The sequence below is a fragment of the Salvelinus alpinus genome, chromosome 4, assembly GCF_045679555.1.
Source record: "Salvelinus alpinus chromosome 4, SLU_Salpinus.1, whole genome shotgun sequence".
NCBI classification, from domain to species: domain Eukaryota; kingdom Metazoa; phylum Chordata; class Actinopteri; order Salmoniformes; family Salmonidae; genus Salvelinus; species Salvelinus alpinus.
In genome coordinates this window covers 15,437,116-15,509,204 of record NC_092089.1, presented here as the reverse complement: position 1 = coordinate 15,509,204, position 72,089 = coordinate 15,437,116, and the positions used below count along the sequence as shown (strand labels likewise).

The following is a 72,089-nucleotide window of genomic DNA, read 5'->3' as shown; positions in this document are numbered from 1 at the left end:
CTGGATGTAGCTTTAGGTCCAGTAGGGTGTAGCTTTAAACCAACACCACCACCACCACCATGGTAGCCCACACCACCACCACCACCATGGTATACCACACCAACACCACCATGGTAGCCCACACCAACATGGTAGCACCACCACCACCATGGTAGCCCACACCAACACCACCACCATGGTAGCCCACACCAACACCACCACCACCAACATGGTAGCCCACACAAACACCACCACCACCAACACGGTAGCCCACACCAACACCACCATGGTAGCCCACACCACCACCACCAACATGGTAGCTCACACCACCACCACCACCACCAACATGGTAGCCCACACCAACACCACCACCACCAACACGGTAGCCCACACCAACACCACCACCACCACCATGGTAGCCCACACCAACACCACCACCACCAACATGGTAGCCCACACCACCACCACCACCACCATGGTAGCCCACACCAACACCACCACCACCACCATGGTAGCCCACACCAACACCACCACCACCAACATGGTAGCCCACACCAACACCACCATTGGTAGCCCACACCAACACCAACACCACCACCACCATTGTAGCCCACACCACCACCACCAGGGTAGCCCACACCAACACAACCACCAGGGTAGCCCACACCAACACCACCACCACCACCACCGTGGTAGCCCACACCAACACCACCACCACCACCAACATGGTAGCCCACACCAACACCACCATGGTAGCCCACACCAACACCACCACCGCCACCATTGTAGCCCACAACACCACCACCACCATTGTAGCCCACACCAACACCACCACCACCAACATGGTAGCCCACACCAACACCACACCACCACCAACACACCAGCCCACACACACCACCACCATGGTAGCCCACACCAACACCACCACAGTAGCCCACAACACCACCACCATGGTAGCCCACAATACCACCACCACAGTAGCCCACAACACCACCACCATGGTAGCCCACAATACCACCATCACAGTACCCCACAACACCACCACCACAGTAGCCCACTACTCCACCACCATGGTAGCCCACAACACCACCACCACCACCACAGTAGCCCACAACACCACCACCACGGTAGTCCACAACGCCACCATCACAGTAGCCCACAACACCATCAGCAACCTAAACTAAATACAGGCCTTTGCCAACCAACCCAACCAGTTTATAGAAATAGTGTGCAGCAGTTTATCAGTTATGGAGGTTTCATTTCCAAATACAATGGAACAGAAAACTAGACAAGGTAAGTCAGTTACCTGACAGTGTCTAAGTGATCATGTGTGATGAGCACTGTCTGCATCATACATTCCTCCTCCAGGGTGTTAGCCTGTTAGGTTTTCGGAAAGGGAAACTTAACAAAAGAGAAACCCATCCATTGTAATGACGCTGTAAATAGTCATGTGACTGAAACTCTTCACTCCATGTCCTCCTGTAATTTAAGTTAATAAACCTTTAACCCTTTGACCTGTTACTACATCTCCTCCTGTGATTTAACTGTCACACCACCATGGTAGCCCACATCACTAGACCACACATTCACCACCATGGTAGCCCTTACCGCCATCACGCTAGCATACACCACCACCACCACCACCAACAACATGGTAGCCCTTACCACCACCCCCACTACCACCACCACCATGGTAGCACACACCACCACCACCACCAACATGGTAGCCCACACCAACACCACCACCACCAACATGGTAGCCCACACCACCACCACCACCACCAACATGGTAGCACACACCACCACCACCACCATGGTAGCCCACACCACCACCACCACCACCATGGTAGCCCACACCACCACCACCACCACGGTAGCCCACACCAACACAACCACCACCAACATGGTAGCCCACACCAACACCACCACCACCAACATGGTAGCCCACACCAACACCACCACCACAAACATGGTAGCTCACACCAACACCACCACCACCACCATGGTAGCCCACACCAACACAACCACCACCAACATGGTAGCCCTCACAAAAATCTGAAACTTTCTGTCCAAAAATGATGGAGAACTATGAATCCATGCTTTTGTCACATCTAGATTAGACTACTGCAATGCTCTACTTTCCGGCTACCCGGATAAAGCACAAAATAAACTTCAGTTAGTGCTAAACACGGCTGCTAGAATCTTGACTAGAACCCCAAAATGTGATCATATTACTCCAGTGCTAGCTTCTCTACACTGGCTTCCTGTTAAGGCAAGGGCTGATTTCAAGGTTTTACTGCTGACCTACAAAGCATTACATGGGCTTGCTCCTACCTATCTTTCCGATTTGGTCCTGCCATACATACCTGCACGTACGCTACGGTCACAAGACGCAGGCCTCCTTACTGACCCTAGAATTTCTAAGCAAACAGCTGGAGGCAGGGCTTTCTCCTATAGAGCTCCATTTTTATGGAATGGTCTGCTTATCCATGTGATGGACGCAGACTTGGTCTCGACCTTTAAGTCTTTATTGAAGACTCATCTCTTCAGTAGGTCCTATGATTGAGTGTAGTCTGGCCCAGGAGTGTGAAGGTGAACGGAAAGGCACTGGCTCAATAAGCCACCCTTGCTGTCTCTGCCTGGCCGGTTCCCCTCTCTCCACTGGGATTCTCTGCCTCTAACCCTATTACGGGGGCTGAGTCACTGGCTTACTGGTGCTCTTCCATGTCGTCCAAAGGAGGGGTGGGTCACTTGAGTGGGTTGAGTCACTGACGTGATCTTCCTGTCCGGGTTGGCGCCCCCCCTCGGGTTCGTGCCGTATGGAAGATGTTTGTGGGCTATACTCGGCCTTGTCTCAGGATGGTAAGTTGGTGGTTGAAGGTATCCCTCTAGTGGTGTGGGGGCTGTGCTTTGGCAAAGTGGGTGGGGTTATATCCTGCCTGTTTGTCCCTGTCCGGGGGTATCGTCGGACGGGGCCATAGTGTCTCCCGACCCCTCCTGTTTCAGCCTCCAGTATTTATGCTGCAATAGTTTATGTGTCGCAGGGCTAGGGTCAGTCTGTTATACCTGGAGTATTTATCCTGTCTTATCCGGTGTCCTACGTGAATTTAAGTATGATCTCTCTAATTCTCTCTCTCTCTTCTCTCTCTCACACCAACATGGTAGCCCACACCAACACCACCATCACCACGGTAGCCCACAACACCATCACCACGGTAGCCCACAACTCCACCACCATAGTAGCCCACAACACCACCATCACAGTAGCCCAAAACTCCACCACCATGGTAGCCCACCACCACCACCATCACCACCATGGTAGACCACAACTCCACCATCATGGTAGCCCACAGCACCACCACCACAGTAGACCACAACTCCACCATCATGGTAGCCCACAGCACCACCACCACAGTAGCCCACACCACCAACACCACAGTAGCCCACAACAACACCACCACCACAGTAGCCCACAACGCCACCACCACAGTAGCCCACAACACCACCACCACAGTAGCCCACAACACCACCAGCAAGCTAAACTAAATACAGGCATTTGCCAACCAACCCACCCAGTTTATAGAAATAGTGTGCAGCATTTTATCTGTTATGGAGGTTTCATTTCCAAATACAATGGAACAGAAAACTAGACAAGGTAAGTCAGGTACCTGACAGTGTCTAAGTGATCATGTGTGATGAGCACTGTCTGCATCATACATTCCTCCTCCAGGGTGTTAGCCTGTTAGGTTTTCGGAAAGGGAAACTTAACAAAAGAGAAACCCATCCATTGTAATGATGCTGTAAATAGTCATGTGACTGAAACTCTTCACTCCATGTTCTCTTGTATTTTAAGTTAATACAACGTTAACCCTTTGACCTGTTACTCCATCTCCTCCTGTGAATTAACTGTCACACCACCATAGTGGCCCTCATCACCAGCACCACCACCACCATCACCACCACCATAGTAGCCCACATCACCACCAACATGGTAACCCACAACACCACCACCACCACCACCACCACCACCATAGTAGCCTACATCACCACCAACATGGTAACCCACAACACCACCACCACCACCACCAACATGGTAGCCCACAACACCACCACCACCATGGTAGCACTTACCACCATCACGCTAGCATACACCACCACCACCACCACCACCACCATGGTAGCCCTTACCGCCATCACGCTAGCATACACCACCACCACCACCACCACCCATGGTATCCCACATCACCACCACCAACACCACCACCAACATGGTAGCCCACACCAACACCACCACCATGGTAGACAACACCACCACCACCAACATGGTAACCCACAACACGAACATCATCACGGTAGCCCATTTCTGATTGTATTGTTTTCATAGAGGATTTCAATAAGAATGATCCCATGAACTAGTCAAGATCTACTCAGCATCAGGTGGAGTGACCATATGACGTATGGAAAGGGAAACTTAACTAAAAGGAAACTAGTCCATTGTAATGGTAATGGTATATGCTATAAATAGTCCTGTGACTAAAACTCTTCACTTAGAAAGACATCATATCCTAGAAGGAGCTCATCATGGGTGTCAAGGGTTTAACCAGATTTGTAGATGATCATAGAGCGATTTTAACAGATTATCGCTTCAGAAACAGCAAGGTGGTCATAGATGGTTGTACTCTGTACCACTCTCTTTATTTTAACCCACGTGTGGATCAGCATCATGGAGGGGATTATGATCATTTTGAGGACCAGGTCTGCGAGTTCTTTAAGGCTCTGAGAGATTGTAGCATTGAACCTTATGTGATTATAGACGGAGGCTCCGACCACACCGATAAAAAGTTTGAAACTCTCCGAAAACGAGTTCAATCAAGGATCAAGCAAGCCAACCACTTGTCCATGGGGCTTAAGGAGAGGGGTCTACTACCAATCTTCGTCAAACAAGTCTTCAAACAGGTCCTCTCCAGCCTGAAGGTGCCGTTCGCACAGTGCATCTTTGAAGCAGACCAAGAAATAGCCTCCTTGGCTCAAAGGTGGAACTGTCCGGTCCTGTCCAATGACAGTGACTTTAATATTTTTGACATCCAGGCAGGATATCTGCCCTTGTCCCATTTTCAGTGGCAGAACGCGTCGGTGCAACGCGGGAGCTCTCAAAATTACATCCCCTGCAAGCGGTACACCACAACAAGCTTCTGCAGCCACTTCAACATCAACAGACAGCTTCTCCCAGTCTTCGCTGCCATCGCAGGAAACGACTACGTCAACTTGCATAACATGGGCTTTTCAATCAAGTTTGAAGAAAACTCGTCGATGGAACCCAATCGGAAGCGCAGTAAGTTTTAATAAATGATGTGTTTACTGAAGTATACATAACTACTACAGACGCATATAATACTGTAGCGAACAGCAGCTGGCGTCAAAGGCAAACAGCCTACGCATCATGCCAACAGGGTTTTCCCACTTTGTGGGAATTGTAACGTTGCTCATATAGCGAGGATCGCTACAATATTCTTCAAACACTATATTTTTTACTTGATTTAATTTATTAGGATCCCCATTAGCCGACGCCAATGGTGACAGCTAGTTTTACTGGGGTCCGACACATAACGAAAAAGACATGACAGACAAAATACTTCACAATTTAGATATATTTAAACATATTAACATGTAGTGTGTGTGCATTTATCAATTACTCATACAGTGCATTCAGAAAGTATTCAGACCCCAGGACGTTTTCCACATTTTGTTACATTACATTATGGATTATATAAAAACATTTCCTCATCAATCAACACACAATTCCCCATAATGGCTTTACGGCGAAAGCAAACCATGCGATTATCTGAGAACAGCGCCCAGCAGACAAATCATTACAAACAGTTAGCAGCCAAGAAGAGGAGTAACAAAAGTCAGAAATAGCATTAAAATGTATCACTTACCTTTGATGATCTTCATATGGTTGCACTCCAAAGACTCCATGTTACACAATAAATTTTCGTTTTGTTCAATAATATCCCTCTTTATGTCCAAAAACCTTCGTTTTGTTGGTGCGTTTTGTTCAGTATTCCATTGGAACAAAGCGCGGTCACAAAAGACAGACGAAAAATCTAAAACGTACCATAAAGGTTCGCAGAAACGTGTCAAACGATGTTTAATAATCAATCCTCAAGTTGTTTTTGTCATAAATAATCGATAATATATCAACCGGACAAAAGCTGTGTCAATAGAAAAGGTGAAACAAGAAAGGCGCGCTCCCGGTCTTGCGCTGGCCTCATGTCTGGAAATATCCACTGTCCACTCATTGAAAGTGCTGTATCTCCCTAATTTTTCAGAGTAAATGCCTGAAACAATGCCTAAAGACTGGCCACATGTTGTAGAAGGCATAGAGATCGTGAACTGAGTCATACGTCTTTGTGTTTGTATAGGCTTTCAATGGCATCACAAAACTGATCTGCACATAACTTGATACATGGCATCTATTGACCAAGCTTTCACAAACTGTTGTTTTCCAGGATAGCATCTTAAACAATGTGGCCGCTCCTGACCAATAAACATTTATGTGGGTGTGGTCTGGCACGGATATTCGTATTGTAACACAAAATACTGTCAAGACTCAACATATCTAAGCACATTCAGATCGACCGCACGGAGGCGCTATAATGGGCACATGTTCATATTTCTTGATCTGTTTGACTCTGAGTGATGAAAACTGGCGCTCCAGGATATGAGTCTAGCTCACCTGTAAAGTATGGTTCAGTTTGGCCGCATGGTGGCGCTTTTGAAAAGGAAAAATAATTCATGCAGAGCTCATTGGCTCATAGCAAACATATTGTTTAACCTCACTAGGGTAGGGGGCAGCATTCGGAATTTTGGATGAAAAGCGTGCCCAAAGTACACTGCCTGCTACTCCGGTCCAGAAGCTAGGATATGCATATAATTGGTAGATTTGGATAGAAAACACTCTAAAGTTTCGTGATTCAGTGCCAGGAGTAGTGTTTTTTTAAACAAAATTCAAGATGGAGGAAAATCCATCACCTTTTAGGCCCTTGAGGCAAATGTATTCCTTGGGAAGAGAGGAACCTACTGTATATACTGAATTTCAGGACTATACCTCGAACGGGGTGAAGGGTGTGCGCTTTCAAAGTTGTTATAGCGCCACCATGTGGCCAACTGGCATGGCATTGCATGAAAGGGTGAGGCCCTTGGCCCTTTACCATCATACAAGGTTGCAACTTCCTAGGCCTTATCATCTCACGGGAATTAACATTTTTTTCACCAATAGGCAGAAGAAGGAAAATAATAATAATAATAATCAAGGTCAACAAATACAACAGATTAGCTGCTGATTCCCTAATGATCCCATTAACTAGTCTCGATCTACTCAGCATCAGGTGAAGTGACCATAAAGAGATCATGAGGGACATATGATGTATGGAAAGGGAAAACTTAACGAAATGGAAACTCACCCTGACCTCAATCCTATAGAAAATCTGTGGGCATCCCTGAAAAAGCTTGTGCGAGCATGGAGGGCTACAAACCTGACTCAGTTACACCAGCTCTGTCAGGAGGAATGGGCCAAAATTTACCCAACTTATTGTGGGAAGCTTGTGGAAGGCTACCCAAAATGTTTGACCCAAGTTAAACAATTTCAAGGCAATGCTACCAAATACCAATTGAGTGTATGTAAACTTCTGACCCATTGGGAATGTGATGAAAGAAATAAAAGCTGAAATAAAATAATTCTCTCTACTATTATTCTGACATTTCACATTCTTAAAATAAAGTGGTGATCCTAACTGACCTAAGACGGGGCATTTTTACTAGGATTAAATGTCAGGAATTGTGAAAAAGTGAGTTTAAATGTATTTGGCTAAGGTGTATGTAAACTTCCGACTTCAACTGTACATGTATGTTATTTTGTGCTTGGGAAGGGGTTGTCTTCTTCAACGAGCTGCTGAAATGGCTGGCCAGTTTCCAGGAGCAGCAGGAGGCCTTGGACAATGTGCCCAGACTCATCGTTTCTAGGAACAACCAGCACAACATGGATGCTGCCCTCCAGGCCCTCTCTCTGAGCATAGAGACATACCAGCTTCAACCCGGTTGCCTGGAGCGGTTCTTCAATGATGGCAAGGCTCCTGATCCCGACCTTCTCACAGACCACCTGAGTGTCCTTCCAGACTGGACCCTGCTGCCGTTGATGAAGGGGACACTTCCCTCCTACATGATATACATTCTGCTGCTGAGGCCAGTGATACAGGGTGTCCAAGTGGAAGACCACAGCTTACCCAGTGGGAACATCACCTCTCGGCCCATACGGCAGGTATTCTACGGGCTGCTGCTGGGTGAGAGCAGGGAAGTGGAGGAGTACGACAGGGAAGACAAGAACCTGACCAGCAGCATGGTTGAAGCCGTCCTGCCCAGTGCTGCACAACAGCTTCAGCTAGACACACTGGATCAGGTATGTAAACATGTGATATAGTTTACAGTATATAGGGTATGTATACATGTGAAATAGTATACAGTATATATAACTTATATAAGTATGTAACAGTATATAAGTTATATATACATGTGATATAGTACACAGTATATAAGTTATATATACATGTGATATAGTATACAGTATATAAGTTATATATACATGTGATATAGTACACAGTATATAAGTTATATATACATGTGATATAGTATACAGTATATAAGTTATATATATAGGTGATATAGTATACAGTATATCAGGTATGTATACATGCGATATTTTAAACAGTATTTCAGGTATGTATAATTGTGATATAGTATTCAGTATATCAGGTATGTAGACATGTGACATAGTATACAGTATTTCAGGTCTGTATAATTGTGATATAGTATACAGTATTTCAGGTATGTATACATGTGGTATAGAATACAGTATATCAGGTGTGTATACATGTGATATAGTATACTGTATATCAGGTATGTATACATGTGATATAGTATACAGTATTTCAGGTATGGATACATGTGATATAGTATACAGTATATCAGGTATGTATACATGTGATACAGTAGACAGTATATCAGGTATGTATACATGTGATGTAGTATACTGTATAATATAAACATACTGCTGTTGATTCTGAAATTGATTCTCATTCTCTTGTTCTGTTTCTTAGGCTCCACATTCAGTGCGGCTTGAGGTGTTTTTGGAGACCCTTGGTGTGTCCCAGTCCACTTTGAATGGTCTCCCATCTCATCTGAAACTTCCTGTGGCTGTTACCTACTACTGGCTGAGGCACGCCCATCCCCGACCAGACCTTCCTCTCCTGCAGGCCCTGCTACTAGGACTGGTGTACGGAGAGCTCTGCAGACAGAGGAAGAGCCAGAGAGGTATGGACCAGAATATAAATGAAAACACACACACAGGCACACAACTTAGAATGTATAAATAAAGTGTGTGAAATGCAGCCAATGACTCCTCTTCTTTTTGTGTATCGGGGTTTATAGAGGAGGGACCAGTGTTGGAGAGGCTGAGAGGGCTGATTCAGAGAGGTGCTAGGAGTCAGGACCTGGGTGTGACCCACGCCTTTAGCCAATGGAAGCGCTGCATGAGGGATGGCCTTGACCTGAAACAACTGCTGTGTCCCTCTACTGAGCCTCAGTGTGCCTGGTAAGGTGTCACTTCCTGAATCAACAACCCTAACCTCTAACCTCTAGAGTAGACCAGTGGTATTCCTTTACATTGTTTTCTATCCCAGCAGCAACACAGCTAATTCAACCCTCTGCTGTTTCCCTGTTGGAGTCTAGGCTGTACAAGGGAACTCTGGTGCACCAGCTTGTGGCCAAACTGAGAGAGGGGGTGACCCCGGATTCTCTCCTGATGGAAGACCCTTCCTCTGGGCAGCTGTACAGAGCCATGCTGGAAGCCATACTCAACTCCCAGGAAGCTGAGACTACTGGACAACCTGACGGCCCCTCTGCAGATTCTGGCGCTGGAGGATGAAGATTTTGATGATGATGATGGAGTAGGCTGTACTGAAGTCCCAATGTTCTGTCACAAGATGAAGGAAAGATTCAACAAAGCTCTGTTGAGTTATAAATATAGGGACCACTATATAGGGACCACTAAACACCTGTTGAGTTATAGATATAGGGACCACTATATAGGGACCACTAAACACCTGTTGAGTTATAGATATAGGGACCACTATATAGGGACCACCTGTTGAGTTATACACCACCACCACCATGGCAGCCCACACCAACACCACCATGGTAGCCCACACCAACACCACCACAGCCAACATGGTAGCCCACACCAACACCACCACCATGGTAGCCCACACCAACACCACCATGGTAGCCCACACCAACACCACCATGGTAACTCACACCACCCACCACCACCACCATGGTAGCCCACACCAACACCACCACAGCCAACATGGTAGCCCACACCAACACCACCACCATGGTAGCCCACACCAACACCACCATGGTAGCCCACACCAACACCACCATGGTAACTCACACCAACACCACCACAGCCAACATGGTAGCCCACACAAACACAACCACCACCAACATGGTAGCCCTCACAAAAATCTGAAACTTTCTGTCCAAAAATGATGAAGAACTATGAATCCATGCTTTTTTCACATCTAGATTAGACTACTGCAATGCTCTACTTTCCGGCTACCCGGATAAAGCACTAAATAAACTTCAGTTAGTGCTAAACACGGCTGCTAGAATATTGACTAGAACCCCAAAATTTGATCATATTACTCCAGTGCTAGCTTCTCTACACTGGCTTCCTGTTAAGGCTAGGGCTGATTTCAAGGTTTTACTGCTGACCTACAAAGCATTACATGGGCTTGCTCCTGCCTATCTTGGTCCTGCCGTACATACCTGCACGTACGCTACGGTCACAAGACGCAGGCCTCCTTACTGACCCTAGAATTTCTAAGCAAACAGCTGGAGGCAGGGCTTTCTCCTATAGAGCTCCATTTTTATGGAATGGTCTGCTTATCCATGTGATGGACGCAGACTCGGTCTCAACCTTTAAGTCTTTATTGAAGACTCATCTCTTCAGTAGGTCCTATGATTGAGTGTAGTCTGGCCAAGGAGTGTGAAGGTGAACGGAAAGGCACTGGAGCAACGAATTGCCCTTGCTGTCTCGGCCTGGCCGGTTCCCCTCTCTTCACTGAGATTCTCTGCCTCAAACCCTATTACGGGGGCTGAGTCACTGGCTTACTGGTGCTCTTCCATGCCGTCCAAAGGAGGGGTGGGTCACTTGAGTGGGTTGAGTCACTGACATGATCTTCCAGTCCGGGTTGGCGCCCCCCCTCGGGGTCTTGCCGTATGGTAGATGTTTGTGGGCTATACTCGGCCTTGTCTCAGGATGGTAAGTTGGTGGTTGAAGATATCCCTCTAGTGGTGTGGGGGCTGTGCTTTGGCAAAGTGGGTGGGGTTATATCCTGCCTGTTTGGCCCTGTCCGGGGGTATCGTCGGATGGGGCCATAGTGTCTCCTGACCCCTCCTGTTTTAGCCTCCAGTATTTATGCTGCAATAGTTTATGTGTCTGAGGGCTAGGGTCAGTCTGTTATACCTGGAGTATTTATCCTGTCTTATCCGGTGTCCTGCGTGAATTTAAGTATGCTCTCTCTAATTCTCTCTCTCTCTTCTCTCTCTCACACCAGCATAGTAGCCCACATCACCAGCACCACCACCACCAACATGGTAGCCCACACCAACACCACCATCACCACGGTAGTCCACAACTCCACCACCACAGTAGCCCACAACTCCACCACCATGGTAGCCCACACCACCACCATCACAGTAGCCCAAAACTCCACCACCATAGTAGCCCACCACCACCACCATCACCACCATGGTAGACCACAACTCCACCATCATGGTAGCCCACAGCACCACCACCACAGTAGCCCACAGCACCACCACCACAGTAGCCCACAGCACCACCATCACAGTAGCCCACAACACCACCAGCAACCTAAACTAAATACAGGCCTTTGCCAACCAACCCACCCAGTTTATAGAAATAGTGTGCAGCAGTTTATCAGTTATGGAGGTTTCATTTCCAAATACAATGGAACAGAAAACTAGACAAGGTAAGTCAGGTACCTGACAGTGTGTAAGTGATCATGTGTGATGAGCACTGTCTGCATCATACATTCCTCCTCCAGGGTGTTAGCCTGTTAGGTTTTCGGAAAGGGAAACTTAACAAAAGAGAAACCCATCCATTGTAATGACGCTGTAAATAGTCATGTGACTGAAACTCTTCACTCCATGTCCTCCTGTAATTTAAGTTAATAAACCTTTAACCCTTTGACCTGTTACTACATCTCCTCCTGTGATTTAACTGTCACACCACCACGGTAGCCAACACCACCACAACCATGGTAGCCCACTACTCCACCACCATGGTAGCCCACAACACCACCACCATGGTAGCCCACAACACCACCACCATGGTAGCCCACAACACTACCACCACAGTAGCCCCCAACACCACCATGGTAGCCCACACCACCACCACCATGGTAGCCCACAACACCACCATGGTAGCCCACAACACCACCACCATGGTAGCCCACTCCACCATCACAGTAGCCCACAACACCACCACCATGGTAGCACACTCCACCATCACAGTAGCCCACTCCACCATCACAGTAGCCCACATCACCACCATCACAGTAGCCCACAACACCACCACCATGGTAGCCCACTCCACCATCACAGTAGCCCACAACACCACCACCACAGTAGCCCACAACACCACCACCACATAGCTAAACTAAATACAGGCCTTTGCCAACCAACCCAACCAGTTTATACAAACAGTGTGCTGCAGTTTATCTGTTATGGAGGTTTCATTCACAAATAAGGTGGAACAGGAAACTAGACTAGGTAAGTCAGTTACCTGACAGTGTCTAAGTGATCATGTGTGATGAGCACTGTCTGCATCATACATTCCTCCTCCAGGGTGTTAGCCTGTTAGGTTTTCGGAAAGGGAAACTTAACAAAAGAGAAACCCATCCATTGTAATGACGCTGTAAATAGTCATGTGACTGAAACTCTTCACTCCATGTCCTCCTGTATTTAATTTTTTGTGTGTATATTTTTATTAAAGTTTTACAGAATGTACATCAAGGATTTGACCATAGCCCTCCCTCCATTCAACACATCCACCCAAAGCCCCTAGTCCCTTCCCTACCTCTCCGCCCTACCTCAGTCCACCCACCTCGATTCCCTCCCTCCCTCCCTCCCTCCCTCCCTCCCTCCCTCCCTCCCTCCCTCCCTCCCTCCCTCCCTTCCTCCCTTCCTCCCTTCCTCCCTCCCTCCCTCCCAACCACCCACCCTGATCACCCCATATAGCCAACCCATCCCACACCCTCCCTCAATTCGGTCCTAGAAAACTACAATTCTACAGAGATATCACAACAAATAAACAATCAAGAATAAGAGGGGGGGATATACAAACAACTCAATACAGATTCATAATACAAAAACAGAAATAAATAAATGATCAGTAAACCTTAGACAAACTTGCTTGGACTGGATAGCATTATATTGATGACTGTACCTATTATGTAATGACTACTGGTAATGACTACTGGGAAACCTTAAAGCATCTCATCAGAGGGGAGCCTCTGCAAGCCATTAAAGTATGATTTAAATGGTTGCCATTTTTTGGGGTCCTTGGAGAACAAGTCTTTTGGAATACCAAAAACAAGGGACAAGGCTGCAGGTTCATTTCAAGCACCTCAGATAAAGTTTTAAAAATAGAATCTCAGTAATTTTATAATTTAGAGCATTGAATGAACATGTGACTAAGGTCATATGGTGAGACATGACATCTATCAAACTCATCATTTACATTTGGATACATGTCAGACAATCTGGATTGGGAAAAATGCACCCTACGTAAAACCTTAAATTGTATGAGACCAAGACTAGCACAAGAAGTAGTGGAGCGTACACTATCAAGCACCTCATCCCACCACTCCTGTGTAAATTCAACTCCCATTTCCCATTCCCAAGCAGATTTCATTTTGTTGGTGGAATGTTTGTCCAGTGACAAAATACACAGATCTGTGAAATGACTGCTTTCTGTCGAGCTAATAGAATCAATATGCCATCCCAGGGTTGGCAAGGGGGTGGAGCAAAGAAGCCAGACAATTGGGAGGAGACACAATGCCTAATTTGAAGGTAACGGAAAAAGTGAGATGGAGGCAAAGAGTATTTAGACCCATAGTAGTTGCACCGGAGAATTTAAAATGTCGTCGAAACTGGTACCAAGTCTTAAAACCTCTCATGGCTGGGAGCAGTATGGAGTAGCTTGGATCAATAAGGTGCCCAGAGTAAACTGCCTGTTCCTCAGTCCCAGTTGCTAATATATGCATATTATTAGTATATTTGGATAGAAAACACTCGGAAGTTTCTAAAACTGTTTGAATGATGTCTGTGAGTATAACAGAACTCATATGGCAGGCAAAAACCTGAGAAAAAATCCAACCAGGAAGTGAGAAATCTGAGGTTGGTCGATTTTCAACTCATTCCCTAATGAAGATACAGTGGGATATTGGTCATGTTGCACTTCCTAAGGCTTCCACTAGATGTCAACCATCTTTAGAAACTTGTTTGAGGCTTCTACTGTAAAGGAGGAGCTTATAAGGGCTCTTTGAGTCAGTGGTCTGGCAGAGTGCCACAGGCTCGTGACGCTCGTTCATGTGAGAGGTAGCTCCCGTTCCATTGCTTTTCTACAGACAAAGGAATTCTCCGGTTGGAACATTATTGAAGATTTATGTTAAAAACATCCTAAAGATTGATTCTATACATCGTTTGACATGTTTCTACGGACTGTAACGGAACTTTTTGACATTTCGTCTGCTCCTGGTGAACGCGCTTCGTGACTTTGGATTTGTTTACAAAACGCGCTAACAAAAGTAGCTATTTGGACATAAATGATGGACATTATCGAACAAATCAAACATTTATTGTGGAACTGGGATTCCTGGGAGTGCATTCTGATGAAGATCATCAAAGATAAGTGAATATTTATAATGTTATTTCTGACTTCTGTTGACTGCACAATATGGCGGATATCTTTTTGGCTTGTTGGGTCTCTGAGCGCCGTACTCAGATTATTGCATGGTTTGCTTTATCCATAAAACTTTTTTGAAATCTGACACAGCGGTTGCATTAAGGAGAAGTTTATCCATATTTTCATGTAACATGTAACACTTGTATTTTCATCAACATTTATAATGAGTATTTCTGTAAATTGATGAGGCTCTCTGCAAAATCACCGGATGTTTTTGGAACTACTGAACATAACACGCCAATGTTTACTGAGATTTTTTGAAATAAATATGCACTATATCGAACAAAACATTTATTGTGTAACATGAAGTCCTATGAGTGTCATTTGATGAAGATCATCAAAGGTTAGTGATTAATTCTATCTCTATTTCTGATTTTTGTGACTCCACTCTTTGGCTGGAAAAATGGCTGTGTTTTTCTGTGACTTGGCTCTTACCTAACATAATCGTTTGTGGTGCTTTCGCTGTAAAGCCTATTTGAAATCGGACACTGTGGTGGAATTTACAACAAGATTACCTTTAAAATGGTATAAGATACTTGTATGTTTGAGGAATTTTAATTATGAGATTTCTGTTGTTTTGAATTTGGCGCCCTGAACTTTCACTGGCTGTTGTCATATCGATCCCGTTAACGGGATCTCAGCCCTAAGAAGTTTTAATTAATTGTGGAAAGCACTACAGGATTGTGAGTATAGCGAGAGGGGTATGCAGAGTACCCACACCATCTCTGAAGTAAAGATCTACTGACTCTGGGTACCTTTCCTCCCCAGAAAAATGTGGTAACAGCCTGATTAATTGACTTGAAAAAACACTTTGGTAAAAACAATGGGATAGATTGAAATAGACTTGGGTAAACTGTTAATTTTTACGGCATTAATCGTTCCTATCACTGCGCAAGAAGGGGAGCAAAGTTTGCAGAAAAAAAGAGCATGTAATGAACGAGGTACGTTCACGCCAAGGTATTTTAAACCAGAGCGGCTGAAAGGACAAGTCTGTCTGCTGTAGCACTGCTGGATTGATCTGGAAGCACTCACGTTTCTGTAGATTCATCTTGTAACCGGAGAAGGAGCCAAAGTTCTCCAGAATAGAAAGGATAGAAGGTTAACAGGTTACAGGGTTATTTACATAGAGTAACAAATCGTCTGCATATAATGATAACCTTTGTTCAACTCCTTCCAGTGTTGGAAAGAGGAGGATGCCCGTAAAGCTACTGAAAGGGGCTCAATGGCGACGGCAAATAATAAGGGGGACAGTGGGCAGCCTTGGCGTATCCCACGTTCCAGGGCAAAATAATCAGAACGAGTGTCATTGGTACAGACACTGGCCTAGGAAGATGTATACAAGAGATGGGTCCATGAGCTAAATTTGTCCCTAAATCCAAAACCTGAGGAAAATCCATCCAGGAAGTACTATTATTTTGAAAGGCTGTTTTTCCATTGAAAGCCTATCCACCATACAAAGACTTAGAACCCAGTTCACAATCTCTATGGCTTCTTCTAAATGTGGCCAGTCTTTAGGCATTGTTTCAGGCTTTTACTCTGAAAAATGAGGGTAAAACAGCACTTTCAATGAGTGGACAGTGGACATTTCCAGACATGAGTCCGCCGCGTGATCGGGAGCGCGCCTTTCTTGTTCCTCCTTTTCTATTACATTTACATTTAAGTCATTTAGCAGACGCTCTTATCCAGAGCGACTTACAAATTGGTGCATTCACCTTATGACATCCAGTGGAACAGCCACTTTACAATAGTGCATCTAAATCTTTTAAGGGGGGGGGGGGGTGAGAAGGATTACTTTATCCTATCCTAGGTATTCCTTAAAGAGGTGGGGTTTCAGGTGTCTCCGGAAAGTGGTGATTGACTCCGCTGTCCTGGCGTCGTGAGGGAGTTTGTTCCACCATTGGGGGGCCAGAGCAGCGAACAGTTTTGACTGGGCTGAGCGGGAACTGTACTTCCTCAGTGGTAGGGAGGCGAGCAGGCCAGAGGTGGATGAACGCAGTGCCCTTGTTTGGGTGTAGGGCCTGATCAGAGCCTGGAGGTACTGAGGTGCCGTTCCCCTCACAGCTCCGTAGGCAAGCACCATGGTCTTGTAGCGGATGCGAGCTTCAACTGGAAGCCAGTGGAGAGAGCGGAGGAGCGGGGTGACGTGAGAGAACTTGGGAAGGTTGAACACCAGACGGGCTGCGGCGTTCTGGATGAGTTGTAGGGGTTTAATGGCACAGGCAGGGAGCCCAGCCAACAGCGAGTTGCAGTAATCCAGACGGGAGATGACAAGTGCCTGGATTAGGACCTGCGCCGCTTCCTGTGCTTCCTGCATGAACCTACAGGAACGGGCCACCGCCTTGATGTTAGTTGAGAACGACAGGGTGTTGTCCAGGATCACGCCAAGGTTCTTAGCGCTCTGGGAGGAGGACACAATGGAGTTGTCAACCGTGATGGCGAGATCATGGAACGGGCAGTCCTTCCCCGGGAGGAAGAGCAGCTCCGTCTTGCCGAGGTTCAGCTTGAGGTGGTGATCCGTCATCCACACTGATATGTCTGCCAGACATGCAGAGATGCGATTCGCCACCTGGTCATCAGAAGGGGGAAAGGAGAAGATTAGTTGTGTGTCGTCTGCATAGCAATGATAGGAGAGACCATGTGAGGTTATGACAGAGCCAAGTGACTTGGTGTATAGCGAGAATAGGAGAGGGCCTAGAACAGAGCCCTGGGGGACACCAGTGGTGAGAGCACGTGGTGAGGAGACAGATTCTCGCCACGCCACCTGGTAGGAGCGACCTGTCAGGTAGGACGCAATCCAAGCGTGGGCCGCGCCGGAGATGCCCAACTCGGAGAGGGTGGAGAGGAGGATCAGATGGTTCACAGTATCGAAGGCAGCCGATAGGTCTAGAAGGATGAGAGCAGAGGAGAGAGAGTTAGCTTTAGCAGTGCGGAGCGCCTCCGTGATACAGAGAAGAGCAGTCTCAGTTGAATGACTAGTCTTGAAACCTGACTGATTTGGATCAAGAAGGTCATTCTGAGAGAGATAGCGGGAGAGCTGGCCAAGGACGGCACGTTCAAGAGTTTTGGAGAGAAAAGAAAGAAGGGATACTGGTCTGTAGTTGTTGACATCGGAGGGATCGAGTGTAGGTTTTTTCAGAAGGGGTGCAACTCTCGCTCTCTTGAAGACGGAAGGGACGTAGCCAGCGGTCAGGGATGAGTTGATGAGCGAGGTGAGGTAAGGGAGAAGGTCTCCGGAAATGGTCTGGAGAAGAGAGGAGGGGATAGGGTCAAGCGGGCAGATTGTTGGGCGGCCGGCCGTCACAAGACGCGAGATTTCATCTGGAGAGAGAGGGGAGAAAGAGGTCAGAGCACAGGGTAGGGCAGTGTGAGCAGAACCAGCGGTGTCGTTTGACTTAGCAAACGAGGATCGGATGTCGTCGACCTTCTTTTCAAAATGGTTGACGAAGTCATCTGCAGAGAGGGAGGAGGGGGGAGGAGGGGGAGGAGGATTCAGGAGGGAGGAGAAGGTGGCAAAGAGCTTCCTAGGGTTAGAGGCAGATGCTTGGAATTTAGAGTGGTAGAAAGTGGCTTTAGCAGCAGAGACAGAAGAGGAAAATGTAGAGAGGAGGGAGTGAAAGGATGCCAGGTCCGCAGGGAGGCGAGTTTTCCTCCATTTCCGCTCGGCTGCCCGGAGCCCTGTTCTGTGAGCTCGCAGTGAGTCGTCGAGCCACGGAGCGGGAGGGGAGGACCGAGCCGGCCTGGAGGATAGGGGACATAGAGAATCAAAGGATGCAGAAAGGGAGGAGAGGAGGGTTGAGGAGGCAGAATCAGGAGATAGGTTGGAGAAGGTTTGAGCAGAGGGAAGAGATGATAGGATGGAAGAGGAGAGGGTAGCGGGGGAGAGAGAGCGAAGGTTGGGACGGCGCGATACCATCCGAGTAGGGGCAGTGTGGGAAGTGTTGGATGAGAGCGAGAGGGAAAAGGATACAAGGTAGTGGTCGGAGACTTGGAGGGGAGTTGCAATGAGGTTAGTGGAAGAACAGCATCTAGTAAAGATGAGGTCGAGCGTATTGCCTGCCTTGTGAGTAGGGGGGGAAGGTGAGAGGGTGAGGTCAAAAGAGGAGAGGAGTGGAAAGAAGGAGGCAGAGAGGAATGAGTCAAAGGTAGACGTGGGGAGGTTAAAGTCGCCCAGAACTGTGAGAGGTGAGCCGTCCTCAGGAAAGGAGCTTATCAAGGCATCAAGCTCATTGATGAACTCTCCGAGGGAACCTGGAGGGCGATAAATGATAAGGATGTTAAGCTTGAAAGGGCTGGTAACTGTGACAGCATGGAATTCAAAGGAGGCGATAGACAGATGGGTAAGGGGAGAAAGAGAGAATGACCACTTGGGAGAGATGAGGATCCCGGTGCCACCACCCCGCTGACCAGAAGCTCTCGGGGTGTGCGAGAACACGTGGGCGGACGAAGAGAGAGCAGTAGGAGTAGCAGTGTTATCTGTGGTGATCCATGTTTCCGTCAGTGCCAAGAAGTCGAGGGACTGGAGGGAGGCATAGGCTGAGATGAACTCTGCCTTGTTGGCCGCAGATCGGCAGTTCCAGAGGCTACCGGAGACCTGGAACTCCACGTGGGTCGTGCGTGCTGGGACCACCAGATTAGGGTGGCCGCGGCCACGCGGTGTGGAGCGTTTGTATGGTCTGTGCAGAGAGGAGAGAACAGGGATAGACAGACACATAGTTGACAGGCTACAGAAGAGACTAAGCTAATGCAAAGGAGATTGGAATGACAAGTGGACTACGCGTCTCGAATGTTCAGAAAGTTAAGCTTACGTAGCAAGAATCTTATTGACTAGAATGATTAAGATGATACAGTACTGCTGAAGTAGGCTAGCTGGCAGTGGCTGCGTTGTTGACTTTGTAGGCTAGCTGGCAGTGGCTGCGTTGTTGACACTACACTAATCAAGTCGTTCCGTTGAGTGTAATAGTTTCTACAGTGCTGCTATTCGGGGGCTAGCTGGCTAGCTAGCAGTGTTGATTACGTTACGTTGCGTTAAAAGAACGACAGTAGCTGGCTAGCTAACCTAGAAAATCGCTCTAGACTACACAATTATCTTTGATACAAAGACGGCTATGTAGCTAGCTGTGTAGCTAGCTACGATCAAACAAATCCAACCGTTGTACTGTAATGAAATGAAATGAAAATGTGATACTACCTGTGGAGCGAAGCGGAATGCGACCGGGTTGTTGAGTGCGGAAGTTCTATTCGGTAGACGTTGGCTAGCTGTTGGCTAGCTAGCAGTGTCTCCTATGTTAAGGACGACAAATAGCTGGCTAGCTAACCTCGGTAAATTAAGATAATCACTCTAAAACTACACACTCTAAGCTACACAATTATCTTGGATACGAAGACAGCAAAGACAACTATGTAGCTAGCTAACACTACACTAATCAAGTCGTTGAGTGTAATAGTTGCTACAGTGCTGCTATTCGGTAGACGGTGGACGTTTGCTAGCTGGCTAGCTGCTGGGCAGATAGCAGTGTAGACTGCGTTAGGACGACGTAATACGATAATTACGCAATTATTTTTGATACAAAGACGGCTATGTAGCTAGCTAAGAAGAAATTGCTAAGATTAGACAAATCAAACCGTTGTACTATAATTGAATGTAATGAAATGTAATGAAAAGTTATACTACCTGCGGACCAAAGCGCAAATGCGACCGCTCGCTCCAACCCGGAAGTGACGAAGCTTTGGTCCGGTTGAAATATTATTGATTATTTATGACAAAAACAACCTGAGGATTGATTTTAAACATCGTTTGACATGTTTTTGACAGGTCTTCTGCTCCTCAGGTCGTGTGACATTTGAATCAAAAAGGTAACTTACGAACTCACCAATCAAACATGATATGTAAGAAAGTGGAACACAAAGTACATATTTGGCAAAATTAACTAATACGTAGGAGCTTTGTCCACGAGCTTCTTCTCCATTCACCTGCTAAACCGGAACTCCCCTCTTGTATTTTAACTGAATACACATTTAAACCTTTGACCTGTTACTCCATCTCCTCCTGCAATTTAACTGACACACCACCGTGGTAGCCCACACCACCACCGTGGTAGCCCACACCACCACCCACACCACCACCGTGGTAGCCCACACCACCACCGCGGTAGCCCACACCACCACCGTAGTAGCCCACACCACCACCGCAGTAGCCCACACCACCACCGTAGTAGCCCACACCACCACTGTAGTAGCCCACACCACCACCGTAGTAGCCCACACCACCACCGTAGTAGCCCACACCACCACCGTAGTAGCCCACACCACCACCGCAGTAGCCCACACCACCACCGTAGTAGCCCACACCACCACCGTAGTAGCCCACACCACAACCGTAGTAGCCCACACCACCACCGTGGTAGCCCACACCACCCCCGTGGTAGCCCACACCACCACCGTGGTAGCCCACACCACCACAGTAGTAGCCCACACCACCACCGTAGTAGCCCACACCACCACCGTAGTAGCCCACACCACCACCGTAGTAGCCCACACCACCACCGTGGTAGCCCACACCACCACAGTAGTAGCCCACACCACCACCGTAGTAGCCCACACCACCACTGTAGTAGCCCACACCACCACCGTAGTAGCCCACACCACCACCGTAGTAGCCCACACCACCACCGTAGTAGCCCACACCACCACCGTAGTAGCCCACACCACCACCGTAGTAGCCCACACCACCACAGTAGTAGCCCACACCACCACCGTAGTAGCCCACACCACCACCGTAGTAGCCCACACCACCACCACAGTAGTAACCCATTTCTGACTGTACTATTTTCATATAGGATTTCCCATAAACTAGTCTAGACCTGCTCAGCAAGTGACCAGAAAGAGATTAGGGAGATGACGTATTGAAAGGGAAACTTAACTAAAAGGAAACTAGTCCATTGTAACGATGCTATAAATAGTCCTGTGACTGAAACTCTTCACTTGGAGAGACATCATATCCTAGAAGAAGCTCATCATGGGTATCCAGGGTTTAACCAGCTTTATAGATGACCATGGAGCGATTTTAACAGATGATCGCTTCAGAAACAGCAAGGTGGTCATAGATGGTAGTAATATCTACCACTTTCTTTATTTTAACTCAAGTGTGGATCAGCAGCATGGAGGGGATTATGATGATTTTGAGGACCAGGTTTGCAAGTTCTTTAAGGTTCTGAGAGATTGTAGCATTGACCCTTATGTGATTATAGATGGAGGCTCCGACCACACCGACAAAAGGTTTGAAACTCTCAGAGAACGAGGTCAATCAAAGATCAACACAGCCAACAATTGGTCCAAGGGGCTTCGAGGGGACAGGTTAATACCAACCCTTGCCAGACAAGTCTTTAAAGAGGTCCTTTCCAGCCTGAAGGTGCCGTTCACACAGGCCATTTTTGAGGCAGACCAAGAAATAGCCTCACTGGCTCAAAAGTGGAACTGTCCGGTCCTGTCCAATGACAGTGACTTTTATATTTTTGACATCCAGGCAGGATATCTGCCCTTCTTCCATTTTCAGTGGCAGAACGTGTCTGTGCAAGGGGGGAGCTCTCAAAGATACATCCCCTGCAAGCGGTACACCACAACAAGCTTCTGCAGTCACTTCAACATCACCAGACAGCTTCTCCCAGTCTTCGCTGCCATCGCAGGAAACGACTATGTCAACTTGCGTGACATGGGCTTTCCCATCAGGTGGAAAGGCTACCCGCCGATGGAACCCAATCAGAAGCCAAGTAAGTTTTAATAAATTACGTGTATCCCGAAGTATACATAACTACTACAGATGCATTTGGGACGGCAGGTAGCCTAGTGGTTAGAGCGTTGGGCAAGTAACTGAAAGGTTGCTAGATCGATTCCCGAGCTGACATGGTAAAAATCTGTCGTTCTGCCCTTGAACAAGGCAGTTAACCCACTGTTCTTAGGCCGTCATTGTAAAAAATATTTAGTTCTGAACTGACTTGCCTAGTTAAATAATAAAAAATAATAATAAATATATATAATACTGTAGTGAATGGTGGGAATTGTAAGGTGGCTCAAGGACCACTACAATAATATCGTCAAGGCAAAGGGTGGCTATTTGAAGAATCTCAAATATAAAATATATTTTAATTTGTTTAACCCTTGTTTGGTTACTGATTCCATACGTGTTATTTCATAGTTTTGATGTCTTCACTATTATTCTACAATGTAGAACATTTTAAAAATAAAGAAAAATAATGAGTAGGTGTTCTAAAACTTTTGACCGGTAGTGTATATCAACATGATTCTAGTTAGTATTTATATCTGAAATCAGAAAACAGACCACTGACATTTATTCTGTTTATCTGAGACAACTGGTCAAATGCAAGCAGCAGCTCACAACATAGTGGACTTTACCATATGAAATACCATACAGTTACAGTATCTTTATTTTCATTTTGTAAACAAATACTACAAATACTACAAATACTACAAGCAAAGAAACAGAATGAAGTGCTTCCACCAGATAAGTGTTTCTTCAGAGATTAAAATAGTACAACCAAGAATCATTGGGGGAAGAGATGTGACAAAAAACTCTGCAATACATTAACTAGTCTCTCTCACTCTCTCTCTCACACACACACACACACACACACACACACACACACACACACACACACACACACACACACACACACACACACACACACACACACACACACACACACACACACACACACACACACACACACACACACACACACACACACACACACACACACACACCCACCCACCCACACACACACACACACACACACACACACACACACATAGGCGTACAGAGGCCCATTATCAGCAACCATCACTCCTGTATTCCAATGGCAACGTTGTGTTAGCTAATCCAAGTTTATAATTTTAAAAGGCTAATTGATCATTAGAAAACCCTTTCGCCGTTATGTTAGAAGAGCTGAAAACTGTTGTACTGATTAAAGAAGCAATAAAACTGTCCTTCTTTAAACTAGTTGAGTATGGCCAAATATTGTGCTTTTCTTTCAAAAACAAGTGACCCCAAACTTTTGAACGGTTAGTGTATATCATGATTATTTGTATAAATTAGGAGGCCATTGTTTAGCAGTCTCTGCCATGATGTGCTGCAGCAGTAGGCCTAACAGCAGAAACATTGCTAAACCAATACATTCCTCTCCTGCTAGATGCACAATTAAAGGGTAATTACAGAAAAATATATACATTTGTTAGCATTTTTTTCAGACCTCTACATTTTTCTGTTGATGTGAGTTTTAAGCATTGACATGGACTCAGAACATCAATTTCCGTTGTTTCTCTCTGAATAATTGTAATATTGAGAGTAAAAAACAGAATTTGGAATAATTCAAAATAACATTTTATGGGGCCCCCTTAGAGTTGTTATTTGACTATTATATATTGCCAGAAAACACATCTCTTGTACAAGGAACAGGGGAAGAGTTGCAGGGCTGAGGAGAGGAGAACAATTTGCCGATTTGAAAGCTTTAAAAAAAAATTGTAGCTCGTGACAATCAATTTTCTTTATGTAGCTGTCATGCTAGAAAAGGTTGGAGATCCCTGCTGTACAGGCTTCATTCTTTTCACTCTGTCATTTAGGTTAGTATTGTGGAATAACTACAATGTTGTTGATACATCCTCAGTTTTCTCCTATCACAGCCAATAACAGCCATTGACCTCAAGGTGAAATCCCTGAGCGATTTCCTTCCTCTCCAACAACTGAGTTAGGAAGGATGCCTGTATCTTTGTAGTGACTGGCTGTATTGATACACCATCTGAAGTGTAATTGATAACTTCACCAAAGGGATATTCAATGTCTGCTTTATTGTATATATATATATATATATATATATATATATATATATATATATATATATATATATATATATATAAGTGTGTTGTTTTTTGTGCTTGGGAAGGAGTTGCCTTCCTCAACAGATTGTTGAATTGGCTGGCCCCTTTCCAGCAGCAGCAGGAGGCCTTCAACTCTTTTCCCCTCCTCATCGGTCATGGGGAAAACAACACGGATGTGGCCCTCCAGGCCCTCTCTCTGAGCATAGAAACATACCAGATTCAAACCGGTTGCCTGGAGAGGTTCTTCAATGATGGCGAGGCGCCTGATCCCGGCCATCTCCCAGAAGCTCTGAGTGTCCTTCCAGACTGGACCCTGCTGCCGTTGATGAAGGGGACACTTCCCTCCTACATGATATACATTCTGCAGCTGAGGCCAGTGATACAAGGTGTCCAAGTGGAAGACCACAGCTTACCCAGCGGGAACATCACCTCTCGGCCCATACGGCAGGTATTCTACGGGCTGCTGCTGGGTGAGAGGAGAGAAGTGGAGGAGTACGACAGGGAAGGGAAGAAACTGACCAGCAGCATGGTTAAAGCCATCTTGCCCAGAGTTGCACAACAGCTTCAGCTAGACACACTGGATCAGGTATGTATACATGTGATATAGTATACAGTATATAAGTTATATATACAATTGATATAGTATACAGTATATCAGGTATGTATACATGTGATATTTTAAACAGTATTTCAGGTATGTATACATGTAATATAGTATACAATATATCAGGTATGTATACATGTGATATAGTATACAGTATATCAGGTATGTATACATGTGATATAGTATACAGTATATCAGGTATGTATACATGTGATATAGTATACAGTATATCAGGTATGTAGACATGTGATGTAGTATACAGTATAATATAAACATGCTGCTGTTTATTCTGAAATTAATTCTCATTCTCTTGTTCTGTTTCTTAGGCTCCACATTCAGTTCGTTCATCCATCTCATCTGAAACTTCCTGTGGCTGTTACCTACTACTGGCTGAGGCACGCCCATCTCCGACCAGACCATCCTCTCCTGCAGGTCCTGCTACTAGGACTGGTGTACGGAGAGCTCTGCAGACAGAGGAAGAGCCAGAGAGGTATGGACCAGAATATGAACGGAAACACACACACAGGCACACACAACTTAGAATGTATAAATAAAGTGCGTGAAGTGCAGCCAATGACTCCTCTCTTTTTTGTGTATCAGGGTTTATAGAGGAGGGACCAGTGTTGGAGAGGCTGAGAGGGATGATTCAGACAGGTGCTAGGAGTCTAGACCTGGGTGTGGCCCACGCCTATAGCCAATGGCAGCGCTGCATGAGGGATGGCCTTGACCTGAACCAACTGCTGTGCTTCCCTCTACCTGAGCCTCAGTGTGCCTGGTAAGGTGTCACTTCCCGAATCAACCCTAACTTTTAACCTCTAACCTCTACAGTAGACCAGTGGTATTCCTTTACATGTTATTCTATCCCAGCAGCAACACAGCTAATTCAACCCTCTGTTGTTTCCCTGTTGGAGTCTAGGCTGTACAAGGGAACTCTGGTGCACCAGCTTGTGGGCCAACTGAGAGGGGGGGTGACCCCGGATTCTCTCCTGATGGAAGACCCTTCCTCTGGGCAGCTGTACAGAGCCATGCTGGAAGCCATACTCAACTCTTAGGAAGCTGAGACCACTGGACAACCTGACGGACCCTCTGCAGATTCTGGCGCTGGAGGAAGAAGAGAATGTTGATGATGATGATGATGGTGCTGGAGGAGGTTGTACTGAAGTCCCAATGTCCCACATACAGATGCTGAGTTATAGATATAGGGACCACTATATAGGGACCACTATATAGGGACCACTATATAGGGACCACTAGGGACCCAGTTTTCTGTGACATTTTAGTGACAGAGGGCCTGGGTAGGAAGGCCCCACTTGCATACACACACACACACTCATGTAGTAGTTTCACTTTCATTCACACACAGAGCATAAAGAAGAATGAACATCGATAAGAGAATTAACATTTGTTTAAAGAAAATTCGAAAAAAGAGAAGAAATTAATTGGGACTGAGGTTTATTGAAATGATCATTAAAGGTTAAATATTTTAAATGTTGAAAGTTGAAAACATTTTGAAATATGAAAGGAGGATTAAAGTAGTGCAGTAATGGAGGTTTCTAGCTTGAATTGTAAATCCACAGGTCAGAACAGCCAGGCAGGAGTGTTAGTTGGTGCTGAAAATGCACCTTATGAGCAAACGCCGCATTAGGTGTTAATGCATCATTGGAGCAGGAGTTAGCCACAATGAGTTAGCAGAAAGGAAGACTGAGGGTATAAAGGAAGGGTACCACTCTCTTTGAGCTAGAAGAACCTGTCGCCTGCTGGAAGAAGAGTTTTGCTTTCGCTTTTTAGCTTGAGATATATTTAGGTTTTTATTCTACTTATATTTAGGTTTTTATTCTACTTATATTTAGGTTTTTATTCTACTTGTTTGGAGTAAAATTCTATGAGGAATCCTTAAGGTGACCTCATTGATAGAAGTATGTTAAAGTAGCTGCTAGAGTTGTTTATACATTGAGACAAAGAGTTGTTTATACATTGTAGAAGGTTACCTGTTTTTCTTGTTATTAAATACTGTGTTTCTTTGAAAACTCTGTTTATTCAGTTTTACACACAAGACAATATATATAATATACTCAACTAGGAAAAATACAAATAAAAAATAATAGCTATAAAGATATCGTACTTTAGACAAGTTAAACACACCGGGCAGAAGGCTACAAAGGTTAAAGGGCAATCTGTAGTACAGGGACAGAGCAGACACCTCACCATTGTTCCTGTAAACAGACAAGGGATAGGGGTGGAGAAATGCAACCACTCACAGACAGTCATGGCGACAGACCGACCATCCACCATCCAAAGTTCACAATGCTTTAAGAACCCCCCCCCCAAAAAAACAGGGCAAAACAAGCTCACATTTTAGTCTCTGACCGGGCAAGACGAACAAGGCATCCGCAGGTCACAATCAATAAGCACGTCATCAACCTTAATGTCCCCCCTCTCCAGTTTGGGGTTCCCACGTGTATTGAATTAAATGTTTTCTAGTTTCAGAGAGCACAACACATCTCCCACCCAATATGTATAAGATGGGGGAGCTGCCATCTTCCAGTTCTGGAGTATTAGCCGTCTAGCTAAAATAGTTGTATAAGCAACAGTGTCCGACTGAATTCTTGACAGGGGGGTGCCTATGGGCAGTACTCCAAAAAGGGCTGTAAGGGGAGACGGATCTATAACAGTGTCATATATATCAGAGAAACATCTAAATATTAATTCCCAGAAAGCTGACAGTTTGTGACAGCCCCAAAACATATGAGACAGTGTGGCTGGTTCCGTTTTACATCTGACACAGGCAGGATCAAAATCAGAGAACGTTCTTCCCAGTTTGTTCCCGGACCAGTGGATACGGTGAACCACCTTGAATTGAATGAGGCTGTGTCTAGTGCTAAAAGAGGACGAATGCACCCTGTGCAGCACAGATTCCCAGGGTTCTGAAAGTCATTAATGATTGCATATACATCTGCAATTGAGCCCCTAGGAAGCTTGTTCAGCTCCAAGATGCTCTCTATAGCTGTATTCGCAGGCCTTTGGGGAAATTCAGGTGTGTTAGCTCTGACAAAGTTCCTAGTCTGGAGATAGCAGAAAAAGTGGGATTGGGGGAGGTTGAACTTTTCCTGTATCTGAGCAAAAGAGGCAAACGTATCATCAAAGAATAATTGGGCTAGTGAGGAGAAACCTAGTGAGGAGAAGCCTAGTGAGGAGAGGCGTAGTGAGGAGAGGCGTAGTGAGGAGAGGCCCAGTGAGGAGAGGCCCAGTGAGGAGAGGCCCAGTGAGGAGAGGCCCAGTGAGGAGAGGCCCAGTGAGGAGAGGCCCCGTGAGGAGAGGCCTAGTGAGGAGAGGCCTAGTGAGGAGAGGCCTAGTGAGTGCCAGACGGCAAAAGCCCCATCATTCAAAGATGGAGGAAATAAAATGTTCTGATTGATTGGGCCTGATAGAGAAAAGCCTCGGAGGCTAAAAGCTAAACGGAACAATTACAATTTACAATTGGGTTGACACACCTTTTGCCTAGGGACACTGGGTGAGACGAGCACAACACAGAAGAAAGTGCAGCAGGTTTACACGATTCAGACTCCATCTGAACGCAGAGTGGTCTAGGGCCAGTAGGATCAGTCTGCAGCCAGTACAAAAGGACTCTGAAATTTGCAACCTAAAAGTATATCTGAAAATTTGGTAGAGCTAAACCACCCAATGCCATGAATGTTTGATCCAGTGAATAAAAAAAAGATTTTGGAATAAAAATGGGTAAACATTTAAATAAATATAAACATTTGGGCAACACATTCATTTTAAATGACATTAATCCTTCCAATAAGAGAAAGAGGTAGCGAATTCCAAAAAGTTAAAGATTGTTTCAAACTGTCTGCTAGAGCAACAATGTTTTCCTGAAACAAATTTGAATATTTCCTTGTCACTTTAACTCCCAAGTAGGTGATTTGATCCCGGACAATCCTAAACTGAAAACTTGTAAAAGAGCACTTTAAAGCAGCCTTATTTACAGGAAAAAGCTCACTCTTGCCTAGATTCAGCTTGTACCCCGAGATTGATCCAAACTTTTTAAGAACAGATAAGGCACGTGGCAATGAGGTATCAGGGTTGGAGAAACAAAAAGAGGCTGTCATCATATAGCGAGACTTTCTGCTCTAAGCCCGTCCTGATTATACCTTGAATGGCATCATTAGAGCGATGGCGAGGGGCTCAATTTCCAAAGCAAACAACTAGGGGGAGAGTGGACAACCCTGTCTGGATCCGCTGTGCAAGGGAAAATAGTTGTCGTGTCTTTACTATCGTTAAATTGAAGACTTATAGTTTTTATCATAGATTCCTATAATTAGGGATTACGCGATCACTTGAGTAATAACGTAACTAATTAACTATGAATTCGAGGGCACCAGGGAAAGTTATTAGATCACAAGGTTATAATTTCCCAATATAACCTTTCAGATATTTCCATATCTGATCAATAGTCCTCTAATTAAAGATTTATTTACTCTACCTTACGTCAGTCTCATTCCAAACGTCGTAAATCGCTGATCTGCACGAACCCAGTCTTCACTATGAGTCATCCATACATCAATTGTCTTAAATCATTTATTTATTACTAACTAATTAATTCACAGAAATGCATAAACAAACAAACTTAAAGTAGTTACATGAAATGGTGGGAGGAAATATGCCCTAGTGGGCTAAACCGGCATGGCGGCTGTTAGACAAAGGGAAAGTTGCGTTCGACTAAGAATTCACTACAGAGTCCATAATTATAACAATTGACATGCTAATCCTTACACATGAACGCTCACTCATTCGGGAACAATTGCAATCAATATATATATAGTTACGTCCAGTGTGTGTGTCGCCTTGGTCGTTGGAGAGAAGTTGGAGAGAAGTTCGTTTTGGTTGGAGTGAAGTTCTGTCTCGGTTGTGGATTGTTCAGAGGGACATTCGTTAAAGAATGATTGTTTCGGCGGTTGTCTTTCTTCGCGTTCAATGATACAGAATTCCTAGCTGCAGACTAGTAATCAATATCAAAACCTGTTATTATTGGTATAAGAGTTTTAACCACGTGGTATAGAAAGTAATTCTACTCAACCTTCGTTCTCCTCCTTGGAGGATAACATGGTCTGGTGTAATTTCTTAAGAGTTGGCTTTTATTCAGATAGCAGAGAGGGGTGGTCCCATGGTCTCTGACCCAACTGGCTCAGGGGCGGTCCTTGGGTTTAGTTCAAATACAACCGGGAGTTGTATTTTCCTTCATTAAACAGTTCAAAATCATATTACACAATTATACAAACAGTATCATACTCACTCATTCATTTTATACAACAAACAGATGTTAACCTCATATCTGAGGTTATTATATAAACAGCGGTATGGTAATGTGGTCCCACAGTCTCACGTGAGTTTCCCACGTGGTGACAAATGGACATGTTCATAGCTGGACCTTCACCGATCATTCCTACTTGTGCAGGAATATGAAATATGTTCGTACCTCAAGTTCTGTGAGGTGGAAGAGAATTCCTTTGTCCTGAAAGTTTACCCTCTGTCTTAATACTGTTTGTGGTGGGGAGATCCTCAGGAATTTACGACATCTCTCTGTGATCACAGCATGGGTTGAAGGAGTGGAGGCAGGGAGAGGGGGATGGGGTTTGCTATACCCACGCAGGCAACGTCATGACATAGTCAAAGAACAAGATGTTAGTCCGTACCGAAGCCATGGGAGAAAAATAAAGAATCTTTATCTACGCAATGAATTTGGGGCCAAAGCCAAATCTATAAAGGGCAGCTGTTAGGTAATCTATAAAGGGCAGCTGTTAGGTAATCTATAAAGGGCAGCTGTTAGGTAATCTATAAAGGGCAGCTGTTAGGTAATCTATAAAGGGCAGCTGTTAGGTAATCTATAAAGGGCAGCTGTTAGGTAATCTATAAAGGGCAGCTGTTAGGTAATCTATAAAGGGCAGCTGTTAGGTAATCTATAAAGGGCAGCTGTTAGGTAATCTATAAAGGGCAGCTGTTAGGTAATCTATAAAGGGCAGCTGTTAGGTAATCCCACTCAACGAGGTCAAAAGCTTTTTCCGCATCTAGTGAGACCCCCACCTCCGGGTCCATCTAGTGAGACCCCCACCTCCGGGTCCATCTAGTGAGACCCCCACCTCCGGGTCCATCTAGTGAGACCACCACCTCCGGGTCCATCTAGTGAGACCACCACCTCCGGGTCCTCCGACGCTGGGGAGTACAGTATATTCATAAGGCATCTAATTTTGAAAAACAAATGCCTATTTCTCACAAAGCCACTCTGGTCAGAGTGTATTACTTGGTGCAGCGAACCTTCCATACGGATGGCTAAGAGCTTGGCTAGGATTTTGTAATCACAGTTTAAAAGCGAGATTGAGCGATAGGATCCATATTCCAGGGCGTCTTTGTTTTTCTTTAATAGTAATGAAATTGAAGCCTGATAAAGACTAGGCGGTAGCTTAAGGCACTCTGCAAATAATCGAGACAAGAATGGGCAAAGCAGACCAAAAAACATTCTGTAAAATTCGGTTGGAAAACCATCCGGACCCGGTGATTTACCACTTTTTATTGCGGACACTGCTGTTGCAATCTCCTCAGGTGTAAATTCAGGTGTAAATTCTTCTTCTAAACAGTCACGGGAGTCTGTATCAATTGAAGGCATATTCAAACCATTAACTTCTCTAGGATATGTGGGACGGTAACGTCCTACTTGGCCAAAATCCAGAAAAATGTAGCGCGCCAAATTCTAAAATATTACTATAAAAATCAAACTTTCATTAAATCACACATGTAAGATACCAAATTAAAGCTACACTCGTTGTGAATCCAGCCAACATATTTCAAAAAGGCTTTTCGGCGAAAGCATAAGATGCTATTATCTGATGATAGCACAACAGTAAACAAAGAGAGTGTAGCATATTTCAACCCTGCAGGCACAACACAAAACGCAGAAATAAAATATAAATCATGCTTTACCTTTGACGAGCTTCTTTTGTTGGCACTCCAATATGTCCCATAAACATCACAAATGGTCATTTTGTTCAATTAATTCCGTCCATATATATACAAAATGTAAATGTATTTGCGCAACGTCACTACAAAATATCTCAATAGTTACGTGTAAACTTTGCCAAAACATTTCAAACTACTTTTGTAATACAACTGTAGGTATTTTTAAAAGTTAATAATCGATCAAATTGAAGACGGGACTATCTGTGTTCAATACAGGAAGACAACAAACTGACGCTACTTTTCGAGTCATGCGCCTCTCTCAAAAAGTACACTTCAAGTGACACTCGTTCAAGAAGCCCGTACTTCTTCATTACACAAAGGAAAAACCTCAACCAATTTCCAAAGACTGGTGACATCCAGTGGAAGCGGTAGGAAATGCAAACAAGTCAATTAGAAATCTAGTATCCCAATGAAAGCTCATTGAACAGAGAGTGACTTCAAAAAAAGAAGTTCTGAATGGTTTGTCCTCTGGGTTTTGCCTGCTACATAAGTTCTGTTATACTCACAGACATGATTCAAACAGTTTTAGAAACTTCAGAGTGTTTTCTATCAAAATATACTAATAATATGCATATCTTATATTCTGGGGATGAGTAGAAGGAAGTTGAAATTGGGCACGCTATTTATCCAAAAGTGAAAATGCTGCCCCCTATCCTAGAGAAGTTAAAGAATGAATCAATCAGCAAAGAGTCTTGAGGAGATTCAGAGGTGTATAGCACGGAGTACAATTGTTTGAATTGATCATTGATCTCTTTATGTATAACTGTGGTGGCACCAGACAGGATCCTTATTTATGGGATTAAACATGAGGCCTCAGATTTCCGGATCTGATGTGCAAGGAGTTAAATGGCTTTGTCGCCTTGTTCATACACTCTGTATCGAGCTCGCAAGAGTTTTCAGCTTGCCTGGTAGAAAGTTCATCAAATTCAGATTGGAGTAGTTGGCGCTCTTTATGTAGATCAGAGGAAGGATCTGTAGCATACTTCTCATCCAATGTGGCTATGGCTTCGCTCAGGTCCCGAAGTCGCTGAGAGCTAGCTTTGTTTTGGTTGGCTGTATAAGAAAACATTTGGCCAAGTAGGTATGCTTTGAGAGACTCCCATATGGTAGAGCAGGACATATCTGGCGTTGAATTAATTTCTAGGAATAAGGTGATTTCAGAAGAAATTAAATTGACAAACTCGACGCCATTGATAACACATAGGAGGTCGCTGGGGAAACTGTAGTTCAAGCACTAATGGTGAATGGTCAGAAATAACAATACTCTCATAAGTACACCGCCGAAGGTTAGGCAGAAGTTTTTTGTCAAAAAAAGTTAACGCAGGAGTATGTTTGATGAACATGAGAATAAAAGGATGTAGGAAACACCAGGCCTTACACACATAGCATATTTCTGAAGAAAAGATTGGATAAGTAGGGCACAATTAGATGGGCCTGTAGTTCTTCGTGAGGAAATGTCAAGAACTGGGGACATTGTACAGTTGAAATCCCCCCCAGAAATCAACAAATGAGAATCTAAATTGGGTATAGCAGATTAAAAGGAAGAAATTAAACTTGTGTTGGGAGCATAAACACCAGTCAAAACAAGAAGGGTAGAAAACAGTTTACCGGCTACTATGACGTATCATCCCTTAGGATCAGCAATAACCTCAGAAGCTACAAAGGGAGTAGATTTACAAACCAAAATGGCAGCACCTGATTTGCTATGAAAGTTAGAGTGGAACACTTGACCAACCCAGTCCCTACGCATCCTAAAGTGCTCACCAGTCCTCAAGTGAGTCTCTTGTAGAAATGCAACATTTGCATTCAAACCCTTTAAGTGTGTCAGCACCCTCTTACGCTTCACTAGGTTATTAACCCCTTTGATGTTCCACGAAATGTACTTGATGGTATTATTTCGGCTACCCTGAGCACTCCCGTTATACAACCCTGTCATTAGAGCATAGAGTGGAAAAGCAATGAATACAGAAAACCCCCAGAATAACTTGTCCCAGAGTAATAATGTACAGTGTAAGATACTTGGAAAAAGTACAGAAAGAAAACTAAAAAAGACAGAATGACAACATTAGAACTGAACAATTCAACCTCCTTCCTCCCCCCAACTACCTCCCCCCAACCCAGACAGTACCTCCCCAAACAAGGTACAAGCCTAAATAGAACATGTTCTCTTCACACAGTATGTCTGTGAGAGTGCGGTGTTAAACCTCAACATCACAGGATCTCACATTTGAGTCCCTCATAATTCGCTGCCTGGCCGGTGTTAAAGTCGAAGTAGGCCTTCTGGAGAGATAGGGTGCCAACAGGCTGGCCCACTCTCGAAGGTGCAAAAATACGTCTCCACGTCATCTTCCTCAATTAACTTAATAACCAGGAACTGATTCGGGCTAGACTCCTGAGCCATCCCCATCTTCAACTGGGCTACCTCCACTACCAGTCTGAGGTTTTGTTGGTGCTGCTCCTCCAGTGCTTGCTCCTGGAGACACTGTTGCTTCTGCTGGCTGAGGATAAACTGAGCCACCAGTTCCTCCATGGTAATCTCCGTACGCTCGACCCCACGGCACCCAAAGCTACTGAGTTTCCCGCATTCTCCACCATATGTGGTATCATAAATCTCCAGTATAAACAGATAAAGTTTGTCTCTGTAGATGGTTTGTCCTGTGACAAATCAACTGTAAATGTCGGTGTTCCTCAAGGATCCGTTTTAGGACCACTATTGTTTTCACTATATATTTTACCTTTTGGTGATGTCATTCGGATACATAATGTTAACTTTCACTGCTATGCGGACGATACACAGCTGTTCATTTCGATGAAACATGGTGAAGCCCCAAATTTGCCCTCCCTGGAAGCCTGTGTTTCAGACATAAGGAAGTGGATGACGGCAAGTTTTCTACTTTTAAACTCGGATAAAACAGAGATGCTAGTTCTAGGTCCCAAGAAACAAAGAGATCTTCTGTTGAATCTGGCAATTAATCTAGATGGTTGTACAGTCATCTCAAATATAACTGTGAAGGACCTCGGCGTTACTCTGGACCCTGATCTCTCTTTTGACGAACATATTAGGACTGTTTCAACGACAGCTTTTTTCCATCTACGTAACATTTAAAAATAAGAAACTTTCTGTCCAAAAATTATGCAGAAAAATGTATCCATGCTTTTGTCACATCTAGATTAGACTACTGCAATGCTCTACTTTCCGGCTGCCCAGATAAAGCACCAAATAAACTTCAGTTAGTGCTAAACACGGCTGCTAGAATCTTGACTAGAACCAAAACATGTGATCATATTATTCCAGTGCTAGCCCCTCTACACTGGCTTCCTGTTAAGGCTAGGGCTAATTTCAAGGTTTTACTGCTGACCTACAAAGCATTACATGGGCCTGCTCCTACCTATCTTTCCAATTTGGTCCTGCCGTACATACCTGCGCATACGCTACGGTCACAAGACGCAGGCCTCCTTACTGCCCCTATAATTTCTAAGCAAACAGCTGGAGGCAGGGCTTTCTCCCATAGAGCTGCTTATCCATGTGAGAGACACAGACTCGGTCTCAACCTTTAAGTCTTTATTGAAGACTCATCTCTTCAGTAGGTCCTATGTTTGAGTGTAGTCTGGCCCAGGAGTGTGAAGGTGAACGGAAAGGCACTGCAGCAACAAACTGCCCTTGCTGTCTCTGCCTGGCCGGTTCCCCTCTTTTCACTGGGATTCTCTGCCTCAAATCCTATTACGGGGGCTGAGTCACTGGCTTACTGATGCTCTTCCATGCCGTCCAAAGGAGGGTTGGGTCACTGACGTAAACTTCCTGTCTGGGTTAGTCCCCCCCTCAGGTTCGTGCCGTATGGAAGATCTTTGTGGGCTATACTCGGCCTTGTCTCAGGATGGTAAGTTGGTGGTTGAAGATATCCCTCTAGTGGTGTGGGGGCTGTGCTTTGGCAAAGTGGGTGGGGTTATATCCTGCCTGTTTGGCCCTGTCCGGGGGTATCGTCGGACGGGGCCATAGTGTCTCCTGACCCCTCCTGTTTCAGCCTCCAGTATTTATGCTGCAATAGTTTATGTGTCGGGGGGCTAGGGTCAGTCTGTTATACCTGGAGTATTTATCCTGTCTTATCCGGTGTCATGTGTGAATTTAAGTATGCTATATCTATCTATATAGTATGCTATATCTATCTATATAGATCTATATCTATATAGATCTATATCTATATCTATATAGATCTATAACGATATCGATCTATATCGATCTATATCTATATCAATCTATATCTATATCGATCTATATCTATATCGATCTATATCTATATCTATATATCTATATCTATATCTATAATGGAAACTCACCCATTGTAATGATCCTATAAATAGTCCTGTGACTGAAACTCTTCACTTGTAAAGACATCACATCCCAGACGGATCCCTCTCTCTCTGTCTTTAGGCTGGGTTTCTGTAGAGCACTTTGTGACATTAGCTGATGTAAGAAAGGCTTTATAAATACATTTGATTGATTGATTGAACACCACCACGATGGTATCCCACACCACCACCACCACCACGGTAGCCCAGGACACCACCACCATGGTAACCCACAACACCATCAGCAAGCTAAACTAAATACAGGCCTTTGCCAACCAACCCAACCAGTTTATACAAATAGTGTGCAGCAGTTTATCAGTTATGGAGGTTTCATTTCCAAATATAATGGAACAGAAAACTAGACAAGGTAGGTCAGTTACCTGACAGTGTCTAAGTGATCATGTCTGATAAGCACAGTTTGCATAATACATCCCTCCTCCAGGGCGTTAGCCTGTTAGGTTTTCGGAAAGGGAAACTTAACGAAAGAGAAACCCATCCATTGTAATGATGCTGTAAATAGTCATGTGACTGAAACTCATCACTCCATGTCCTCCTGCATTTTAAGTTAATAAACCTTTAACCCTTTGACCTGTTATTCCACCACCACCATGGTAACCCACAACACCACCACCACCACCAACATGGTAACCCACAACACCCCCACCACCACCAACATGGTAACCCACAACACCATCACCACCACCACCAACACCATGGTAACCCACAACACCACCACCACCAAAACCAACATGGTAGCCCAAACCAACACCACCACCATGATAGCCAACACCACCACCAACACCATGGTAACCCACAACACCATCACCACCACCACCACCATGGTAACCCACAACACCACCACCACCAACACCATGGTAACCCACAACACCACCACCAACACCATGGTAACCCACAACACCACCACCACCACCACCATGGTAACCCACAACACCACCACCACCAACACCATGGTAACCCACAACACCACCACCACCACCACCATGGTAACCCACAACACCACCACCACCATGGTAACCCACAACACCACCACCACCAACATGGTAACCCACAACACCACCACCACCAACACCATGGTAACCCACAACACCACCACCACCAACACCATGGTAACCCACAACACCACCACCACCAACACCATGGTAACCCACAACACCACCACCACCACCACCACCACCATGGTAACCCACAACACCACCACCACCACCACCATGGTAACCCACAACACCACCACCACCAACATGGTAACCCACAACACCACCACCACCAACACCATGGTAACTCACAACACCACCACCACCACACCATGGTAACCCACAACACCACCACCACCAACACCATGGTAACCCACAACACCACCACCACCAACACCATGGTAACCCACAACACCACCACCACCAACATGGTAACCCACAACACCACCACTACCAACACCATGGTAACTCACAACACCACCACCACCAACACCATGGTAACTCACAACACCACCACCACCACCAACATGGTAACCCACAACACCACCACCACCAACACCATGGTAACCCACAACACCACCACCACCAACACCAACATGGTAGCCCACAATACCACCACCACCACCAACATGGTAACCCACAACACCACCACCACCACCAACATGGTAACCCACAACACCACCACCCCACTACCACCACCACCATGGTAACCCACAACACCACCACCACCACCAACATGGTAACCCACAACACCACCACCACCAACACCAACATGGTAGCCCACACCAACACCACCACCATGGTAGCCAACACCACCACCACCACCATGGTAACCCACAACACCACCACCACCACCATGGTAGCCAACACCAACACCACCACCATGGTAGCCAACACCACCACCACCACCATGGTAACCCACAACACCACCACCACCAACACCATGGTAACCCACAACACCACCACCACCACCACCATGGTAACCCACAACACCACCACCACCACCACCATGGTAACCCACAACACCACCACCACCAACACCAACATGGTAGCCCACACCAACACCACCATCATGGTAGCCAACACCACCACCACCAACATGGTAACCCACAACACCACAACACCACCACCCCCAACACCATGGTAACCCACAACACCACCACCACCACCACCACCATGGTAACCCACAACACCACCACCCCCAACACCATGGTAACCCACAACACCACCACCACCACCACCACCATGGTAACCCACAACACCACCACCCCCAACACCATGGTAACCCACAACACCACCACCACCAACACCAACATGGTAGCCCACACCAACACCACCACCATGGTAGCCAACACCACCACCAACACCATGGTAACCCACAACACCACCACCACCACCACACCACCACCACCACCATGGTAACCCACACCACCACCACCACCACCACCATGGTAACCCACAACACCACCAACACCACCACCATGGTAACCCACAACACCACCACCACCACCATGGTAACCCACAACACCACCACCACCACCACCATGGTAACCCACAACACCACCACCACCACCATGGTAGCCCACACCAAAACCACCACCATGGTAGCCAACACCACCACCACCACCATGGTAACCCACAACACCACCACCACCAACACCATGGTAACCCACAACACCACCACCACCACCACCACCATAGTAACCCACAACACCACCACCACCACCACCATGGTAACCCACAACACCACCACCACCAACACCAACATGGTAGCCCACACCAACATCACCACCATGGTAGCCAACACCACCACCACCACCATGGTAACCCACAACACCACCACCACCAACACCATGGTAACCCACAACACCACCACCACCACCATGGTAACCACAACACCACCACCACCACCACCATGGTAACCCACAACACCACCACCACCAACACCAACATGGTAGCCCACACCAACACCACCATCATGGTAGCCAACACCACCATGGTAACCCACAACACCACCACCCCCATGGTCAACACCACCACCACCACCATGGTAACCCACAACACGACCATCATCACGGTAGCCCATTTCTGATTGTATTATTTTCATAGAGGATTTCAATAAGAATGATCCCATTAACTAGTCTAGATCTACTCAGCATCAGGTGGAGTGACCATACCGAGATCATGAGGGAGATATGACGTATGGAAAGGGAAATTTAAGGAAATGGAAACTCATCCATTGTAACAATGCTCTAAATAGTCCTGTGACTGAAACTCTTCACTTAGATAGACATCATATCGTAGAAAGATCACATCATGGGTGTCCAGGGTTTAACCAGCTTTGTAAACTATCAGGGAAAGATTTTAACAGATGATCACTTCAGAAACAGCAAGGTGGTCATAGATGGTTGTAATCTTTACCACTCTCTTTATTTTAACCCACGTGTGGATCAGCAGCATGGAAGGGATTATGATGATTTTGAGGACCAGGTCTGTGAGTTCTTTAAGGCTCTGAAAGATTGTAGCATTGAACCTTATGTGATTATAGACGGAGGCTCCGACCACACGGACAAAAAGTTTGAAACTCTCAGAGAAAAAGGTCAATCAAGGATCAACCAAGCCAACCGCTTGTCCATGGGGCTTCAGAAGAGCGGTCTACTACCAGTCTTCGTCAAACAAGTCTTCAAACAGGTCCTCTCCAGCCTGAAGGTGCCGTTCGCACAGTGCATCTTTGAAGCAGACCAAGAAATAGCCTCCTTGGCTAAAAGGTGGAACTGTCCGGTCCTGTCCAATGACAGTGACTTTTATATTTTTGACATCCAGGCAGGATATCTGCCCTTGTCCCATTTTAAGTGGCAGAACGCGTCGGTGCAAGGCTGGAGTTCTCAAAATTACATCCCCTGCAAGAGGTACACCACAACAAGCTTCTGCAGACAAGTCAACATCAACAGACAGCTTCTCCCAGTCTTCGCTGCCATCGCAGGAAACGACTATGTCGACTTGGATAAGATCGGCTTTTCCATCAAGTTTGAAGGCTACCCGCCGATGGAATCCAATCGGAAGCGCGGTAAGTTTTAATAAATGATGTGTTTACTGAAGTATACATAACTACTACAGACGCATATAATACTGTAGCGAACGGCAGCTGGGGTCAAAGGCAAACAGCCTACTTATCGTGCCAACAGGGTTTTCCCACTTTGTGGGAATTGTAACGTTGCTCATATAGCGAGGATCGCTACAATATTCTTCAAACACTATATTTTTTACTTGATTTAATTTATTAGGATCCCCATTAGCCGACGCCAATGGTGACAGCTAGTTTTACTGGGGTCCGACACATAACGAAAAAGACATGATAGACAAAATACTTCACAATTTAGATATATTTAAACATATTAACATGTAGTGTGTGTGCATTTATCAATTACTCATACAGTGCATTCAGAAAGTATTCAGACCCCAGGACGTTTTCCACATTTTGTTACATTACATTATGGATTACATAAAAACATTTCCTCATCAATCAACACACAATTCCCCATAATGGCTTTACGGCGAAAGCAAACCATGCGATTATCTGAGAACAGCGCCCAGCAGACAAATCATTACAAACAGTTAGCAGCCAAGAAGAGGAGTAACAAAAGTCAGAAATAGCATTAAAATGTATCACTTACCTTTGATGATCTTCATATGGTTGCACTCCAAAGACTCCATGTTACACAATAAATGTTTGTTTTGTTTGATAATATCCCTCTTTATGTCCAAAAACCTCCGTTTTGTTTTTGCGTTTTGTTCAGTATTCCATTGGAACAAAGCGCGGTCACAAAAGACAGACGAAAAATCTAAAAAGTACCATAAAGGTTCGCAGAAACATGTCAAACGATGTTTATAATCAATCCTCAAGTTGTTTTTGTCATAAATAATCGATAATATTTCAACCGGACAAAAGCTGTGTCAATAGAAAAGGTGAAACAAGAAAGGCGCGCTCCCGGTCTTGCGCTGGCCTCATGTCTGGAAATATCCACTGTCCACTCATTGAAAGTGCTGTATCTCCCTCATTTCTCAGAGTAAATGCCTGAAACAATGCCTAAAGACTGGCCACATGTTGTAGAAGGCATAGAGATCGTGAACTGAGTCATACGTCTTTGTGTTTGGATAGGCTTTCAATGGTATCACAAAACTGATCTGCACAAAACTTGATACATGGCATCTATGGACCAAGCTTTCACAAACTGGTGTTTTCCAGGATAGCATCTCAAACAATGTGGCCGCTCTTGACCAATAAACATTTATGTTTATTGTAACACAAAATACTGTCAAGACTCAACATATCTAAGCACATTCAGATCGACCGCACGGAGGCGCTATAATGGGCACATGTTCATATTTCTTGATCTGTTTGACTCTGAGTGATGAAAACTGGCACACATACTCAAGGATATGAGTCTAGCTCACCTGTAAAGTATGGTTCAGTTTGGCCGCATAGTGGCGCTTTTGAAAAGGAAAAATAATTCATGCAGAGCTCATTGGCTCATAGCAAACATATTGTTTAACATCACTAGGGTAGGGGGCAGCATTCGGAATTTTGGATGAAAAGCGTGCCCAAAGTAAACTGCCTGCTACTCAGGTCCAGAAGCTAGGATATGCATATAATTGGTAGATTTGGATAGAAAACAATCTAAAGTTTCGTGATTCAGTGCCAGGAGTAGTTATTTTTTAAACAAAATTCAAGATGGAGGAAAATCCATCACCTTTTAGGCCCTTGAGGCAAATGTATTCCTTGGGAAGAGAGGAACCTACTGTATATACCGAATTTCAGGACTATACCTCGAACGGGGTGAAGGGTGTGCGCTTTCAAAGTTGTTATAGCGCCACCATGTGGCCAACTGGCATGGCATTGCATGAACGGGTGAGGCCCTTGGCCCTTTATCATCATACAAGGTTGCAACTTCCTAGGCCTTATCATCTCACGGGAATTAACATTTTTTTCACCAATAAGCAGAAGAAGGAAAATAATAATAATAATAATCAACGTCAACAAATACAACAGCTTAGCTGCTTATTCCCTAATGATCCCATTAACTAGTCTCGATCTACTCAGCATCAGGTGAAGTGACCATAAAGAGATCATGAGGGACATATGATGTATGGAAAGGGAAAACTTAACGAAATGGAAACTCACCCTGACCTCAATCCTATAGAAAATCTGTGGGCATCACTGAAAAAGCGTGTGCGAGCATGGAGGTCTACAAACTTGACTCAGTTACACCAGCTCTGTCAGGAGGAATGGGCCAAAATTCACCCAACTTATTGTGGGAAGCTTGTGGAAGGCTACCCGAAACATTTCACCCAAGTTAAACAATTTACAGGCAATGCTACCAAATACTAATTGAGTGTATGTAAACTTCTGACCCACTGGGAATGTGATGAAAGAAATAAAAGCTGAAATAAATAAATTATCTCTACTATTATTCTGACATTTCACATTCTTAAAATGAAGTGGTGATCCTAACTGACCTAAGACGGGGCATTTTTACTAGGATTAAATGTCAGGAATTGTGAAAAAGTGAGTTTAAATGTATTTGGCTAAGGTGTATGTAAACTTCCGACTTCAACTGTACATGTATGTTATTTTGTGCTTGGGAAGGGGTTGTCTTCTTCAACGAGCTGCTGAAATGGCTGGCCAGTTTCCAGGAGCAGCAGGAGGCCTTGGACAATGTGCCCAGACTCATCGTTTCTAGGAACAACCAACACAACATGGATGCTGTCCTCCAGGCCCTCTCTCTGAGCATAGAAACATACCAGATTCAACCCGGTTGCCTGGGGCGGTTCTTCAATGATGGCAAGGCGCCTGATCCCGACCTTCTCCCAGACCATCTGAGTGTCCTTCCACACTGGACCCTGCTGCCGTTGACGAAGGGGACACTTCCCTCCTACATGATATACATTCTGCTGCAGAGGCCAGTGATACAGGGTGTCCAAGTGGAAGACCACAGCTTACCCAGTGGGAACATCACCTCTCGGCCCATACGGCAGGTATTCTACGGGCTGCTGCTGGGTGAGAGCAGGGAAGTGGAGGAGTATGACAGGGAAGGCAAGAACCTGACCAGCAGCAAGGTTGAAGCCATCTTGCCCAGAGTTGCACAACAAATGCAGCTGGACATGCTGAATCAGGTATGTATACATGTGAAATAGTATATCAGGTATGTATACATATGAAATAGTATATCAGGTGTGTATACATGTGAAATAGTATACAGTATATCAGGTATGTATATATGTGATATAGTATACAGTATATCAGGTATGTATACATGTGATATATTATATCAGGTATGTATACATATGAAATAGTATATCAGGTGTGTATACATGTGAAATAGTATACAGTATATCAGGTATGTATACATGTGATATAGTATACAGTATATCAGGTATGTATACATGTGATATAGTATACAGTATATCAGGTATGTATACAAGTGATATAGTATACAGTATATCAGGTATGTATACATGTGATATAGTATACAGTATATCAGGTATGTATACATGTGATATAGTATACAGTATATCAGGTATGTATATATGTGATATAGTATACAGTATATCAGGTATGTAGACATGTGATATATTATACAGTATATCAGCTATGTATACATGTGATATAGTATACAGTATATCAGGTATGCAGACATGTGATATAGTATACAATATATCAAGTATGTATACATGTGATATATTATACAGTATATCAGGTATGTATACATGTGATATATTATACAGTATATCAGGTATGTATACATGTGATATAGTACACAGTATATCAGCTATGTAGACATGTGGTATAGAATACAGTATAATATAAACATACTGCTGTTTATTCTGAAATTGATTCTCATTCTCTTGTTCTGTTTCTTAGGCTCCAGATTCAGTGCGGCTTGAGGTGTTTTTGGAGACCCTTGGTGTGTCCCAGTCCACTTTGAATGGTGTCACACGTCATCTGAAACTTCCTGTGGCTGTTACCTACTACTGGCTGAGGCACGCCCATCCCCGACCAGACCTTCCTCTCCTGCACACCCTGCTACTAGGACTGGTATATGGAGAGCTCTGCAGACAGAGGAAGAAGCAGAGAGGTATGGACCAGAATATGAACGGAAACACACACACAGGCACATACAACTTAGAATGTATAAATAAAGTGTGTGAAGTGCAGCCAATGACTCCTCTCTTTTTTGTGTATCGGGGTTTATAGAGGAGGGACCAGTGTTGGAGAGGCTGAGAGGGCTGATTCAGAGAGGTGCTAGGAGTCTAGACCTGGGTGTGACCCACGCCTTTGGCCAATGGAAGCGCTGCATGAGGGATGGCCTTGACCTGAACCAACTGCTGTGCTTCCCTCTACTGGAGCCTCAGTGTGCCTGGTAACGTGTCATTTCCTGAATCAACCGTAACCCCTAATCCTTAACCTCTAGAATAGATGAATGGTATTCCTTTACATGTTATTCTATCCCAGCAGCAACACAGCTAATTCATCCCTCTGTTGTTTCCCTGTTGGAGTCTAGGCTGTACAAGGGAACTCTGGTGCACCAGCTTGTGGGCCAACTGAGAGGGGGGGTGACCCCGGATTCTCTCCTGATGGAAGACTCTTCCTCTGAGCAGCTTTACAAAGACATGCTGGAAGCCATACTCAACTCCCAGGAAACTGAGACCTCTGGACAACCTGACGGACCCTCTACAGATTCTGGTGCTGGACGATGAAGATTTTGATGATGATGATGATGATGATGATGATGATGGAGTAGGCTGTACTGAAGTCCCAATGTCCCGTCACAAGAGGAAGGAAAGATTCAACAAAGCTCTGTTGAGTTATAGATATAGGGACCACTATATAGGGACCACCTGTTGAGTTATAGATATAGGGACCACTATATAGGGACCACTAAACACCTGTTGAGTTGTGTGACAGAGTTGTGTGACAGAGTGCAGAGGTAGGAAGGCCCCACTTGCACTCACACATGGAGCATAGAGAACATTGATAAGAGATTTGCAATTGATTAAAGAAAATAAGAAAAAGTAGAATAAATGAACTGTGACTGAGGTTTATTGAAGTGAAAATTCAAGGTTAAATATGTTAAATGTTCAAGGTTGAAAACATTGTGAAATACACCTTGTGAAATATTAAAGGTGGATTAAAGTTGCGCATTAAAATGGTTAAGAATGTTATATTGTTGTTTTCTGTAAGGTGTGATGTATATAGACTGTGTTTGTTAGAGGAGGAGGTTGATAAAGTAATAATGTTGGACTGTTTAAAATGTTGCATGTTTAGAATGTAATGGAGTAATAAATTAGGTTGGATTAGAATTGAGTGGAATAAGAAACCTTAATGTTTTGAAAATGTATGTTTTAAAGGTGACTGATAATGGAGTACACTAAGGCTAGCTCGAATTGGAAATCCCAGGTCAGAACAGCCAGGCAGGAGACGGACGTCCTGTTGACGTGAATGTTCTGCTTAGGTGAGGAAAAGGTGGGGGTTAATTGGTGCTGACAAAGCACCTTTTGAGCGATGGCCGCATTCGGCGTCATTGGAGCAAGAATTAGCCACAATGAGTTAGCAGACAGGAAGACTGAGGGTATAAAGGAAGGGTACCACTCTCTTTGAGCTAGAAGAACCTGTCGCCTGCTGGAACAACATTTTTGTTTTCGCTTTTTAGAGATATATTTATGTTTTTATTCTACTTATATTTAATTTTTTATTCTACTTATATTTAGGTTTTTATTCTACTTATACTTAGGTTTTTATTCTACTTATATTTAGGTTTTTATTCTACTTATATTTAGGTTTTTATTCTACTTATATTTAGGTTTTTATTCTACTTATATTTATGTTTTTATTCTACTTATATTTATGTTTTTATTCTACTTATATTTAGGTTTTTATTCTACTTATATTTAGGTTTTTATTCTACTTATATTTATGTTTATATTCTACTTAGATTTATGTTTTTATTATACTTATATTTAGGTTTTTATTATACTAATATTTAGGTTTTTATTCTACTTATATTTAGGTTTTTATTCTACTTATATTTAGGTTTTTATTCTACTTATATTTAGGTTTTTATTCTACTTATATTTATGTTTTTATTCTACTTATATTTAGGTTTTTATTCTACTTATATTTAGGTTTTTATTCTACTTATATTTATGTTTATATTCTACTTAGATTTATGTTTTTATTATACTTATATTTATGTTTTTATTCTACTTATATTTATGTTTTTATACTACTTGGTTAAAGTAACATTCTAGGAGGACTCGTTAAGGTGACCTCATTGATAGAAGTGTGTTAATGTAGCTGTTAGAGTTGTTTTAGACACCAACTGAGGGACTGATCATCTGGAGGGGGAGACAAACAGCTGGTTATAAATTGTAGAAGGTAAGAACCTGTTTTTCTTGTTATTTAATATTGTGCTTCTCATAAAATTGTGATCTACAATTAACATTTTATTGGCACATCCCACTAAGGGTTTAGTTAAAGGGCGCTGGAGGCATCTATAAAGTTAATTCATGGTTGATTTGAACTTATCATTGATTTGTGATATTGATTTGTGATTGGTTGATTGATCTGGGATTTTTTATGTCTGTTTCTGGAACTTTGAATAAACTGGCTTTATTGTTCTGAAACCCTGTGTCATCAATGAGTCATACTAGTGCTTGTATTTCTTCTCTAGGTTTCTGAACTAGACTTGATTAATGGAGTACTTTTAGCATCTGGTTAGTTAGTCTATCGGGAACCTGAGTTGCTGGTATAAAGGAGCCTGAGACCCAACTATAGGTACTGAGTGCATTGGTAGGAGTCGTGAGAGGGGCGTGTCTGGGCTAAGCCAACCCAGGGGAGGGTGACCCACTCATAGTGTGCTGAGGTTGAAACTCTGGCCCGGACGATCCTGAAAAGGAGCCGGGTTTATAGGTTCAGGGTGAGGGAGATCAGGCCAAAGAGTTCAATCTTGGTTTCATCAGACCAGAGAATCTTGTTTCTCATGGTTTGAGAGTTCTTTAGGTGTCTTTTGGCAAACTCCAAGCAGACTGTCATGTGCCTTTCACTGAGGAGTGGCTTCCGTCTGGCCACTCTACCATAAGAGCCTGATTGGTGAAGTGCTGCAGAGATGGTTGTCCTTCTGGAAGGTTCTCCCACCGCCACAGAGGAACTCTGGAGCTCTGTCAGAGTGACCATCGGGTTCTTGGTCACCTTCCCCAATTGCTGAGTTTGGCCCGACGGCCAGCTCTAGGAAGAGTCTTGGTGGTTCCAAACTTCTTCCATTTAACTTCTCTTGGGTAGGGGGCAGCATTCAGAATTTTGGATGAAAAGCATGCCCAAATTAAACTGCCAGCTACTCATCCCCAGCAGATAAGATATGCATATTATTAGTAGATTTGGATAGAAAACACTCCGAAGTTTCTAAAACTGTTTGAATCATGTCTGTGAGTATAATAGAACTTATTTAGCAGGTGAAACTCCGAGGACAAAACATTCAGATTTTCTTTTGAGGTCACTCTCTTTTCAATGGATTTTCATTGGGAAACCAGATTTCTAAGGGACCTTCTTGCAGTTCCTACCGCTTCCACTGGATGTCAACAGTCTTTAGAAATTGGTTGAGGTTATTACTTTGTGTAATGAAGAAGTACGGCCATCTTGAAGGAGGGTCACTCGAAGTGTCCTGTTTGTTAGAAGCGCATGACCAGAAAGCTAGCTACAGTTGGCTTTAATCCTGTATTGAACACAGATCATCCCGTCTTCAATTTGATCGATTATTTACGTTAAAAAAATACCTAAAGTTGTATTACAAAAGTAGTTTGACATTTGTTGGCAAAGTTTACAGGTAACCTTTGAGATATTTTGTAGTCACATTTTACAATTTGGAACCGGTGTTTTTCTGGATCAAGCGCGCCAAATAAATGGACATTTTGGATATATATCGATGGAATTAATCGAACAAAAGGACCATTTGTGATGTTTATGGGACATATTGGAGTGCCAACAACAGAAGCTCGTCAAAGGTAAGGCATGAATTATATTTTTATTTCTGCCTTTTGTGTCGCGCCTGCAGGGTTGAAATATGCTTCTCTCTCTTTGTTTACAATGGTGCTAACTCAGATAATAGCATCGTTTACTTTCACCGAAAATCCTATTTGAATTCTGACATGTTGGCTGAATTCACAACCAGTGTAGCTTTAATTTGGTATCTTTCATGTGTGATTTAATGAAAGTTTGATTTTTATAGTAATTTTTATAGTAATTCATTTGAATTTGGCGCTCTGCATTTTCTCTGTCTTTTTGCCAAGTGAGACAGTAGCGTCCCACCTAAACTCAGGTTTTTGGATATAAATATGAACTTTACCGAACAAAACATACATGTATTGTGTAACATGAAGTCCTATGAGTGTCATCTGATGAAGATCATCAAAGGTTAGTGATTATTTTTATCTCTATTTCTGCCTTTTGTTACTCCTCTGCCTTTCTGCCTTTTGTTACTATCTCTTTGGCTGGAAAAAGTGAATTATATACAGCCATAGTATAGTGAATTATATAAAGCCATAGTATAGTGAATTATATACAGCCATAGTGTAGTGAATTATATACAGCCATAGTATAGTGAATTATATAAAGCCATAGTGTAGTGAATTATATAAAGCCATAGTATAGTGAATTATATACAGCCATAGTATAGTTCATTTGTGTTCTCAACTTGCCTACCTGGTTAAATAAAGGTGAAATAAAATAAAAAAATAAAAAATTCCACTTGTTCCGTGATGAGAACAGTATATGATCATTATTCATATATCTACAGTATAAATACTAAACAGATAAAGTGGTAACTCTTGTTAAGGTGGATTTTGCCGTCCAATCATATAATACCACAGCTTAGCAAGTTCCACTTGTTCTATGGAGTGTATGTAATCATATTCGTATATCTAGAGTATAAAAATGGTCTGCAGGTTATAACTGTGTAATGCTAAAGGAAATGCTAAGTTGCCCAGTTGTTTCCTCCAGCAGGGTGTTGCTTTAAATCCAGCAGGGTGTAGCTTTAGGTCAAGTAGGGTGTAGCTTTAGGTCCAGCAGGGCATAGCTTTAGGTCCAGCAGGGTGTAGCTTTAGGTCCAGGTGTAGCTGTAGGTCCGGCAGGGCGTAGGTTTAGGTCCAGTAGGGCATAGCTGTAGGTCCAGTAGGGTGTAGCTTTAGGTCCAGCAAGGCGTAGCTTTAGGTCCAGCAGGGTGTAGCTTTAAATCCAGCAGGGTGTAGCTTTAGGTCCAGTAGGGTGTAGCTTTAGGTCCAGCAGGGCGTAGCTTTAGGTCCAGAAGGGCTAAGCTTTAGGTCCAGGAGGGTTTAGCTGTAGGTCCAGGTGTAGCTGTAGGTCCAGCAGGGCGTAGCTTTAGATCCAGTAGGGTGTAGCTTTATGTCCAGTAGGGTGTAGCTTTAGGTCCAGCAGGATGTAGCTTTAGGTCCAGCAGGGATGAAGTCTGGTTTAATGTTAGTGGTTGTATTTTAAAAGGAATTTAGGAATGCCATTTTCACAGATGATCATGTTTTTAGTTTAAGATTCAACATAGAAAAAGATATTTAGAAAACATTGACGTTACTACTACATTACAACATGACATTACTACTACATTACAACATGACATTACTACTGCATTACAACATGATATTACTACTACATTACAACATGACATTACTACTACATTACAACATGACATTACTACTGCATTACAACATGATATTACTACTACATTACAACATGACATTACTACTACATTACAACATGATATTACTACTACATTACAACATGACATTACTACTACATTACAACATGATATTACTACTACATTACAACATGACATTACTACTACATTACAACATGACATTACTACTACATTACAACATGACATTACTACTACATTACAACATGATATTACTACTACATTACAACATGACATTACTACTACATTACAACATGACATTACTACTACATTACAACATGATATTACTACTACATTACAACATGACATTACTACTACATTACAACATGACATTACTACTACATTACAACATGACATTACTACTACATTACAACATGACATTACTACTACATTACAACATGATATTACTACTACATTACAACATGACATTACTACTACATTACAACATGACATTAATACTACATTACAACATGACATTACTACTACATTACAACATGACATTACTACTACATTACAACATGACATTACTACTACATTACAACATGACATTACTACTACATTACAACATGACATTACTACTACATTACAACATGACATTACTACTACATTACAACATGACATTACTACTACATTACAACATGACATTACTACTGCATTACAACATGATATTACTACTACATTACAACATGACATTACTACTACATTACAACATGACATTACTACTGCATTACAACATGATATTACTACTACATTACAACATGACATTACTACTACATTACAACATGATATTACTACTACATTACAACATGACATTACTACTACATTACAACATGATATTACTACTACATTACAACATGACATTACTACTACATTACAACATGACATTACTACTACATTACAACATGACATTACTACTACATTACAACATGATATTACTACTACATTACAACATGACATTACTACTACATTACAACATGACATTACTACTACATTACAACATGATATTACTACTACATTACAACATGACATTACTACTACATTACAACATGACATTACTACTACATTACAACATGACATTACTACTACATTACAACATGACATTACTACTACATTACAACATGATATTACTACTACATTACAACATGACATTACTACTACATTACAACATGACATTACTACTACATTACAACATGACATTACTACTACATTACAACATGACATTACTACTACATTACAACATAACATTACTACTACATTACAACATGACATTACTACTACATTACAACATGACATTACTACCACATTACAACATGACATTACTACTACATTACAACATGACATTACTACTACATTACAACATGACATTATTACTACATTACAACATGGCATTACTACTACATTACAACATGACATTACTACCACATTACAACATGACATTACTACTACATTACAACATGACATTACTACTACATTACAACATGACATTATTACTACATTACAACATGGCATTACTACTACATTACAACATGACATTACTACCACATTACAACATGACATTACTACTACATTACAACATGACATTACTACTACATTACAACATGACATTACTACTACATTACAACATGACATTACTACTACATTACAACATGACATTACTACTACATTACAACATGACATTACTACTACATTACAACATGACATTACTACCACATTACAACATGACATTACTACTACATTACAACATGACATTACTACTACATTACAACATGACATTACTACCACATTACAACATGACATTACTACTACATTACAACATGACATTACTACTACATTACAACATGACATTACTACTACATTACAACATGACATTACTACCACATTACAAGATGACATTACTACCACATTACAACATGACTCTAGTTAGTGTTTATATCTGAAATTACAAACAGACCACTGACATTCATTCTGTTGCTACCACCCATCTGACAAGTCCATGCTAATATCACCATCACTGCCCTTTCCAAATAGAAATTGTAAAGCTGTTAAAAATAGTCCTGTGACTGAAGATCTTCACTTCACTTAAGACATCATAGATTTATTTTATTGGCTTTTTTGCAAATGCAACCACCACCACCACCATCGTAGCCCACACAACCACCACCACCATGGTAGCCCACACCACCACCATGGTAGCCCACAATAACACCACCATGGTAGCCCACATATCCACCACCACCACCACCATGGTAGCCCACAACTCCACCACCACCACCATGGTAGCCCACACCACCACAGTACTCCACAGCATCACCACAATGGTAGCCCACAACTACACCACCATGGTAGCCCAAAACTCCACCACCATAGTAGCCCATTACTCCACCACCATGGTTGCCCACACCACCAACACCACAGTAGCCCACAACACCACCACCACAGTAGCCCACAATACCACCACCACAGTAGCCCACAACACCACCACCACAGTAGCCCACAACACCACCATCCCAGTAGCCCACACCACCATCACAGTAGCCCACAACACCATCAGCACAGTAGCCCACAACTCCACCACCAACTACACCATGGTAGCCCACACTATCACAGTACTCCAAAGCACCACCACCATGGTAGCCCAAAATACCACCACCACAGTAGCCCACAACACCACCACCACAGCAGTCCACAACACCACCACCACGGTAGCCTACACCACCATCACAGTAGCCCACAACACCACCACCACAGTAGCCCACACCACCATCACAGTAGCACACAACACCACCATCACAGTAGCCCACAACACCATCAGCACAGTAGCCCACAGCACCACAAACATAGTAGCTCACAGCACCACCACCACAGTAGCACACACCACCATCACAGTAGCACACAACACCACCATCACAGTAGCCCACAACACCATCAGCACAGTAGCCCACAGCACCATAAACATAGTAGCTCACAGCACCACCACCACAGTAGCCTACAGCACCACCACCACCGCAGTAGACCACAACTCCACCACCATAGTAGCCCACCACCTCCACCATGGTAGCCCACAACTCCACCACCATGGTAGCCCACAGCACCAACCTCATGGTAGCCCACACCACCACCACCATGGTAGCCCACGACACCACCACCATGGTATCCCACGACTCCACCACCATAATAGCCCACACCAACAACACCACCACGGTACCCCACAACTCCACCACCATGGTAGCCCACACCAACACCAACCTCATGGTAGCCCACACCTCCACCACCATGGTAGCTCACAACAACACCACCATGGTTGCCCACACCACCAACACCACCTCCACCACAGTAGCCCACGACACCAACACCATGGTAGCCCACTTCTCCACCACCATAATAGCCCACACCAACAACCACCACCATGGTAGCCCACACAACCTCCACCACCATGGTAGCCAACACAACCCCCACCATCACCATGGTAGCCCTCACAACCACCACGGTAGCCCACAACTCCACCACCACGGTAGCCCACAACTCCACCACCAACTACACCATGGTAGCCCACACCATCACAGTACTCCACAGCACCACCACCATGGTAGCCCACAACTACACCACCATGGTAGCCCACAACTTCACCACCAGAGTAGCCCACACCTCCACCACCATGGTAGCTCACAACAACACCACCACAGTAGCCCACAACACCACCGCCATGGTAGCCCACAATACCACCACCACAGTAGCCCACAACACCACCACCACAGTAGTCCACAACACCACCACCACGGTAGCCTACACCACCATCACAGTAGCACACAACACCACCATCACAGTAGCCCACACCACCATCACAGTAGCACACAGCACCACCACCACAGTAGCCCACAGCACCACCACCACCACCACCACAGTAGTCCACAACTCCACCACCATGGTAGCCCACCACCACCACCACCATGGTAGCCCACAACTCCACCACCATGGTAACCCACAGCACCAACCTCATGGTAGCCCACACCTCCAACACCATGGTAGCTCACACCAACACCACCATGGTAGCCCACACCAACACCACCATGGTAGCCCACTACTCCACCACCATAAAAGCCCACACCAACAGCACCACCACGGTACCCCACAACTCCACCACCATGGTAGCCCACTACTCCACCACCATAGTAGCCCACACCAACAACACCACCACGGTAGCCCACAACTCCACAACCATGGTAGCCCACAGCACCAACACCACCATGGTAGCCCACTACTCTACCACCATGGTAGCCCACTACTCCACCACCATGGTAGCCCACTACTCCACCACCATGGTAGCCCACAACAACAACACAGTAGCACACAACACCACCATCACAGTAGCCCACAACACCATCAGCACAGTAGCCCACAGCACCACAAACATAGTAGCTCACAGCACCACCACCACAGTAGCCTACAGCACCACCACCACCGCAGTAGACCACAACTCCACCACCATAGTAGCCCACCACCTCCACCATGGTAGCCCACAACTCCACCACCATGGTAGCCCACAGCACCAACCTCATGGTAGCCCACACCACCACCACCATGGTAGCCCACGACACCACCACCATGGTATCCCACGACTCCACCACCATAATAGCCCACACCAACAACACCACCACGGTACCCCACAACTCCACCACCATGGTAGCCCACACCAACACCAACCTCATGGTAGCCCACACCTCCACCACCATGGTAGCTCACAACAACACCACCATGGTTGCCCACACCACCAACACCACCTGCACCACGGTAGCCCACGACACCACCACCATGGTAGCCCACGACTCCACCACCATAGTAGCCCACACCAACAACACCACCATGGTAGCCCACACAACCTCCACCACCATGGTAGCCAACACAACCCCCACCATCACCATGGTAGCCCTCACAACCACCACGGTAGCCCACAACTCCACCACCACGGTAGCCCACAACTCCACCACCAACTACACCATGGTAGCCCACACCATCACAGTACTCCACAGCACCACCACCATGGTAGCCCACAACTACACCACCATGGTAGCCCACAACTTCACCACCAGAGTAGCCCACACCTCCACCACCATGGTAGCTCACAACAACACCACCACAGTAGCCCACAACACCACCGCCATGGTAGCCCACAATACCACCACCACAGTAGCCCACAACACCACCACCACAGTAGTCCACAACACCACCACCACGGTAGCCTACACCACCATCACAGTAGCACACAACACCACCATCACAGTAGCCCACACCACCATCACAGTAGCACACAGCACCACCACCACAGTAGCCCACAGCACCACCACCACCACCACCACAGTAGTCCACAACTCCACCACCATGGTAGCCCACCACCACCACCACCATGGTAGCCCACAACTCCACCACCATGGTAACCCACAGCACCAACCTCATGGTAGCCCACACCTCCAACACCATGGTAGCTCACACCAACACCACCATGGTAGCCCACACCAACACCACCATGGTAGCCCACTACTCCACCACCATAAAAGCCCACACCAACAGCACCACCACGGTACCCCACAACTCCACCACCATGGTAGCCCACTACTCCACCACCATAGTAGCCCACACCAACAACACCACCACGGTAGCCCACAACTCCACAACCATGGTAGCCCACAGCACCAACACCACCATGGTAGCCCACTACTCTACCACCATGGTAGCCCACTACTCCACCACCATGGTAGCCCACTACTCCACCACCATGGTAGCCCACAACAACAACACCATGGTAGCGCACAACTCCACCACCACCACCACCATGGTATCCCACAACAACACCACCATGGTAGCCCAAAACTCCACCACCACCACCTTCACCATGTTAGCCCGCAACTCCACCACCACGGTAGCCCACAACTCCACCACCAACTACACCATGGTAGCCCATACTATCACAGTACTCCAAAGCACCACCACCATGGTAGCCCACAACACCATCACCATGGTAGCCCACAATACCACCACCACAGTAGCCCACAACACCACCACCACAGCAGTCCACAACACCACCACCACGGTAGCCTACACCACCATCACAGTAGCCCACAACACCACCACCACAGTAGCCCACACCACCATCACAGTAGCACACAACACCACCATCACAGTAGCCCACAACACCATCAGCACAGTAGCCCACAGCACCACAAACATAGTAGCTCACAGCACCACCACCACAGTAGCCTACAGCACCACCACCACCGCAGTAGACCACAACTCCACCACCATAGTAGCCCACCACCTCCACCATGGTAGCCCACAACTCCACCACCATGGTAGCCCACAGCACCAACCTCATGGTAGCCCACACCACCACCACCATGGTAGCCCACGACACCACCACCATGGTATCCCACGACTCCACCACCATAATAGCCCACACCAACAACACCACCACGGTACCCCACAACTCCACCACCATGGTAGCCCACACCAACACCAACCTCATGGTAGCCCACACCTCCACCACCATGGTAGCTCACAACAACACCACCATGGTTGCCCACACCACCAACACCACCTCCACCACAGTAGCCCACGACACCAACACCATGGTAGCCCACTTCTCCACCACCATAGTAGCCCACACCAACAACCACCACCACCATGGTAGCCCACACAACCTCCACCACCATGGTAGCCAACACAACCCCCACCATCACCATGGTAGCCCTCACAACCACCACGGTAGCCCACAACTCCACCACCACGGTAGCCCACAACTCCACCACCAACTACACCATGGTAGCCCACACCATCACAGTACTCCACAGCACCACCACCATGGTAGCCCACAACTACACCACCATGGTAGCCCACAACTTCACCACCAGAGTAGCCCACACCTCCACCACCATGGTAGCTCACAACAACACCACCACAGTAGCCCACAACACCACCGCCATGGTAGCCCACAATACCACCACCACAGTAGCCCACAACACCACCACCACAGTAGTCCACCACCACCACCACCATGGTAGCCCACAACTCCACCACCATGGTAACCCACAGCACCAACCTCATGGTAGCCCACACCTCCAACACCATGGTAGCTCACACCAACACCACCATGGTAGCCCACACCAACACCACCATGGTAGCCCACTACTCCACCACCATAAAAGCCCACACCAACAGCACCACCACGGTACCCCACAACTCCACCACCATGGTAGCCCACTACTCCACCACCATAGTAGCCCACACCAACAACACCACCACGGTAGCCCACAACTCCACAACCATGGTAGCCCACAGCACCAACACCACCATGGTAGCCCACTACTCTACCACCATGGTAGCCCACTACTCCACCACCATGGTAGCCCACTACTCCACCACCATGGTAGCCCACAACAACAACACCATGGTAGCGCACAACTCCACCACCACCACCACCATGGTATCCCACAACAACACCACCATGGTAGCCCAAAACTCCACCACCACCACCTTCACCATGTTAGCCCGCAACTCCACCACCACGGTAGCCCACAACTCCACCACCAACTACACCATGGTAGCCCATACTATCACAGTACTCCAAAGCACCACCACCATGGTAGCCCACAACACCATCACCATGGTAGCCCACAATACCACCACCACAGTAGCCCACAACACCACCACCACAGCAGTCCACAACACCACCACCACGGTAGCCTACACCACCATCACAGTAGCCCACAACACCACCACCACAGTAGCCCACACCACCATCACAGTAGCACACAACACCACCATCACAGTAGCCCACAACACCATCAGCACAGTAGCCCACAGCACCACAAACATAGTAGCTCACAGCACCACCACCACAGTAGCCTACAGCACCACCACCACCGCAGTAGACCACAACTCCACCACCATAGTAGCCCACCACCTCCACCATGGTAGCCCACAACTCCACCACCATGGTAGCCCACAGCACCAACCTCATGGTAGCCCACACCACCACCACCATGGTAGCCCACGACACCACCACCATGGTATCCCACGACTCCACCACCATAATAGCCCACACCAACAACACCACCACGGTACCCCACAACTCCACCACCATGGTAGCCCACACCAACACCAACCTCATGGTAGCCCACACCTCCACCACCATGGTAGCTCACAACAACACCACCATGGTTGCCCACACCACCAACACCACCTCCACCACAGTAGCCCACGACACCAACACCATGGTAGCCCACTTCTCCACCACCATAGTAGCCCACACCAACAACCACCACCATGGTAGCCCACACAACCTCCACCACCATGGTAGCCAACACAACCCCCACCATCACCATGGTAGCCCTCACAACCACCACGGTAGCCCACAACTCCACCACCACGGTAGCCCACAACTCCACCACCAACTACACCATGGTAGCCCACACCATCACAGTACTCCACAGCACCACCACCATGGTAGCCCACAACTACACCACCATGGTAGCCCACAACTTCACCACCAGAGTAGCCCACACCTCCACCACCATGGTAGCTCACAACAACACCACCACAGTAGCCCACAACACCACCGCCATGGTAGCCCACAATACCACCACCACAGTAGCCCACAACACCACCACCACAGTAGTCCACAACACCACCACCACGGTAGCCTACACCACCATCACAGTAGCACACAACACCACCACCACAGTAGCCCACACCACCATCACAGTAGACCACAACACCACCACCACAGTATCCCACACCACCATCACAGTAGCACACAACACCACCACCACAGTAGCCCACACCACCATCACAGTAGCACACAACACCACCACCACAGTAGCCCACACCACCATCACAGTAGACCACAACACCACCACCACAGTATCCCACACCACCATCACAGTAGCACACAACACCACCATCACAGTAGCCCACACCACCATCACAGTAGCACACAACACCACCACCACAGTAGCCCACACCACCATCACAGTAGCACACAACACCACCACCACAGTAGCCCACACCACCATCACAGTAGCACACAACACCACCACCACAGTAGCCCACACCACCATCACAGTAGCACACAACACCACCAACACAGTAGCCCACAACACCATCAGTACAGTAGCCCACAGCACCACAAACATAGTAGCTCACAGCACCACCACCACAGTAGCCCACAGCACCACCACCACCACCACATTAGACCACAACTCCACCACCATGGTAGCCCACAGCACCAACCTCATGGTAGCCCACACCTCCAACACCATGGTAGCTCACACCAACACCACCATGGTAGCCCACACCAACACCACCATGGTAGCCCACTACTCCACCACCATAAAAGCCCACACCAACAGCACCACCACGGTACCCCACAACTCCACCACCATGGTAGCCCACACCAACACCACCATGGTAGCCCACACCAAAACCACCATGGTAGCCCACACCAACACCACCATGGTAGCCCACTACTCCACCACCATAATAGCCCACACCAACAACACCACCATGGTAGCCCACACCAACACCACCATGGTAGCCCACACCAACACCACCATGGTAGCCCACTACTCTACCACAATGGTAGCCCACTACTCCACCAGCATGGTAGCCCTCAACTCCACCACCACGGTAGCCCACAACTCCACCACCACAGTAGCCGACAACTCCACCACCAACACCACCATGGTAGCCCACACCACCACAGTACTCCACAGCACCACCACCATGGTAGCCCACAACTACACCACCATGGTAGCCCACAATTCCACCACAACAGTAGCCCACACCTCCACCACCATAGTAGCCCACACCACCAACACCACAGTAGCCCACAATACCACCACCACAGTAGCCCACAACACCACCACCATGGTAACCCACAACACTATCAGCAAGCTAAACTAAATACAGGCCTTTGCCAACCAACCCAACCAGTTTATAGAAATAGTGTGCAGCAGTTTATCAGTTATGGAGGTTTCTTTTCCAAATACAATGGAACAGAAAACTAGACAAGGTAAGTCAGTTACCTGACAGTGTCTAAGTGATCATGTGTGATGAGCACTGTCTGCATCATACATTCCTCCTCCAGGGTGTTAGCCTGTTAGGTTTTCGGAAAGGGAAACTTAACAAAAGAGAAACCCATCCATTGTAATGACGCTGTAAATAGTCATGTGACTGAAACTCTTCACTCCATGTCCTCCTGTATTTTAAGTTAATTAACCTTTAACCCTTTGACCTGTTACTCCATCTCCTCCTGTGATTTAACTGTCACACCACCATGGTAGCCCACATCACCAGCACCACCATAGTAGCCTACATCACCCTCACGCTAGACCACACCACCACCACCACCACCACCACCACCATGGCAGCCCTTACCACCACCACCACCATGATAGCCCTTTTAACCACAGTAGCGGTAGCCCACACCACCACCACCAACATGGTATCCTACACCACCACCACCACGGTAGCCCACACCAACACCACGGTAGTCCATGTAACAGTATAGCTTCCGTCCCTCTCCTCGCCCCTACCTGGGCTCGAACCAGGGACCCCCTGCACACATCGACAACTGACACCCACGAAGCATCATTACCCTACCTGGGTTCGAAAACAGTGAAGAGGCTACTCCGGGATGTTAGCCTTCTAGGCAGAGTTGCAAAGAAAAATACATACTGGCCAATAAAAATACAAGATTAAGATGAGCAAAAGAACACAGACACTGGACAGAGATATGGCTTTTTCTTTGCAACTCTGCCTAAAAGGCCAGCATCCTGGGGTTGCCTCTTCACTGTTGATGGGGAAACTGGACAGAGGAACTCTGTCTAGAAGGCCAGCATCCTGGAACCACCTCTTCACTGTTGACGTTGAGACTGGACAGAGGAACTCTGCCTAGAAGGCCAGCATCCCGGGGTGGCCTCTTCACTGTTGACGGGGAAACTGGACAGAGGAACTCTGCCTAGAAGGTCAGCATCCCGGGGTCGCCTCTTCACTGTTGATGGGGAAACTGGACAGAGGAACTCTGCCTAGAACGCCAGCACCCCGGGGTCGCCTCTTCACTGTTGATGGGGAAACTGGACAGAGGAACTCTGCCTAGAAGGTCAGCATCCCGGGGTCGCCTCTTCACTGTTGATGGGGAAACTGGACAGAGGAACTCTGCCTAGAAGGTCAGCATCCCGGGGTCGCCTCTTCACTGTTGATGGGGAAACTGGACAGAGGAACTCTGCCTAGAAGGCCAGCATCCCGGGGTCGCCTCTTCACTGTTGATGGGGAAACTGGACAGAGGAACTCTGCCTAGAAGGCCAGCATCCCGGGGTTGCCTCTTCACTGTTGATGGGGAAACTGGACAGAGGAACTCTGCCTAGAAGACCAGCATCCCGGGGTTGCCTCTTCACTGTTGATGGGGAAACTGGACAGAGGAACTCTGCCTAGAAGGCCAGCATCCCGGGGTTGCCTTATCACTGTTGATGGGGAAACTGCTGTTTTGCGGGTACTATTTAATGAAGCTGCCAGTTGAAGACTTGTGAGGCGTCTGTTTCTCAAACTAGACACTCTAATATACCTGTCATCTTGCTAAGGTTTGCACCGGGGCCTCCCACTCCTCTTTCTATTCTGGTTAGAGCCAGTTTGCGCTGTTCTGTGAAGGGAGTAGTACACAGCGTTGTACGAGATTTTCAGTTTCTTGGAAATTTATAGCATGGAATATCCTTCATTTCTCAGAACAAGAATAGACTGACGAGTTTCAGAAGAAAGTTCTTTGTTTCTGGTCATTTTGAGCCTGTAGTCGAACCAACAAATGTTGACACTCCAGATACTCATCCAGTCTAAAGAAGGCCAGTTTTATTGCTTCTTTAATCAGGACAACAGTTTTCAGCTGTGCTAACATAATTGTGAAAGGGTTTTCTAATGATCAATTAGCCTTTTAAAATGATAAACTTGGATTAGCTAACACAATGTGCCATTGGAACACAGATGTGATGGTTGCTGATAATGGGCCTCTGTATGCCTATGAAGATATTCCATAAAAATCTGACATTTCCAGTTACAATAGTCATTTACAACATTAACAATGTCTACACTATATTTCTGGTCAATTTGAAGTTATTTTAATGGACAAAAAATGAGCTTTACTTTCAAAAACAAGGACATTTCTAAGTGACCCCAAATTTTAAACGGTAGACAAAAAAAACACTAGCATAAAACAATGGACAATTCTCAAAGTATATATAGTATGTCTAAATGAAATTTTTTCACAACATTTCATCCCTTTTGAGACTCGACCTAGTCTCAACCTAATAAAAAATTACTTCCAAGCATTTTCATCAAACAAGCATTAAGATGAGGGGAAAGAGGTAAGACTTTCTTGCACTTAGTACATTACAATTGTAAATGACCTCTGTTGTCATTGAGTTTCAACTCTTCACATAGAGCAATTCATTCTCAGAAGGGGAAAAAGAAAGATGTGATTTAAACATTGGTAAATGCTTCATCACCACACACAAGGCAATCGCTTCGTTTGGTGTATGTTTGCCATATCACTGTTGATAAACCACCACCACCACGGTAGCCCACACCACCACCACCACCACCACGGTAGCACCACACCACCATCACCACCACCACCACCATGGTAGCCAACACCACCATACACCACCATCACCACCACCATGGTAGCCCACACCACCACCACAATGGTAGCCCACACCACCACCACCATGGAAGCCCACACCACCACCACCACCATCATAGTAGCCCACAACACCACCACCACCACCATGGTAGCCCACAACTCCACCACCATGGTAGCCCACACCATCATCACCACCACCACCACTGTAGCCCAAAACACCACCACCATGGTAGCCCACAACTCCACCACCACAGTAGCCCACAACACCATCAGCAAGCTAAACTAAATACAGGCCTTTGCCAACCAACCCAACCAGTTTATAGAAACAGTGTGCAGCAGTTTATCAGTTATGGAGGTTTCTTTTCCAAATACAATGGAACAGAAAACTAGACAAGGTAAGTCAGGTACCTGACAGTGTCTAAGTGATCATGTGTGATGAGCATTGTTTGCATCATACATTCCTCCTCCAGGGCGTTTTTATTTCTGATTGTATTATTTTCATAGAGGATTTCAATAAGACTGATCCCATGAACTAGTCTAGACCTGCTCAGCATCAGGTGAAGTGACCATTAAGAGATCGTGAGGGAGATATGACGTACGGAAAGGGAAACTTAAGGAAATGGAAACTAGTCCATTGTAACGATGCTATAAATAGTCCTGTGACTGAAACTCTTCACTTAGAAAGACATCATATCCTAGAAGGAGCTCATCATGGGTGTCAAGGGTTTAACCAGATTTATAAAGGATCATGGAAACATTTTAACAGATTATCAGTTCAGAAACAGCAAGGTGGTCATAGATGGTACTAATCTGTACCACTCTCTTTATTTTACCTCAGGTGTGGATCAGCAGCATGGAGGGGATTATGATCATTTTCAGGACCAGGTCTGTAAGTTCTTTAAGGCTCTGAGAGATTGTGGCATTGAACCTTATGTGGTTATAAAGGGAGGCTCCAACTACACCGACGAAAAGTTTTTTACTCTCAAACATCAAGTTGAACCAAAGATCAAGAATGCCAAAGCCTTGGCTGAGTCAAAGATCAAGAATGCCAAAGCCTTGGCTAAGAAAAGCGGTATGCTGGCAACCTTTGTCAAAAATGTCTTCATACAGGTCCTCTCCAGCCTAAATGTGCCATTCACACAGTGCATCTGTGAGGCAAAACAAGGAATAGCCTTCCTGGCTCAAAAGTGGGACTGTCCAGTGCTGTCCGATGACAGCGACTTTTATATCTTTGACCTCAAGGCAGGATGTCTGCCCATCTCTCATTTTCTGTGGAAGGAGACGTCTGTGAGTCATCAATATATCCAGTGCATGCGCTACACCACAACAAGATTCTCCGAAACCTTTAACATCAACAAACAGCTCCTCCCAGTCTTCGCTGTTATGGTAGGAAATGGCAATGTCAATTTAGGTATCACGTGGGAGGACATAAAAGACAAGCCGCATTTGGGAAGCAGAGTAAGAAATGCTGCCGCGAGGTTTCCCACCTTCTATTGCATCCTGGAATGGCTGGCCAGCTTCCAGGAGCAAAGGGCGGCCTTGGAGTTAATGCCCAGTCTTGGAGTTAATGCCCAGGGAGTTGTTGACATCTCTAAGGGCATAAAAGAGTATGATATTCCAGAGACTCTACCCAGTTACCTGGAGGGGTTCTTCAACAATGACGTGGCGCCTGGCCTCGACTGTCTCCCAACGCCTCTGAGGGTCCTGCCAGATTGGACCCTGCTGCTGTTGATGAAGGGTAAGCTTCCCTCCCTCATTGTGAACGTGCTGCTGCATAAGAGGGTGATACAGAGTGCTCAAGTGGAAAATCACGCCTTGGTCAGTGGGAGCACCACCTCTCGGCCCATACGGCAGGTACTCTACGGGCTGCTACTGCTTGGGAGGCCCCCAGTGGAGGAGGATGACAGGAAAGGCAAGAAGCGGAGATCCGATGGGAGGGAGGCGGGCCCGAGCAGTCAAAGACCCTTAGTGGTTCACGTGGAAGAGTATGACAGGGAAGGCACGGAGCTGACACACAAAAGGGTTAAAGCCATCCTGCCCAGTGCTGCACAACTCCTGCAGCTAAACAAACTGGATCAGGTATGTAGACATGTGATACAGTATTGTGTAGTTAAGAAATAAGGCCAGAGTGGGTGTGGTATACAGCCAATATACCACGGCTAAGGGCTATTCTTATGCACGACGCAAGGAGGAGTGCCTGGATACAGCCCTTAGCCGTGGTTTCCTGCACGAACCACCCAGTTTCTAATATACAGTATAATATAAACATACTGCTGTTGATTCTGAAATTGATTCTCATTCTCTTGTTCTGTTTCTTAGGCTCCACATCCAGTTCGGCATGAGGTGTTTTTGAAGACCCTTGGTGTGTCCCAGTCCACTTTGAATTTGAATGGTCTCCCACCTCATCTGGGACTTCCTGTGGCTGTTACCCACTACTGGCTGAGGCACGCCCATCCCAGTCCATTTACCCAACAAGACCTCACCCTCCTGAAGGCGCTGCTACTAGGACTGGTGTACGGAGAGTTCTGCAGGAAGAGCCAGGGAGGTATGGCCCAGAGCATGAACCAAAACACACAAACAGACTCACACAATGTAGAATTCATAAATATTGAATTGTGTGAAGTGCAGCCAATGACTCCTCCCCTTTTTGTGTGTCTGGATTTATAGTGGCCGAGGGACCAGTGTTGGAGAAGCTGAGAGGGCTGATTCAGAATCCTGATTTAGGAACTTATTTAGACCTGGATGTGGCCCACGCCTATAGCCAATGGCAGTGCTGCATGAGGGATGGCCTTGACCTGAACCAACTGCTGTGCTTCCCTCTACTGGAGCCTCAGTGTGCCTGGTAAGGTGTCACTTCCTGAATCATCCCTAACCTCTAACCTCTAGAGTAGACCAGTGGTATTCCTTTACATGTTATTCTATCTCAGCAGCAACACAGCTAATTCATCCCTCTGTTGTTTCCCTGTTGGAGTCTAGGCTGTACAAGGGAACTCTGGTGCACCAGCTTGTGGGCCAACTGAGAAGGGGGGTGACCCCGGATTCTCTCCTGATGGAAGACCCTTCCTCTGGGCAGCTGTACAGAGACATGCTGGATAACCTGAAGGATTGTTATGAAGGTACTGGAGGAAGGGAGGAGGCCAATCAAGAGGGTTAGACGCAAGTCAGCAACAGGAAGTAGAGGTAGGGGTGGGAATAGGCACCACTACATACAGTACCACTCAAAAGTTTGGATACACCTACTCATTGAAGGGTTTTTCTTTGTTTTTACTATTTTCTACATGTTCTACATAATAGTGAAGACACCAAAACAATGAAATAACACATATGGAATCATGTAGTAACCAATTTTCTAAAAACAAATCAAAATATATTTTATATTTGCGATTCTTCAAAGTAGCCACCCTTTGCCTTGATGACACTAACAAAATGTCCCCAGTTGGTGTTTTATTTTTTTTACTATTGTTCTGGGGACTTCTGGTTCCCATAAGTATAGTTAAACACGTTCACACAGACACACCGACACACACCACACACACACACCACACACACACACACCACATGCACCAGACACACAGTGCAAAAGAAGAGTCAGCCAGCCTCTGGTCTCATTGCTGCATGATGAAAGTGGCCCAAGCCTCTGAGAAGTCTGCTAATGATAACGATGGGGAGGCTCTCTGAGTAGATGAGCATTACAGGAACAAAAGACAGACATCCAATTAAAAGAGACGAAACACTCTGGGGGAGGAGTCAGCCACTGAGCCGCAATCCAATTTTTAACTAGACCCTTGCTCTCTCTCTCTCTCTCTCTCAGTCCCAGTTCAGGTATGTCCCAGCCCCCTAGACCCCCATCCCCAGTTCAGGTATATCCCAGCCCCCTAGACCCCCATCCCCAGTTCAGGTATATCCCAGCCCCCCAGCCCCCTAGTCCCCCATCCCCAGTTCAGGTATGTCCCAGCCCCCTAGACCCCCATCCCCAGTTCAGGTATATCCCAGCCCCCTAGTCCCCCATCCCCAGTTCAGGTATATCCCAGCCCCCTAGACCCCCATCCCCAGTTCAGGTATATCCCAGCCCCCTAGTCCCCCATCCCCAGTTCAGGTATATCCCAGCCCCCTAGACCCCCATCCCCAGTTCAGGTATATCCCAGTCCCCTAGACCCCCATCCCCAGTTCAGGTATATCCCAGCCCCCTAGACCCCCATCCCCAGTTCAGGTATATCCCAGCCCCCTAGTCTCTCATCCCCTCTTTCAGGTATACATCAATAAGCTACATGGGAGGCCGACTCAGAGTGGAGGGGAGCTGGAATAGCAGGGCTTAGCATAGACTCTATGCATCCTAAATGGCACCCCATTCCCATTGGGAGTCACCCTTAGACTCTCTTCCCAACAACCCCTGGGAGATCTGTTATCACCATGTCCCATTACTTGCTTTCCGCCTGCCTCTCTCTCCATCTCTCTTTATCTTGCTCCCTCTCTCTTTCTCACCTTCAATCTCTTCTCTCTCTCTCTCAATTCAATTCAATTCAGTTCAATTCAAGGGGCTTTATTGGCATGGGAAACATATATTAACATTGCCAAAGGAAGTGAAGTAGATAATAAACAAAAGTGAAATAAACAATAAAAATGAACAGTAAACATTATGCTCACAGAAGTTCCAAAAGAATAAAGACATTTAAAATGTCATTATGTATATATACGGTGTTGTAACGATGTGCAAATGGTTAAAGTACAAAAGGGCAAATAAATAAACATAAATATGGGTTGTATTTACAATGGTGTTTGATCTTCACTGGTTGCCCTTTTCTTGTGGCAACAGGTCACAAATCTTGCTGCTGTGATGGAACACTGTGGTATTTCACCCAGTAGATATGAGAGTTTAACAAAACTTGGTTTGTTTTCAAATTCTTTGTGGATCTGTGTAATCTGAGGGAAATATGTGTCTCTAATATGGTCATACATTTGGCAGGAGGTTAGGAAGTACAGCTCAGTATCCACCTCATTTTGTGGGCAGTGTGCACATAGCCGGTCTTTTCTTGAGAGCCATGTCTGCCTACGGCGGCCTTTCTCAATAGCAAGGCTATGCTCACTGAGTCTGTACATAGTCAAAGCTTCCCTTAAGTTTGGGTCAGTCACAGTGGTCAGGTATTCTGCCACTGTGTACTCTCTGTTTAGGGCCAAATAGCATTCTAGTTTGCTCAGTATTTTTGTGAATTCTTTCCAATGTGTCAAGTAATTATCTTTTTGTTTTTTAATGATTTGGTTGGGTCTAATTGTGTTGCTGTCCTGGGGCTCTGTGGGGTGTGTTTGTGTTTGTTAATAAACAAATTAGGCACATTTGGGCAGTCCTGATACAATTATTTTTACAGACATGCAATGGTTCATTGGCTCAGTCAAAAACTTTGCACATACACTAATGCCATCTAGTGGCCAAAATCTAAATTGCAACTGGGCTGGAATAAGACATTATGGCCTTTCTCTTGCATTTCAAAGATGATGGTACAAAAAAATACAAAACAACGGTTGTTTTTTTCTTTGTATTATCTTTTACCAGATCTAGTGTGATATTCTACTACATTCCTTTCACATTTCCGTAAACTTGAAAGTGATTACTTTCAAATGGTACCAAAAATATGCATATCCTTACTTCAGGGCATGAGCTACAGGCAGATAGACTTGGGTATGTCATTTTAGGCGAACGTTTAAAAAAAGAGTCGGATCCTTACTAACCACTTCTGGGAAAATTGGAAAACACTAAACAAACACAAAGAGTTATCTGTCCAAAGAAAGAAGAACAAAGAACAAACAGCAAAAACATGATCAAATATAAATCTTAGAATCAAATATTAAAGTACCAGAACCCACTGGATTCTCCAATTACCTTGAATGAACTACAGGACAAAATCAAAAATCAAAGGCCTGTGGTGTTGATGGTATCCTCAATATAATGATAAAATATACAGACAACAAATTTCAATTGGCTATCAATTGGCCGGGCACAATATGACAACAGCCACTTCAAGTGCAGGGCGCGAAATTCAAAAGATATTTTTTAGAAATATTTAACTTTCACACATTAACAAGTCCAATACAGCAAATGAAAGATAAACATCTTGTGAATCCAGCCAACATGTCCGATTTTTTAAATGTTTTACAGCGAAAACACCACGTATATTTATGTTAGCTCACCACCAAATACAAAAAAGGACAGACATTTTCACAGCACAGGTAGCATGCACAAAACCAACCTAACTAACCAAGAACCAACCAAACTAACCAAGAAACAACTTCATCAGATGACAGTCTTATAACATGTTATACAATAAATCTATGTTTTGTTCGAAAAATGTGCATATTTGAGGTATAAATCAGTTTTACATTGCAGCTACCATCACAGCTACCGTCACAAATAGCACCGAAGCAGCCAGAGTAATTACAGACACCAACGTCAAATACCTAAATACTCATCATAAAACATTTCTGAAAAATACATGGTGTACAGCAAATGAAAGACAAGCATCTTGTGAATCCAGCCAATATTTCCGATTTCTTAAGTGTTTTACAGCGAAAACACAATATAGCATTATATTAGCTTACCACAATAGCCAGAAACACAAGCCATTTACCAGCAGCAAAAGTTAGCGATCGTAACAAACCAGCAAAAGATATATAATTTTTGACTAACCTTGATAAGCTTCATCAGATGACAGTCCTATAACATCAGGTTATACAGACACTTATGTTTTGTTCGAAAATGTGCATATTTAGAGCTGAAATCAGTGGTTATACATTGTGCTAACGTAGCATCTTTTTCCCAGAAAGTCCGGATATTTTTATGACACTCACCTATTCTGACCAAATAACTATTCATAAACGTTACTAAAAAATACATGTTGTATAGGAAATGATGGATACACTAGTTCTTAATGCAATCGCCGTGTTAAGAATTCTAAAAATAACTTCATTACGACATCCAGATTACGTTATGGCGAGAGAGTGCCCAAAATCTGGGCGCAAACTAATAGTACACATGTACGACAGATATATGAAATAACATCATAAAATGGGTCCTACTTTTGATGATCTTCCATCAGAATGTTGTACAAGGGGTCCTTTGTCGGGAACAATCGTTGTTTGGTTTTAGAATGGCATTTTTCCCTCTTGAATTAGCAAGCACACTAGCGAAGTGGCGCGAAGCTAATTTCAATAATCTAATAAAACTATATTGAAAAAACATACTTTACGATGATATTGTCACATTTATCAAATAAAATCAAAGCCGGAGATATTAGTCGTCTATAACAACAGCTTTTCAGAAGGCAATACCAGGTCCCTTCACGCGCCTTCCAGAAAACAGGAAATTGGTGTCACGTCATGTCATCTAGTGGAAGGCGTATGAAGTGCATGTATACTAATACATATCAAGCACATTTATAGGCAGGCCCTAGAACAGAGCATCAATTTCAGATTTTCCACTTCCTGTCAGGAAGTTTGCTGCAAAATGAGTTCTGTTTTACTCACAGATATAATTCAAACGTTTTTAGAAACTAGAGAGTGTTTTCTATCCAATAGTAATAATAATATGCATATTGTACGAGCAAGAATTGAGTACGAGGCCGTTTGAAATGGGCACCTTTTATCCAGGCTACTCAATACTGCCCCTGCAGCCCAAAGAAGTTAAACTCTTTAACAATATCCTTAGCTCTGGCATCTTCCAATATTTGAAACCAAGGACTTATCATCCCAATCCACAAAAGCGGAGACAAATTTGACCCCAATAACTACCGTGGGATATGCGTCAACAGCAACTTTGGGAAAATCCACTGCATTATCATTAACAGCAGACTTGTACATTTCCTCAGCGAAAACAATGTACTGAGCAAATGTCAAATTGGATTTTTACAAAAACACACAATTCTTTCCACAGGGCCGTGGGGTGAGACAGGGATGCAGCTTAAGCCCCACCCTTTTCAACATATATATCAACGAATTGGCGAGGGCACTTGAACAGTCTGCAACACCCGGCCTCACCCTGCTAGAATCTGAAGACAAATGTCTACTGTTTGTTTCTCACGAGTCACAAACCCGGACCCGGGATCCCCCCCATCAAAAAAGCTGACTAGCATAGCCTAGCCTAACGCCACAGGGATATCATATAACATAATTTTCATGAGATCACAAGTCCAATACAGCAAATGAAAGATAAACATCTTGTGAATCCAGCCATCATTTCCGATTTTTAAAATGTTTTACAGCGAAAACACAATATGTATTTCTATTAGCTAACCACAATAGCAAAAGACTCAACCGCATATTTTCACCATTTTTCTACCGTATAGGTAGCTATCACAAAACCGACCAAATAGAGATATAATTAGTCACTAACCAAGAAACAACTTCATCAGATGACAGTCTTATAACATGTTATACAATAAATCTATGTTTTGTTCGAAAAATGTGCATATTTGAGGTATAAATCATAGTTTTACATTGCAGCTACAATCACAAATAGCACCGAAGTAGCAAGAATAATTACAGAGAGCAACGTGAAATACCTAAATACTCATCATAAAACATTTATGAAAAATACATGGTGTTCAAATGAAAGAAACATCTTGTGAATCCAGCCAATATTTCAGATTTTTAAAGTGTTTACAGCGAAAACACAATATAGCATTTTATTAGCTTACCACAATAGTGTCACGAACCGGCTCAAAGC

The 72,089-nt window shown here is 45.0% G+C and overlaps 3 protein-coding genes and 2 pseudogenes across 3 annotated transcripts; 4 read left to right on the top strand and 1 right to left on the bottom strand.

The window, feature by feature from the left end:
* Positions 1 to 4,560: 4,560 nt before the first annotated feature.
* LOC139572894 (single-strand DNA endonuclease ASTE1-like) lies at positions 4,561 to 10,187 on the top strand (annotated as a pseudogene).
* Positions 10,188 to 21,122: 10,935 nt separating this feature from the next.
* On the bottom strand, positions 21,123 to 21,902 carry LOC139572433 (uncharacterized). Its single transcript, XM_071395184.1, has one exon. It carries the CDS (start codon positions 21,900 to 21,902, stop codon positions 21,123 to 21,125), a length of 780 nt encoding a protein of 259 aa, XP_071251285.1.
* A 204-nt stretch (positions 21,903 to 22,106) lies between these two features.
* LOC139572893 (single-strand DNA endonuclease ASTE1-like) lies at positions 22,107 to 26,794 on the top strand (annotated as a pseudogene).
* A 13,458-nt stretch (positions 26,795 to 40,252) lies between these two features.
* LOC139572892 (single-strand DNA endonuclease ASTE1-like) lies at positions 40,253 to 68,707 on the top strand. Its single transcript, XM_071395739.1, has 5 exons — positions 40,253 to 41,003; positions 43,584 to 44,110; positions 65,696 to 65,921; positions 66,044 to 66,218; positions 66,353 to 68,707. Exons 1-5 carry the CDS (start codon positions 40,253 to 40,255, stop codon positions 66,528 to 66,530), a joined length of 1,857 nt encoding a protein of 618 aa, XP_071251840.1. The 3' UTR covers positions 66,531 to 68,707.
* Positions 64,082 to 65,497, top strand: LOC139572235 (single-strand DNA endonuclease ASTE1-like). The gene has a single exon (XM_071394886.1). The coding sequence runs from the start codon at positions 64,088 to 64,090 to the stop codon at positions 65,495 to 65,497; it is 1,410 nt and encodes a 469-aa protein (XP_071250987.1). The 5' UTR covers positions 64,082 to 64,087.
* Positions 68,708 to 72,089: the final 3,382 nt, after the last annotated feature.

What these genes read in the sequence shown, in the direction of transcription:
- LOC139572433 (XM_071395184.1), bottom strand. Translation starts at nt 21,902, where the DNA reads ATGGGTTACTACTGTGGTGGTGGTGTGGGCTACTACGGTGGTGGTGTG.
- LOC139572892 (XM_071395739.1), top strand. Translation starts at nt 40,253, where the DNA reads ATGGGTGTCCAGGGTTTAACCAGCTTTGTAAACTATCAGGGAAAGATT. An exon ending in GGAATCCAATCGGAAGCGCG is followed by an intron (nt 41,004 to 43,583) that starts GTAAGTTTTAAT and finishes GTGCTTGGGAAG; the next exon opens with GGGTTGTCTTCTTCAACGAG. An exon ending in CTGGAGCCTCAGTGTGCCTG is followed by an intron (nt 66,219 to 66,352) that starts GTAAGGTGTCAC and finishes GTTGGAGTCTAG; the next exon opens with GCTGTACAAGGGAACTCTGG.
- LOC139572235 (XM_071394886.1), top strand. Translation starts at nt 64,088, where the DNA reads ATGGGTGTCAAGGGTTTAACCAGATTTATAAAGGATCATGGAAACATT.